The 62021-nt window shown below is 54.4% G+C and overlaps 4 protein-coding genes across 7 annotated transcripts; 2 read left to right on the top strand and 2 right to left on the bottom strand.

Annotated features, from left to right (window-relative positions):
* Positions 1 to 5715: 5715 nt before the first annotated feature.
* On the top strand, positions 5716 to 15944 carry SHD (Src homology 2 domain containing transforming protein D). Its single transcript, XM_012436368.2, has 6 exons — positions 5716 to 6823; positions 8563 to 8668; positions 8747 to 8935; positions 10109 to 10232; positions 12875 to 12994; positions 15667 to 15944. The coding sequence occupies exons 1-6, from the start codon at positions 6527 to 6529 to the stop codon at positions 15851 to 15853; spliced, it is 1023 nt and encodes a 340-aa protein (XP_012291791.2). The 5' UTR covers positions 5716 to 6526; the 3' UTR covers positions 15854 to 15944.
* Positions 15945 to 18213: 2269 nt separating this feature from the next.
* Positions 18214 to 28977, bottom strand: TMIGD2 (transmembrane and immunoglobulin domain containing 2). Its single transcript, XM_064380736.1, has 5 exons — positions 28926 to 28977; positions 24611 to 24970; positions 20390 to 20431; positions 20184 to 20297; positions 18214 to 18811 (listed from the first exon to the last, which is right to left on the bottom strand). The coding sequence occupies exons 1-5, from the start codon at positions 28975 to 28977 to the stop codon at positions 18552 to 18554; spliced, it is 828 nt and encodes a 275-aa protein (XP_064236806.1). The 3' UTR covers positions 18214 to 18551.
* Positions 28978 to 31233: 2256 nt separating this feature from the next.
* On the top strand, positions 31234 to 47579 carry FSD1 (fibronectin type III and SPRY domain containing 1). Its single transcript, XM_064382071.1, has 13 exons — positions 31234 to 31397; positions 32523 to 32618; positions 32775 to 32906; positions 34806 to 34907; positions 36351 to 36373; positions 36553 to 36674; positions 37792 to 38001; positions 41054 to 41152; positions 42225 to 42384; positions 42740 to 42819; positions 46728 to 46979; positions 47090 to 47178; positions 47275 to 47579. Exons 1-13 carry the CDS (start codon positions 31383 to 31385, stop codon positions 47383 to 47385), a joined length of 1491 nt encoding a protein of 496 aa, XP_064238141.1. The 5' UTR covers positions 31234 to 31382; the 3' UTR covers positions 47386 to 47579.
* A 220-nt stretch (positions 47580 to 47799) lies between these two features.
* STAP2 (signal transducing adaptor family member 2) lies at positions 47800 to 61014 on the bottom strand. Of its 4 annotated transcripts, XM_064382068.1 has the most exons (13): positions 60811 to 61014; positions 56138 to 56209; positions 55862 to 55984; positions 55214 to 55270; positions 54064 to 54164; positions 52829 to 52963; positions 51358 to 51427; positions 51163 to 51265; positions 50982 to 51047; positions 49305 to 49475; positions 49119 to 49211; positions 48212 to 48286; positions 47800 to 47954 (listed from the first exon to the last, which is right to left on the bottom strand). In XM_064382068.1, the coding sequence occupies exons 1-13, from the start codon at positions 60910 to 60912 to the stop codon at positions 47890 to 47892; spliced, it is 1233 nt and encodes a 410-aa protein (XP_064238138.1). In that variant the 5' UTR covers positions 60913 to 61014; the 3' UTR covers positions 47800 to 47889. The 4 variants fall into 4 exon arrangements, with proteins under 4 accessions (XP_064238138.1, XP_064238137.1, XP_064238139.1 ...); XM_064382067.1 differs by lacking the exon at positions 47800 to 47954 and having other exon boundaries at positions 47975 to 48286; XM_064382069.1 differs by lacking the exons at positions 47800 to 47954; positions 50982 to 51047 and having other exon boundaries at positions 47975 to 48286.
* Positions 61015 to 62021: the final 1007 nt, after the last annotated feature.

Raw genomic sequence — 62021 nt, 5'->3', positions numbered from 1 at the left:
CCCTCTGAAGCCTGCCCTTCCCCCATCCTGCCGACAGCACCCGTTCCCCACCAGCCCGCGTCTGTCATCCTGTCTTCGGGAGCTGTCAGCCCTCATCCCAGCTCTCCTCCATCAACTCCTCCGGGGCTGCCTGGCTGCCGGAGCACATCAGAGGGACGGGGAGGAGGGGTGGTGGGGACCCCTCCTGCTGGAGCCGGCTGCTTGCCCCAGCCTGGGCTTACAGGAGAAGAGGGTCCACGCCATTTCCCCAGCGTTTGCCAGTTCCAGCTTCACTGTGGGGCTCCCTGAGCCTGCTTCCTTATCTGGGAATGGGGTGACACCCACTACATCCACAAACACCCCCCAGGGCCCCCTGTCGCTGCCCCATTTACAGATAAAGGAGGCTCCCCGACCTCCAGAGTGAGGGAAGGACAGGGCCTGGGTTTGAATCTCAAGGCTCCAAGGATACGCCTTTGGCCACCAGGCTCCCTGCAAGTCCAGAAGCTGAGCTCTGCCTGCGGAGTCCTTGGAGGGTTGCATTGTGCCTCCCCCATCAGATGGGGGCCCTTAAAAGGAAGGCTCATGTCTCCTCCAGCAGACTGGGACCTTATAAGTCAGGGCCATGCCTCCTGTGTTGGACTGGGGGCCTTGAAGTTTATACCATGCCTCCCCCATCAGACTGGGGACCCTTGAAGTCTGGACTATGCCTCCCTCATCAGGATGGGGACCCTTGAAGTCTGGACTATACCTCTCCCATCAGACTGGGGACCCTTGAAGTCTGGACTATACCTCCCCCATCAGACTGGGGACCCTTGAAGTCTGGACTATGCCTCCCTCATCAGACTGGGGACCCTTGAAGTCTGGACTATGCCTCCCCCATCAGACTGGGGACCCTTGAAGTCTGGACTATGTCTCCCTCATCAGACTGGGGACCCTTGAAGTCTGGACTATGCCTCCCCCATCAGACTGGGGACCCTTGAAGTCTGGACTATGCCTCCCTCATCAGACTGGGGACCCTTGAAGAAAGGCCTACGTCTCCTCCATTAGACAGGGGGCCTTTGAAAGTTGAACCTTGCCTCCCCCATCAGACTGGAGACTCTTGAAGATAGGTTCATGTCTCCATCAGACTGGGAACCCTTCAAGGTCGGGGCATATCTCTCCCATCAAATGGAAGCCCCTGAAGTCAGAGCCACAACTCCTCCATCAGACTGGGGGCTTCTGTGGGTGAGGCCATGTCTCTGCCATCAGACTGTGAGCTAAGGAAGGCAGAGCTGGCCAGGCACAGTGGCTCATGCCTGTAATCCCAGCCCTTTGAGAGGCTGAGGGAGGAGGACTGCTTGAGCCCAGGAACAGGAGACCAGCTTGGGCAACATGGAGAAACCCTGTCTCTACAAAAACTACAAAAATTGCCAGGCGCGGTGGCTCACACCTGTAATCCCACCACTTTGGGAGGCCAAGGTGGGTGAATCATGAGGTCAGGAGTTCAAGACCAGCCTAGCCAACATGGTGAAACCCCATCTCTACTAAAAATACAAAAAAATTAGCTGGGTGTGGTGGCAGGCGACTGTAATCCCAGCTGCTTGGGAGGCTGAGCCAGGAGAATCACTTGAACCTGGGAAGTGGAGGTTGCAGTGAGCCAAGATCGTGCCATTGCATTCCAGCCTGGGCAACAAGAGCAAAACTCTGTCTCAAGGAAAAAAAAAAAATGCCAGGTGAGGTGGCTTATGTCTGTAATCCCAGCACTTTGGGAGGCTGAGGCGGGTGGATCACGAGGTAAGGAGTCCAAAGACCAGCCTGACCAAAATGGTGAAAGCTTGTCTCTACTAAAACTACAAAAATTAGCCAGGCACAGTGGCAGGCACGTGTATTTCCAGCTACTCTGGCGGCTGAGGCAGGAGAATTACTTGAACCCGGGCAGCAGAGGTTGCAGTCAGCCAAGATCATGCCACTGCACACCAGCCAGGTGAAGGAGTGAGACTCCATCTCAAAAAAAAAACAAAAAAAAACAACTGTGAATTATGTTTTTTGGGTTTTTTTTAAAAAAGGAGTCTCGCTCTGTCACCCAGGCTGGAGTGCAGTGGCACAATCTCGGCTCATTACAACCTCTGCCTCCTAGGTTCAAGTAATTTTCCTGCCTCAGCCTCCCAAGTAGCTGGGATTAGAGGAACTCACCACCGCACCCGGCTAATTTTTGTATTTTTAGTAGAGACGGGGTTTCACCATGTTGGGCAGGCTTGTCTTGAGCTCCTGACCTCAGGTCATCTTCCCACCTCGGCCTCCCAAAGTGCTGGGATTACAGGCATGAGTCACTGAGCCTGGCCAGTGTGAATTACATCTCAAAAAAAAAGCGACAAGGCCGGGCACGATGGCTCAAGCCTCTAATCCCAGCACTTTGTGGGGCTGATGCAAGCGGATCACAAGGTCAGGAGTTCAAGACCAACCTGGCCAACATGGCGGAACCCCGTCTTTCCTAAAAATATAAATATTAGCCGGGCGTGGTGGCGTGCGCCTGTAATCCCAGCTATTCAGGAGACTGAGGCAGGAGAATCGTTTGAACCCGGGAGGCGGAGGTTGCAGTGAGCCGAGATCGTGCCTGTGCCCTCCACCCTGGGCGACAGAACTAGCTAGACTCGGCCTCAAAAACAAAGAAACAAACAAAACGCGACAAAACAAAACAGAAAGAACCAGAATCGGTGCCTGGCCATAAGCGCTGAACAGGGGTGAGCTGTTATTCTCTCATTAACCAAGTGAGAAAACAAACCCCGTCATCCGCCAGTGTCTGACAGGCTGGGATTCTGGAGCCCAGGAGAATCTCTGGATAGTTCCCTGGGCCCCACCCACCCTGGAGGAGCCCCCTCATCAGCTGCCTCTCAGACCATGAATGCTGGGGAAGGAGGGTCCCTTGGCCCAGCCCACCTCCTTGTTATTACCCACTCCGTGCCCACCTCCTGGTAGCCCTCCCTGCTTTCCCTCCTATCCTGGTCAGAAATCCTAAACTCATAGCCAGGCGTGGTGGCTCAGGCCTGTAATCCCAGCATTCTGGGAGGCCCAAGTGCTGGGATTACACTTCCAGCACTTTGGGAGGTGGGAGGATCGCCTGAAGACAGGAGTTCAAGCACAGCCCGGGAAACAGAGCGAGACCCTGTCTCTATAAAAAATTTAGCCCGGTGTGGTGGTTCGCACCTGTAGTCCTAGCTACTAGGAGGCTGAGATGGGAGGACTGCTTGAGCCCAGGATGTTGAGGCTGCAGTGAGCTGTCATTGCAACACTGCACTCCAGTCTGGACAATATAGCGAGACCCTGTCTGTATAAAAAAAATTAGCCAGGTGTGGTGGTGTGAACCTGTAGTCCTATTTACCGGGAGGCTGAGATGTGAGGATTGCTTGAGCCCAGGATGTTGGTGCTGCAGCGAGCTATGATTGCAACACTGCACTCCAGCTCTGCGCAACAGAGTGAGACCCTGTCTCGAAAAAAGACAGAAAGAAAAAAAACCAAAGCTCACAAGTTTATATGGCTGATTCAAGGTCACAGGGCAAGGCGAGGGGACCTCCAGCCTGGATCTGTTTCTCCTCCGCCTCCTCCTGCCCCTCCCCGCCAGCGTCTCTCCACTCCCCTCCTTGGGGTAGGGGGAAGCCCCAGGAGAAGCCAGCTCCAAAGCATAGGAAAGTCAAATGCCATTTGATTCTGGCCCCGGGGCCTCTAATTGCTATTCCTGACACAGACTGTAATTAGAAGGCCCCTTTCAAATATTTATACCTCAGACATCTAGTTTTATCCGGTAGGGAGATGACTCGGATTTGATGAGATCTGTCAACAGCTCATCCTAGCGCCCTGGAATTGCCTTGCGGCTGACAGAAAGCAGGACGATTACCCGCTGTGCTCCCTGGCTGCTCAGGGGACGCAGCCTTGTCGCCGTGATCACTGATAGGAAAGGGTGGGGTGGAAGCGGGGGTGGCCGTGCACTTCGGGACGGAGGAAGGAGTTCAACAGGCTTGTGTTGGGGGACACAGTCAGTGCAGGGAAGGGAGGAACAGAAGGGTCTAGATGCCTGCAGCCTTCAGGGGCTTTGCTTTGTTGGCTCCAGGCCTCAGTTTCCCCATCTGGAAAATGGAGCTCATAATGGAGAGGAGTTGCAGAGCTGATTCCATGAAGAGACACCAGGCTGGGCGTGGTGGCTCACGCCTGTAATCCCAGCACTTTGGGAGGCCGAGGTGGGTGGATCATCTGAGGTCAGGAGTTAGAGACCAGCTTGGGCAACATGGTGAAACGCTGTCTCTACTAAAAATACAAAAATTAACCGGGTGTGGTGATGGGTGCCTGTAAACCCCAGCTACTCAGGAGGTTGAGGCAGGAGAATTGCTTGAATCTAGAAGGCGGAGTTTGCAGTGAGCAGAGATGGGGCCACTGCACCCCAGCCTGGGCGACAGAGCAGACTTTGTCTCAAAAAAAAAAAAAAGAGAGACTCCAGTGCCACCTAGGCCAGGCCCCATGGCGATGTCCAGGCAGAATGAGCTGTGGAGTGGCTCTGAACACATCCCTCAGTTTCCCCATCCGTAAAATGAGGAAGCTGGGTGATAACTTGCTGTCTCCTGGGATCCTTCCTCGAGCTGTCTGGGTTTTCGTGGTAGAAACCACATCTTTCAAATAAGTAAGCCAAGACTCAGCGGGCGACAGACCCTGCCCCCAGCCCCGGCTCCTGCCAGGAGGCCCAGTCATAGCAGCGTTGGTTCTGACTTCTTTCTTGTCCTCCAACTGTCCCCTCCAAGCTATGACCCGTGCCCAACCAGGGGGCTGGCCACAAGAGGAGAGGATGTGGGGTCCTATCCTTCCTGACCACCCCTCTCTCACTCCAGTCATTACGGGGAACTGGGCAAGCCCCCTCATGGGGAAAGAAAAATGAAAACGGCTCTGCCCTGGAAAATTGGCCAGTGGCCCCCTTTTCCTCTCCCACCCCCTAAATCTCTCACCCTCACTCTCAGACAACAGGGGGCCAGGACAGGCCAGACCCCTCTCACTTCTGCCTCTCTTCCCGCCCCCACCCCCTCCCAGAAGGCCACAAAGGGACAGATGCTGAGGACAGGCTCCAGACACAGATACCATCTCCCTTCCCCAGGCCAGCTGCCCCAAACCCTCCCCCTGCCCGAGATTAGTCCCCTGGGGAGGTGGGGGACAGAGCGGAGCCCTCTTGGGGGAGGGGAAGCCCGATCCCCAACCTCCCTTCCTTTGCCCCCCTCCTTCTCGCTGCGTCAATATCAATTTCAGCCAGTGACCTCTCCACCAATTTCCACACCCCTACTCTCCCGGTCATTTTTACCGCCAGACATCGGTTCCATTTCGACCCTCCTTGGTGGCCATTCCCACTCCTCTGCTGGTCAGTTTCACCCCTTCTGGCGGTCAGGTCAAGTCCAGTCCCCCATTTCCCGGTCAATTTCCCCCTCCCCTCCTCTCCTTCTCCCCCTCCCCTCCCGTCCTTCTCCCCTCCCCAGCTGTGTCCCTCCCAGCCGATCCCCACCTCCCGCGCTCCGCGCTCTCTGCGGCCAGTCTCTGGCGTCCGGGTCAGTGTCCAGCTGCCGCGGCCTCGGCCCCGGAGACTCCCGCCCCCGGCCCCGCTTCGCTCCGCGGGCAGCGGCTCCCTCCCTCCCCAGAACAGCTGAAGGTCTCTGTCACCTCTGAGGGGAGCGCAGGGGGAGGGGAGGGGCGGGGGACGCGGCCGAGGGGAGGCGGGGGAGCCTTGACGCTGCTGCCCGGGACGCGGCCCGGGGCTGGTGGGAACCGGGGCGTCCTCCCGCGCGCCCCCTCCCCAGCGTCCCACCTCCCGGCCGCGCGCCGGCGGCGGCGGGGAAAGTCTCTCCGAAAGCGTGAAGGGGGATTGGAGGAGGTTTTTATTTCCCTTTGTGCGGGTGGCTGGGGCCGGATCGAGGCGGCCCGGCCGGGGGCCGCGGGATTGGGGCTCCCCGCTAAGCCGAGAGGAGCGCGACAAAGGATGCGTCCCGCTGGGGTCACCGTCTCCGCGCCCCAACTTTGCGCGCAGCGCCCGCGCCCCTGGGGAGCCCGCCCGCTGCGCTGAGAACCCAGGCGTCCGGGCTGGGCGAGGGGCCGGGATCGTCCGCAGGCGGCGCTGGCCCGGTCTCCGGACCCCAGGAAGGTATCCCGGAGCTTCCCGGAGGCGGCGAGCGTCCGAGCCGCTCCGGGGAACCGCGCTGCCCGCGAAAACTCCGCGCGCCTCCGCGGATGCCCCTCGCCCTGGCCCCTAGCGCGCGGCGTTCAGGGCCCTGCGCGGCGCCCCCTGCCCCCGCGGTGCTTCCCCAGCCGGGCTAAGGTGGGCTTGCCCTCCTCCCTCCTCTGTCGCCTCCTTTTCCTCCCCCTCCTTCACCTTTTCCTTCCCTCTGTCCGTCCAGAGCCCCGCCAAAGGGCACACCTGACCTTTCTCCTCTTTCCCTGCTCTTCCTCTTCTCCTCCTCCTCCTCCTCCCTGGGGAAAGGGGCCCGGACAAGCGCATGTAGGGGCCCCTCTGACGGTGGCCGGATTGGGGGTGGCAGGCGCCCAAATGGCCAAGTGGCTACGGGACTACCTGAGCTTTGGCGGTCGGAGGCCCCCTCCGCAGCCGCCCACCCCGGACTACACCGAGAGCGACATCCTGAGGGCCTACCGAGAGCAGAAGGACCTGGACTTCGAGGACCCCTATGAGGACGCGGAGGGCCGCTTGGAGCCGGACCCAGCGGGCCCGGGGGACTCCAAGAACGCCGGAGATGCCAAGTATGGCTCTCCCAAGCACCGGCTCATCAAGGTGGAGGCTGCGGATATGGCCAGAGCCAAGGCCCTTCTGGGCAGCCCCGGGGAGGAGGTGCGTGGTTGGGTGGCCCCGGGAATCTGGGTGGAGGGGAGGCTCAGGCTGGGCCCCCTGGATCGTGGAGAGCTTGTTTTATGTCTGATCACAGCGGGGACCCGGGCACCAGACAGGCCCTTCCCAGTCCTCCACCTGCTTGGGGATGTCTGTTTTTTTTTTTTTTTTTTTTTTTTTTTGAGACACAGTCGAGTCTCTCTCTGTGGCCCAGGCTGAATGGAGTACAGTGGTGGGATCTCAGCTCACTGCAACCTCCATCTCCTGGGTTCAAACCAATTCTCCTACCTCAGCCTCCCAAGTAGCTGGGATTACAGGCGCCTGCCAACCCTCCAGCTAAGTTTTGTATTTTCAGTAGAGATGGGATTTCACCATGTTGGCCAGGCTGGTCTGAAACTCCTGACCTCAGGTGACCCTCCCACCTCGGCCTCCCAAAGTGCTGGAATTACAGACGTGAGCCACCGCACCTGGCCGATATCTGTCTCTTTTCAATGCATAATGCTGGCTGTCCCCATGTCTGTCTGACCACCCTGTTTGGTCTCCGGGTCCTCCTCCTCCATGGCCATCCTCTTGGCCCCCCCAGTCCCCTCCCTCAGTACCCCTTCCTCTTCGAACCTGGTGGGACCTTCCTAAAACAGATCTGAGTGAGTTGCTCCCCTCCTGGACACATAAACATCTTCCCTATGACTCTGCCCTTCTAACCACTATATTCCCATTTTGCAGAAGTGGAAACTGAGGCTCACAGAAGAGCAGTTATTTCCCCAAGGTCTCACAGGGTTCTAGCTTACTAAGATTTGAACCCAGGCCTCCAGGTGCAGTAGCTCATGCCTGTAATCCCAGCACTTTGGGAGGTGGAGGTGGGAGGATTGCTTGAGACTAGGAGTTCAAGACCAGCCTGGGCTAACAGAGTGAGACCTTGACTCTCCAAAAAAAAAATCAAAACATTAGCCAGTTGTGGTGGTGCACATCTGTAGTCCCAGCTACTCCGGAGGCTGAGGCAGGAGGATCACTTGAGCCCAGGAGGTCAAGGCTGCAGTGAGTCATGATTGAACCACTCCACTCCTGCCTGGGCAACAGAGCAAGACCTCGTCTCACAAAAAAAAAAAAAAAAAAGTCCAGACATGGTGGCTCACACCTGTAATCCCAGCACTTTGAGAGGCCAAGGCAGGTGGATCACGAGGTCAGGAGTTCGATACCAGCCTGGCCAGTATGGTGAAACCCTGTCTCTACTAAAAATACAAAAATTAGCCAGGCGTAGTGGCACGTACCTATAGTCCCAGCTACTCAGGAGGCTGAGGCAGGAGAATTGCTTGAACCCAGAGGTGGAGGTGGCAGTGAGCCAGGACTGCAATACTGCACTCCAGCCTGGGTGACAGAGCAAGACTCCCATTTCAACAACAACAAAAAAAACATCTCTTGGGCCAGTGTGGTGGCCAATGTGTCTGTGATCCCAACACTTTGGGAGGCCAAGGCAGGTGGATCATTTGAGTTCATGCGTTCAAGACCAGCCTGACAACATGGCAAAACCCCATCTCTACCAAAAATACAAAAATTAGCCGGGTGTGGTGGCGGGCGCACTCCAGCCTCGGCAACGGAGCAAGACTCCATCTCTAAATAAATAAATAAAAAGTCTTGGAGAGGTGGCAGATGGCCCTGTGGGCAGGCAAGCTGGGATTACAGCATCACTCAGTGGGGGTGGCCCTTTTGAGTTCTTGTCCCCTCCTCCTTCCTTCCCTCTGCAGCTGGAAGCTGACACAGAGTACTCAGACCCCTTTGATGCCCAGCCTCACCCTGCACCCCCAGATGATGGGTACATGGAGCCCTATGATGCCCAGCGGGTTATGAGTGGTGAGTAGGCAGGGCTTGGGGGAAGGTGGCAGGGTCCCAGATGGGAGCAGGAGCTGACCAGTGTCCCTGGCCTCCTAGAACTTCCCGGCAGAGGGGTGCAGCTCTATGACACCCCTTATGAGGAACAGGACCGAGAGACAGCGGAGGAGCCCCCTTCTGGGCAGAAGCCTCGGCAGAGCCGGATGCCCCAGGAGGACGAACGGCCAGCAGATGAGTATGACCAGCCCTGGGAGTGGAAGAAAGACCACATCTCCAGGGCGTTTGCAGGTGCTTCTCAGACCCACACCCTGACATCTGAGTGCCCCGTCCCTGCATTTCCTCATCTGGTCATGTCTCCTGTTTCCATGTATTAAGTAGAGTCCAGTCACTTGCCACTTTGGTAGTTTGTTAATTCTCACTAGAGTGTGAATGACTGATAGTCCTAAGTTCTTTCTTCAAAGACAACTTGCATCTTCCTTGGAACCCGCAAACACTTTTTAGAGTGGAATAGAACCTACTTATCTTGCTCAGTGTGGTGCAGGGAGGGGAACGTGGTTTGCTTTTGGAATAGCGTGTGGGGGGTGGCGGGGGTAGAATTTTCTTTTCTTTTGAGACAGAGTCTCACTCTGTCTCCCAGGCTGGTGTGCAGTGTCGTGATCCCGGCTCCCTGCAACCTCCACCTTCCGGGTTCAAGTGGTTCTCCTGCCTCAGCCTCCTGAGTAGCTGGGATCACAGGCTCCCGCCACCAAGCCTGACTAAATTTTGTATTTTTAGGAGAGACAGGGTTTCACCGTGTTGGCCAGGCTGGTCTCGAACTCCTGACCTCAGGTGATCCACCTGCCTTGGCCTCCCAAAGTGCTGGGATCACGCCCGGCCAGCATTTCTTAATAATAAACCACAGGTCAGTTTCTAGCTGAATTGGATGAGCTTGGACAAGCCTCTGAGCCGTAGTTTTCTCTTCTGTAAAAGGGATAATTATAAAATCAGCTTTAAATAATAAACTAATTTGGACCAGGAAGAGCTGTGCAAACACGACTTTGCCCCCAAAGTTTTATGACTGGGAGGGTATTCGGAGCTCAGTGCCTTTGTCCCCCTATCTGTAGATTGGGGGTGATTTTCTAGTTTTAGGACTGGCCTCAGTCTAGGCTGAACCCCAGAAGGGTTTTAAGGACTAGATTTAGGCATTTAGTTCCTCTACCTGGAAACTTCTAACCCACCCCCTCTAGCCACGCCCCTTGTGCTTCTTGCTACCAGATATATGAGTGACTACACCTGTTTCTTCTGAAGGCCAATAGGTTGCAGCTGTGGCCAATCCGGCCCCTACCTTAAGCCCAGCCCCTGGGCTCTGATAGGTTGCCCAATATGGCCCCGCCTTCCTACTGAGATTCCATTGGCTGGCCCCTGCCCCGCACTCCAAGGGAGGCTGGACTTAATTCTTTCCTCTCTAAATATCCCTTGCAGTGCAGTTTGACAGTCCAGAGTGGGAAAGGACTCCAGGCCCAGCCAAGGAGCTCCGGAGACCCCCACCCAGAAGCCCCCAGCCTGCGGAGCGAGTGGACCCAGCCCTGCCCCTGGAGAAACAGCCGTGAGTGGGGGGAACTGAAGGTGGAAGAGCCCCGTTGAACGTGTCTATAGACTCCAGAGTATCAGGTGGAAGTTTTTTCTTTTCTCCAGATTAGAGGAACTGGGGGAACTTGAGTTCATTCATCCACTTATTTCATTTCTTCAACTAATCTTTACTGGGCGCCAGAGCCTGCTGTGTGCCAGACACCCAGTTAGACACAAAACAGAATCAGATGGGGTCCCTTTCTCTCTGGTATAAAGTTCTGGGTTCAAATCCCTGCTCTTCCCTCCTGGCTATGTAGCCTTGGGCAAGTCACTTAACCTCTCTGAGCCTCAGGTTCAAACAGAAAAGGGAATTTCCTTCCTTAACTTGGGTGGGGCTTACAGCCTCAGAGCCAAGAGACAGAAATCATTCTTAGCCAGAAGTTCTTAGGATGGTACTGGGAGGCGTAGGAGTTTGGTGGGCTCACAACTCTGTGCTGTGGGGTGGCACATGAGCTGGGAGACGCTGACTCTGTGTCCTTCCAGCCTGGGAGCTCCCTGAGGGAGTGCCCAAGTCCCCAGAATCCAGGCCATGTTATCACAGTCACCCCTAAAGCTCTTCAGTGGGCAGTACAGAACTAGCTATTTAACTCTGAGGCCTAAGGTGTGCAGATTGCAAGATTGTTCTCTTTTTCTGTTTCCCTCCCTCCCTCCCTTCCCTCCTTCCTTCCTTTTCTTTTTTCTTTTTCTTTTTCTTTCTTTCTTTTTTTTTTTTTGAGACAGTGTTGCTCTGTCACCCAGGCTGGAGTGCAGTGGTGCCATCTTCGTTCACTGCAGCCTCCGTCCCCTCGGTTCAAGTGATTCTCCTGACCCAGCCTCCCAAGTAGCTGGGACTGCAGGCGTGCACCACCACACCTGGCTAATTTTTGTATTTTCAGTAGAGACAGAGTTTCACCATGTTGGCCAGGCTTGTTTCTGACTCCTGACCTCGTGATCCTCCCGCCTTGGCCTCCCAAAGTGCTGACATTACAAGCGTGAGCCACCACGCCCGGCCTCTCTGTCTTCCCACTTGCCTGCCTGCCTGCCTGCCGGCCGCCCAACCAAACAATCTTCCTTCCTTCCTTCCTATCTTCCTCTCTTTTTCTTTCTTTCATTCTTGCTTTAATTCATTCTTTCTTTCTTTTCTTCTCTCTCCTTCCTTCTTTTTTCTTTCTCTCTTTTTTTTCTTTTTTTATTTGACACAATCCAGCTCTTGTAACCTAGGCTGGAGTGCAGTGTCACAATCTCAGCTCACTGCAACCTTTGCCTTCTGGGTTCGAGCAATTCTTCTGCCTCAGCCTCCCAGGTAGCTGGGACTACAGGCTCCTGCCACCACGCTGGAATGATTTTTGTATTTTCAGTAGAGATGGAGTTTTGCCATGTTGGCCAGGCAGGTCTTGAACTCCTGCCTCAGGTAATGCACCTGCCTCGGCCTCTCAAAGTGCTGGGATGACAGGGGTGAGCCACCACACCTGGCCCTTCCTTCCTTCCTTCCTTCCTTTCATTTTCTTTCTTTCTTTCTTTTTTTTTTTGAGACAGGGTCTCCGTTTCCCAGGCTGAAGTGCGGTGGCACAATCATAGCTTACTGTGCCCCTGAACTCCTGCGATCAAGCGTCCTCCTGCCTCAGCCTCTCCATGGGACCACAAGCGCGCCATATGTGTTTATTCTGTTTTCAGATTTCAGATTTTCAGCAAAGGCTCTGGTGCTTCTCTTTCTTTGATATCTTGCTTGCAACTGCAAACCCCTTCATGAGCACATTAAAGAAAAACATTAAGAAAGGGGCTGGGTGTGGTGGCTCACGCCTGTAATCCCAGCACTTTGTGAGGCCGAGGTGGGTGGATCACCTGAGGTCAGGAGTTCGAAACCAGCCGGCCAACATGGAGAAACCCCATCTCTACTAAAAATACAAAAAAATTAGCTGGGCGTGGTGGCGTGCTCCTGTTAATCCGCTACTTGGGAGGCTGAGGCATGAGAATCACTTGAACCTGGGTGATGGAGGTTGCAGTGAGCCCAGATGGTGTCACTGCACTCCAGCCTGAGTGACAGAATGAGACTCCGTCTCAAAAAAAGAGAAAAGAAAAGAAGGGGACAGGTGGGTGAGATATAAGATGTAGCCCTGCTCTTGCGAAAGTGATTGAAGTTGCCAAGGAGGCTGTGAAGATCCATGTCAGGTGCAGCCAATAACCAGGCTCCTCTTGAAAAATCCAAGGGAATTTTCCTTCTTCATTTGCCTGGACGCTACAAGCCCATGCATCAGCTGTGCATGGACCCAACAGACCCCAGAGTGTGTTTGTTTTGCTTTTTTTTTTTTTTTTTTGAGTTGGGAGTCTCAATCTGTCGCCCAGGCTGGAATGCAGTGGCGCGATCTCGGCTCACTGCAATCTCCGCCTCCCTGATTCAAGCAATTGTCCTGCCTCAGCCTCCTGAGTAGCTGGGATTACAGGCGCGCGCCACCCTTCCCAGCTAATTTTTTTTGTATTTTTAGTAGAGACGGGGTTTCACCATGTTGGTGAGACTGGTCTTGAAGTCCTGACCTCAGGTGATGCTCCCGCCTCTGCCTCCCAAAGTGCTGGGATTACAGGCGTGAGCCACCGTGTTTGAAGGGCAACAGCCTTTGATGAGATACCTATTCGCACCGCTAGGTGGTTCCACGGCACCCTGAACAGGGCGGATGCGGAGAACCTCCTGTCCCTCTGCAAGGAAGGCAGCTACCTAGTGCGGCTCAGTGAGACCAGCCCCCAGGACTGCTCCTTGTCTCTCAGGTGAGACCTCAGCCTCACAGGGACAAAGGGTCACTGGACTGCATGCGTCACCCTTTTGGGTTAATTCAGAGGGAGTGGGAGGGTGTGGCTCCAGCAGCCAATGAGAAGGGCTTCCAGGTCAGTGGGCGGGACTTCTAGGAGCAGGGGTGGAGCTTCCAGGGAGGCCGTTAGCTGGTGAGAATGAGCTCCCCATCACTGGAGGTATACATGAAGACAGAGTGGATGCCATAGAGGAGGTCCAGAACTTGGGTAAGATGAGGAACTAGGTGTACGAGACTCCTTTGGATTCTCCTAGTCCAGAAATGGAGGTATATCAATTTGTGTCCATCTGAAGCCAAAATTTCAGGGTGTGCCTGTAAGAATTTTAGGTTGCCAGGCACAGTGGCTCACGCCTATAATCCCAGCACTTTGGGAGGCCGAGGCGGGTGGATCACGAGGTCAAGAGATCGAGACCATCCTGGTCAACCTGGTGAAACCCCGTCTCTACTAAAAATACAAAAAATTAGCTGGGCATGGTGGCGCGTGCCTGTAGTCCCAGCTACTCGGGAGACTGAGGCAGGAGAATTGCCTGAACCCAGGAGGCGGAGGTTGCAGTGAGCCGAGATCGCGCCAATGCACTCCAGCCTGGTATCAAGGGCGAAACTCCGTCTCAAAAAAAAAAAAAAAAAAGGAATTTTAGGTTGAGACCCTGTTTGTATGTACTTCCATCCCTAAAATTCTAAGTCTGTCTAATTATAAACCACTCCCAAGATTCTGCTAGGTGTCTGAGAGCAAGATCTAAGAGCACAAGATAAGGTTGGAGCACAGTGGCTCACACCTGTAATCCCAGCACTTTGGGAAGCCAAGGTGGGCGGATCACTTCAGGTCAGGAGTTCGAGACCAGCCTGGTCAGCATGGTGAAACCCCTCCTCTCCTAAAAATATAAAAATTAGGCATAGTGTATACCTGTAATCCCTGCTACTTTGGAGGCTGTGGCAGGAGAATTGCTTGAACCTGGGCGATGGAGGGTTATAGGCACACCCCACCATGCCTGGCTCATCTTTGTATCTTTAGTAGAGACAGGGTTTTGCCATGTTGGCCAGGCTGGTCTGAAACTCCTGGCCTCAAGAGATCTGCCTGACTCAGCCTCCCAAAGTGCTGGAATTATAGGCAGGTATGGGTCACCACACCTGCCTCTTATTATTACGTTTTTTTTTTTTTTTTTGAGACAGAGTCTTGCTCTGTCACCCACGTGGGGTTCAGTGGCACAATATCAGCTCACTGTAGCCTTCACCTCCCAGGTTCAAGAGATTCTCCTGTCTCAGCCTCCCAAGTACCTGGGACTGCAGGCGCCCACCACCACGCCCAGCTAATTTTTATACTGTAGTGGGGACACGGTTTCACCATGTTGGCCAGGCTGGTCTTGAACTCCTAACCTCAGGTGATCCACATTCCTCAGCCTCCCAAAGTGCTGGGATTACAGGCATGAGCCACGGCACCTGGCCTTATTTTTATTTTTATTTTATGAGATGGGGTCACCTAGGCTGGCATGCAGTGGCACAATTATGGCTCACTGCAGCCTCCATCTCTCAGGCTCAAGCAATCCTCCTGCCTCAGCCTCACAAGTAGCTCGGATTACTGGTGTGTACCAACATACCTGGCTATTTTTGCATTTTATGTAGAGACAGCATTCTGCTATATAGTCCATGCTGGTCTCAATCTCCTAGGCTCAAGCAGTTTATCCACCTCAGCTTCCCAAAGTGCTGGGACTACAGGTATGAGCCACCATCCCCAGCCCTGGCTAATTAAAAAAAAAAAATTTTTTTTTTGACGGAATCTCGATCAGCCGCCCAGGTGGAAGTGCAGTGGCTCAATCTCAACTCACTGCAACCATTGTCTCCCACGTTCAGGCAATTCTCCCATCTCAGCCTCCCGAGTAGCTGGGATTACAAGCACACACTACCATGCCCAGCTAATTTTGTTTTTTGTTTTTTTTTTTTGAGGTGGAATCTTGCTCTGTCACCCCGCTGGAGTGCAGTGGCATGATCTCAGCTCACTGCAACCTCCAATGCCCAGTTTCAAACAATTCTCCTGCCTCAGCCTCCCGAGTAGCTGGGACTACAGGCACATGCCACCATGCCCGGCTAATTTTTTGTATTCTAGTAGAGACAGAGTTTCACCATGTTGGCCAGGATGATCTTGATATCCTGACCTTGTGATCCACCCGTCTCGGCCTCCCAAAGTGCTGGGATTATAGGTGTGAGCCACCGCGCCCGGCCTAATTTTTATATTTTAGTAAAGATGACAGTTCACCATGTTGGCCAGGCTGGCCTTGAACTCCTGACTTCAAGTGATCCTCCTGCCTCAGCCTCCCAACCCACAAAGTGCTGGGATTACAGGTGTGAGCCACCGCACGTGCCTAATTTTTGAATGTTTTCCTGTGGAGACGGGGTCTCACTCTGTTGTCCAGACTGGTCTCGAACTCCTGGCCTGGAGCGATCCTACAGCCTCAGCCTCCCAAATCACTGGGATTACAGGTGTGAGCAACTACACCAGCCACCACACTGCTGTTTACTGGATTTTGGGGACACAGGAGCACCAGGCCCTGGGCACTGTGGGAGGTGGATTTGGGGATAGTGGCTTTCTGGGTGGGTCTGGGGTGCTCAGGAGGCCCTTTCTCCCTCATCTCCCAGGAGCAGCCAGGGGTTCCTGCATTTGAAGTTCTCACGGACCCGAGAGAACCAGGTGGTGCTGGGCCAACACAGCGGGCCCTTCCCCAGCGTGCCTGAGCTGGTCCTCCACTACAGTTCCCGCCCGCTGCCAGTGCAGGGAGCTGAACATCTGGCTCTGCTGTACCCCGTGGTCACGCAGACCCCCTGACAGCGACCCTCGGCCCCCTTTTGAGTCCTCAGGCCCAGAATTGTATCCCAAAGGCCTCCTCTGGCCTAGAAAATAAATAAGTTATTGTTTGTCTTAGCGTCCTTTCTGGGCTGCAGAGGGAAGGGGGCGTTGCTGACTCCCAGCAGGAAAGCCCTAAGGGTCCTGGAGAGGGGGACGATGTGGTAATCGAAACGCTGGAGAAGGCCGGGCACGGCGGCTCACGCCTGTAATCCCAGCACTTTGGGAGGCCGAGGCAGGCGGATCACTTGAGGTCGGGAGTTTGAGACCAGCCTGACCAACATGGAGAAACCTGTTTCTACTAAAAATACAAAATTAGGTGTGCATGGTGGCACAGGCCTGTCATCCCAGCTACTCCGGAGGTTGAGGCAGGAGACTCGGTTGAGCCCAGGAGGTGTAGGTTGCAGTGAGCCGAGATGGTACCATTGCACTCCAGCCTCGGCGACAAAAGCAAAACTCCCTCTCAAAAAAAAAAAAGGAAAAAAAAAAAATTAAGCCAGGCCGGGTGGCTCTGTAATCCCAGCACTTTGGGAGGCCAAGGGGGGCAGATTACCTAGGTCAGGAGTTCAAGACCAGCCTGGTCAACACAGTGAAACCCCGTCTCTACTAAAATAAAAAAAAGTTAGCCAGGTGTGGTGGTGGGCGCCTGTTGTCCCAGCTTCTCGGGAGGCTGAGGCAGGAGAATCGCTTGAACCTGGGAAGCAGAGGTTGCAGTGAGCCGAGATTGCGCCACTGCACTCCAGCCTTGGGGGCAGAGCAAGTAATCATCTCAAAAAAAAAAAAGAAGGAAACCCTCAGGCTGGGTGCGGTGGCTCACACCTGTAATCCCAGCACTTTGGGAGGCCCAAGCGGGTGGATTACCTGAGGTCAGACCAGCCTGACCAACATGGAGAAACCCTGTCTCTAAAAAATAAATAAATAAATAAAAATGAAAAAGAAAGAAACCCTCAAGGACCAAGGACATCCCCAGCTCTTTGTTTTGGGGACAGAGTTGGGGTTGGAGCCTGAATCTCCCATAGGATGGGACCAGAACGCAGAGAGCAAGAGACAGAGCGGGGTGGGGCAGATAAAAACCTCACACGCCGTGGAAACCAGCAGATGCAAAGATGGAGAAACTGAGGGGGGCCAGGCTCTCGGGCCAGCCCCGCTCCCTCCTCCGGGCTGCAGTGGCTTGATCTGCAGAAAGGACATCTGTCCCCATGGAAACAGCAGAAGCAGGGGAGGGGAGCCAGGCCTAGCTGGTGTCGCTTCAAGGTGACAGTTGGGCAGGAGACTCCAGGGGGCTGGTAAACACGGGGAAGACCCTGACCTCCCTCCTCCTCCCCCCACCTCCAGGCCTGCCTGGGGGCGATGCCTGCGTAGGTCTTTCCGGACAGGGGCTGAATGGAAACCAGAGCCCCGCTCACTATGTGCTCCTTGTATTTGTCCCTAGAAGTATAAGGTGGGAGGGGGGTTTTGAGTTGTCACAAAGTCCCTGGGCCACAGTGGACCTCTCCAGCCACCCCCGGGAGCTCTGGGACCCCCAGGTGAACCCTTAAATCTTTTTTTTTTCCTGAGACGGAGTGTCACTCTGTCACTCAGGCTGGAGTGCGATGGTACGATCTTGGCTCACTGCAACCTCCGCCTCCTGGATTCAAGCGATTCTCCTGCCTCTGCCTCCCGAGTAGCTGGGATTACAGGCGTGCACCACCACGCCCGGCTAAATCTTTTTGTATTTTTAGTAGAGACAGAGTTTCACCACGTTGGCCAGGATGGTCTCGATCTCCTGACCTTGTGATCCACCCTCCTCGGCCTCCCAAAGTTCTGGGATTACAGGCATGAGTCACCGTGCCCGGAACCTTAAATCTTTTTTGACGTGTATATGTGTGTGACAGGGTTTCACTCTATCACCTAGGCTGGAGTGTAGTGATGTAATTATAGCTCACTGCAACCTCAAACTCCTGGGCTCAAGCTATCCTCCCACCTGAGCCCCCCAAGTAGCTGAGACCACAGGTATCAGCGGCACCATCACGCCCAGCTAAATTTTGTATTCTTAGTAGAGACGGGGTTTCACCGTGTTGCCCAGGCTGGCCTTGAACTCCTGACCTAGGTAATCTGCCCCCCTTGGCCTCCCAAAGTGCTGGGATTACAGGCGTGAGCCACCGCGCCTGGCCTTATTTTTAAATTTTCTGTAAAGATGGAGTCTTCTTGCTCTGTTGCCCAGGCTGGTCTTGAACTCCTGGCCTCAAGTGATCCTCCCACCTCAGCCTCCCAAAGTGCTGGGATTATAGGCATGCGCCACCGCACCTAATTCCCTCAGATCTCTTTAGCATTCCCAAATCGCCACAAACACCAGCTTTGCTTTTTCTTCACAAGCCTTTATTAAGTTGTCTTGGGGGAAAAGTGGGGGGGAAAGCCATCATCACAGAAATGAGAACGGGGTCTCAGGATGGGGCTGCCAGACTCCCAGTCCTCCCTCTTCTTCTTTTTATTAAAAAAAATTTTTTTTTGAGATGAAGTCTCACTCGGTAGCCCAGGCTGAATTGCAGTGGTGCAGTCTCAGCTCACTGCACCTCCAGGTTCAAGCCAGGCTAGTCTTGAACCCCTGACCTCAAGTGATCCACCAGCCTCGGCTTCCCAAGTGTTGGGATTACAGGCGCGAGCCACCGCGCCCAGCCTCAAGGCCCTCTTTTGTGTGTACCTATGGGTGGGGTCTCGTTGGGGTCCCCTGGGATCTCACTCCTCTCGCACTAGGAGAGGCCCTGACCTTAGAGATGGGGTGGCCGGGCCTGGGGCTGGGGCAAGGTCTGGGCGCCAGGCAGGGCTGGCAGGTGACCGGCTTCGGGAATGAGGTTGAATAAATGCTCTGGCCTCTCTGGTCCTTCCTGTCTCCAGATGAGTCCTCATTCTTCTTTGGGGTCCCCCGGGGCCGGTATAGGACGTTACTGTAGAATGCATTTCCTAGGATGGATGACAGAGACCAAGAGGGGACAGTCGCTTAAGAGAGCCTGGCCTTCTCCAGCTGACCTCTGGGGGCTTTGTCTCTCTCTCTCTCTCTTCTTTAAAAACATTTTTAAACTTTTTTTTTTTTCCTGAGATGGAATCTCCCTCTGTAGCCCAGGCTGGAGTGCAATGGTGTGATCTCAGCTCACTGCAACCTCCACCTCCTGGGTGGAAGTGTTTCTCCTGCCTCAGCCTCCTGAGTAGCTGGGATTACAGGCACCCGCCACCATGCCCCACAATTTTATTTTTTATTTTTTGTATCTTTAGTAGAGACGGGGTTTCACCATGTTGGTCATGGTGTAACTGGGATTACAGGCCCGAGCCACCGCGCCTGGGCTTGTTTTTAAATTTTCTGTAGAGATGGAGTCTTCTGGCTCCATCTTGAACTCCTGACCTCATGATTCACCTGCCTCGGCCTCCTAAAGTGTTGGGATTACAGGCGTGAGCCACCTCACCCAGTTTTTTTTTTTTTTTTTTTTTTTTTGAGATCGGGTCTCTCTCTGTCACCCAGGCTGGAGTGCACTCTCTGTCCCCCGGTTTGGAGTACAGTGGGGAAACCGTAGCTCATTGCAGCCTCCACCTTCTGGGTTCAAGCAATCCTCCCACCTCAGCCTCCCGAGTAGCTGGGACCACAGGCGTGTGCCACCCAGCCTGGCTAATTTTGTTGCTGTTGAGATGGAGTCTTGCTGTGTCACCCAAGCTGGAGTGCAGTGAGGCAGTCTCGGCTCACTGCAACCTCCGCCTCCCCAGTTCCAGTGATTCTCCTGCCTCAGCCTCCCAAGCAGCTGAGACTACAGGCACAGGCCACCACGCCTGGCTAATTTTTGTATTTTTAGTAGAGACTGGGTTTTACCATGTTACCCAGGCTCATCTCAAACTCGTGACCTCAAATAATCCTCCTGCCTCAGACTCCCAAAGAGCCAGGATTACAGGCGTGAGCCACCGTGTACAGCCTAACAGCCTGATTTTTAATTTTTCATAGAGATGGGATCTTGCTAGGTTGCCCAAGCTAAGAGCTTTGTCTCTGGGCTGGGCGCGGTGGCTCACACCTGTAATCCAAGCACTTTGGAGGCCAAGGCGGGCGGATCACCTGAGGTCAGGAGTTCAAGACCAGCCTGATCAACGTGGTGAAAACCCGTCTTTAAAAAAAAAAAAAAAAAAAAAGAGCTTTGTCTCTATTTCTGAAAAATACGGGTATGGGATATGGGAGCTAGACTTCCCCGCCTTCATTCCTCCTCCCTCCTTCCCCCAAACCAAGGCGGGAGCAGGGATGCAGTGGGTCTTTGTCAAGCAGGGGCTGTTCCCGCCTCCTCCGCCCACCCCATCTTACCTGGGCTGTTGCCTGAGTCCCTTTGCTGGCAGCGGCGGCGTCCCCAGAACCAGGCGCCTAGCACCATTGCGGCCACACCCACGCTCCCCACCCCCAGCGGCACGAAGAGGAGTCCTAGGTGGGGGGAGAAGGGATGGTCTAAGTGGAAGGGTGGGGACGGTGATAGGGGAGGAAGAGCTGGGAGAGGAACACTGGGCAGGGCTCACCTCGGAAGCCTGGGGTCAGGTTTCTGTTCTGTGGGGGGTCATCTGCAGAGAGGAAATCTATGTCATGGGAGGGCACCAGGCTCCTGCGCCCTCCAAGGACAGAGCTCGCAAAGGGGGACTGAAGTGTTCCTCCTCCTGCCAGGCTTTGTGGTTTTGGGCGGGTGTTCACTCTGAACCTCAGTTTCCTCTTCTGAAAAATGAGGCTCGGCAGAGCACAGTGACTCACGCCTATAATCCGAACACTTTGGGAGGCCAAGGCAGGAGGATCACTTGAGGTCAGGAGTTTGAGACCAGCCTGGGCAACATGGTGAAACCCTGTCTGTACTAAAAAGATAAAAATTAGCTGGGCGTGGTGGTGTGCACCTGTAGTCCCAGCTACTCGGGAGGCTGAGGCAAGAGAATCGCTGGAATCCAGGAGGAACAGACTGCAGTGAGCTGAGATTGTGCCACTGCACTCCAGCCTGGGTGACAGAGCAAGACACCGTCTCAAAACAGAGAAAGAAAAATGAGGCTCGTGATCCCTGTCTGGGTGGGTCATCGTGGAAAAACTGCCAGCTGGGACTTGTCATCGTGAGCTCCGCCTTCTTTGTTCTGGGCTCCCGTTTGTTTCTGCTTTTGTTTGAGAGTGGACCCTGAGCCATGCCCATTCTACAGATGGGGAAACCGAGGCTCAGAGAAACTGAGTCTCTTGCCGAGGGTCCCCTACCCAGGAGGCAGCCAAGCCCTTCCTTTCTTTCTTTTTTTTTTTTTTTGAGTCGGAGTTTCGCTCTTGTTGCCCAGGCTGGAGTGCAGTGGCTCAATCTGGGCTCACCGCAGCCTCCGCCTCCCTGGTTCAAGCGATTCTCCTGCCTCAGCCTCCCGAGTAGCTGGGATTGCAGGCGCACACCACCACGCCCGGCTATGAACAAAGCCCTTTCTTACCTCGGCTCAGAGGTCACATTTAGGTTAGCTGAGCACTTACTATGTCCAGGCCCTGTGCTAAGCACTGTGTTGTTGTTGTTGTTGTGTGTTTTTCTGGAGACAGGGTCTCTCTGTGTCTCCCAGGCTGGAGTGCAGTGGCACGATCATAACTCACTGCAGTCAGCAAATCCTGGCCTCAAGCGATCCTCCCACCTCAGCCTCTTGAGCAGCTGGGACTATGGGTGTATGCCACCATGCCTGGCTAATTTGAGAATTTTTTTGTAGAGATGGGGTCTTGCTGTGTTGGCCAAGCTGGCCTCAAACTCCTGACCTTAAGCAATCCTCCTGCCTCGGCCTCCCGAAGTGCTGGGATATCAGGTGTGAGCCACTGCACTTGGATTATAGCAAGCACTTTAGCTATCACCCCTCTAAAGTCACCCAACTTGATGAGGAAACACTATTCACTGTATTCTGACACCAGAGGGAACTGGCACAGAGAGGTCAAGTCACTTGCTCAAGGTCACACAGCAAGTAAATGAAACACAGGCTTGAATCCAGGTTTGTATAATCTACAGCCAAAGGCCGTGAATGCCCCAATTCAGATAAGGTCCAGCACCCCAACCCCTTCCTCTTGCAGCCTCTGAGGTTGGCAGGCAATCCCTGGGGACTGCCAAGCTGCTGTTCAGGGTTGGAGTGGGTGGGGAAGCCAGCTGTGTGGGGCTGGCCCAGCGCCCACTCCCGGCTCTCTCTCGAAGCTGCCAACACACAGCCTGGCCCCTCCACCACCCGCCTCCTCTAATTGCTAATTGGCCCCTTTGACATTGGAGGGGTGGGAGGAGGTGGGTAAGGCAGCCATAACACACCCCTCCCTTGAGGCAGAGCACGTGTCCCTGCCAGCAGGCTGGTCCTACCAGCTGGAGAGGAACGGGCATCTCTAGGGGATGGGAGCTGGAAGCTCCCTTCTGCCAGAGGGGGCTGGGCAGATGCCCGGGGCCCACAAGCACCCTGCACAGAGCAGGAGGCAAAGCCTGGATCCCCTTGGGTTTCCTGATTCTGCCCAGGGTGAGTCTATAAGGGGGTGACATGGCAAAGCGGGGTGCATAGTCTGCACCCCTGCCTAGTGGATAGCGCTGGGCATGTCTTGACCCTCTCTGGCCACACCTGTCTCATCTGCAAAATGAGGCAGCTGCCTTTGCTGATATGGAAAGCTATCTGGAGAGTTTCTTCCAACTTTGAGAGTCCATAACTTCTTTTTGAAATGGAGTCTTGCTCTGTGGCCCAGGCTGGAGTGCAGTGCTGTGATCTCCGCTCACTGCAGCCTCCGCCTCCTGGGTTCAAGCGATTCTCCTGCCTCAGCTTCCCGAGTAACTGGGATTACAGGCATGCACCACCACGCCCAGCTAATTTTTGTGTTTTTAGTAGAGAAGGGGGTTTCATCATGTTGTTGAAGCTGGTCTCGAACCCCTGACCTCAGGTGATCCACCCACCTTGGCCTTCCAAAGTGCTGGGATTACAGGCATGAGCTTCCACACCCGGCCGATAGCTTTATTTTATTTAGAGACAGGATCTCGCTCTGTTGTTCAGACTGGAGTGCCATGCTGTGCTCATAGCTCACTGCAGCCTCCAACTCCTGGGCTCAAGTGATCCTCTCATCTTAGCCTCCCAAAGTGCTGGGATTACAAGCATCAGCCACCGTGCCTGGCTGATGACTTTCAATTCTGGATTCTAGAATTCTAGGATTCTGTTTGTTTGTTTGTGTATTGGAGACAGAGTCTCACTCTGCTGCCAGGCTGGAGTGCAGTGGCATGATCTTGGCTGACTGCCACCTCCGCCTCCCAGGTTCAGGTGATTCTCCTGCCTTAGCCTCCCAAGAGGCGTGCAGCACCACACCCGGCTAATTTTTGTATTTGTAGTAGAGATGGAGTTTCACCACGTGGACCAGGATTCTCTGTCTCCTGACCTCGTGATCTGCCTGACTTGGCCTCCCAAAGCGCTGGGATTACAGGTGTGTGCCACCGTGCCCAGCCAGGATTCTGTTTTTACACAGTCTAAATTTTTACAAAATTCTGACTGGGCACAGTGGCGTACGCCTGTAATCGCAGCACTTTGGGAGGCCAAATCAGGCAGATCACCTGAGGTCTGGAGTTCAAGGCCAGCCTGGCCAACATGGTAAAACCCCATCTCAACTAGAAGTACAGAAAAATTAGCCGGGCATGGTGGCCGCAACTGTAATCCCAGCTACTCGAGAGGCTGAGGTAGGAGAATTGCTTGAACGCAGGAGGCGGAGGTTGCAGTGAGCCCAGATCATGCCATTGCACTCCAGCCTGGATGACAGCAGCGAAACTCCGTTTAAAAAAAAAAAAGTTCAATATTAAGAATTTAGTTTTTTTGTTTCTAGGACCTTGAGATTCAAAAGTCTTTAGCTTCTAGGATCTGGCCGGGTGCAGTGGCTCATAACTGTAATCCCAGCACTTTGGGAGGCTGAGGCAGGTGGATCACCTGAGGTCAGAAGTTCAAGACCAGCCTAACCAACATGGCGAAACCCCGTCTCTACTAAAATACAAAAAATTAGCTGGGTGTAGTGGCGGACGCCTGTAATCCAGCTACTCAGGAAGCTGAGGCAGGAGAATTGCTTGAGCCTGGGAGGGAGAGGTTGCAGTGAGCCGAGATTGTGCCACTGCACTCCAGCCTTGGCAACAGAGCGAGACTCCATCTCAAAAACAAAACAAAGTTAGCCAGGCAAGGTGGTGAGCACCTGTAATCCCAGCTACTCAGGAGGCTGAGGCAAGATAATCTCTTGAACCTGGGAGGTAGAGGTTGCTGTGAGCCAAGATAGTGCCACTGCGCTCCAAGGCCTGGATGACAGAGCAAGACTGTCTCAAAAAAAACAAGTTTGATACAAAGAATTTAGAGTTTTTTGACACTAAGAGTTTGAGATTCAAAAGTCTAGATCTTAAGATTCTAGAATCTGGCCAGGCGCGGTGGCTCATGCCTGTAATCCCAGCACTTTGGGAGGCCTTGGTGGGCGGATCACAAGGTCAGGAGATCGAGACCGTCTTGGCTAACACAGTGAAACCTCTTCTGTACTAAAAATATACAAATATTAGCCGGGCATGGTGGTGCGTGCCTGTAATCTGAGCTACTTGGGAGGCTGAGGCAGGGGAATCACTTGAACCCAGGAGGCAGAAGTTGCAGTGAGCATAGATTGTGCCACGGCACTCCAGCCTAGGCAACAGAGTGAGACTCCGTCTCAAAAACAAACAAAAAAAAGATTCTTGGCTACTCCCCACTGCCCCACCCTCTCTCCGCTGCTTCCGGTACCTGGGTCCACCGAGAGCCATGTTCCATTGCCCTCAGCCTTCTCCAGGTCAGGAATCTCTATGATCGCCTTGCACACGTAGGTTCCGCTGTGGCTGAGGCTCACAGGGTCCAGCCGCAGGGTGAGGTGGCTGGGTGCCTGCCAGGAGAGCCGTCCCTGGGGCCCACAGAGCCCCTGGCTGAGGCGGTCATTGGTGATGTACGGCTGGCACGTGACATTCCCATCCTTGGTCCACACGACACGGAGCCGTTCCCAGGCCGGCGCCTGGTCCACGTGGCAGTCCAGGGTCGCCTGACTGCCCTGCCTCACCCGCAGCCACTGGGGCCCCTGCTGCACGCTCAGGCTTGAGGCTCCTTGCAAGGCTGAGGACAGAAGAGATGGAGTTGACCTTTCTCAGTGTGTGCGTGTGAGGCTATGTGATTCACTCCCCGAGGGAGCCCACAGTCTGGGTTTGAAACCCCACTTGTGGGCCAGGCGTGGTGGCTCACGCCTGTAATCCCAGTGTTTGGGAGGCTGAGGTAGGTGGATCACCTGAGGTCAGGAGTTTGAGACCAGCCTGGTCAACATGGTGAAACCCCATCTCTACTAAAAATACAAAAATTAGCCGGCCATGGTGGCACACGCCTGTAGTCGCAGCTACTCAGGAGGCTGACGCAGGAGAATCACTTGAACCCGGGAGGTGGAGGTTGCAGTGAGCCGAGATCACACCACTGCACTGCAGTCTGGGCTGGAGTCTCAAAAAAAAAAAAGTAGCTGCATGTGGTGGACTGAAGTCAGGCAGTCGCTTGAGCCCAGGAGTTTGAGGCTGCAGTGAGCTATGTTCTCACCACTGCACTCCAGCCTGGGTAACAGAGTAACACCCTGTCTCTAAAAATCAAACATAAAAAAACCCGAAGAACCTCACTGTCTCTATGACCTTTGGAAGGTCACATCTTGCAGAGGCTCAACAGCCCCATCTGTAAAATGGGTATAATCGCTCAGAGCTTGTGGAATTCTGAGATAGTCTCCAGTACTCAGCTACACAAAGATTGCCTAGCATACACCAGGCCCTCTGTTGGGTGTGGGGAACAGATGCAGGGGTGACCAAAACAGATGAAAATTCCTGCCCTTCAGAAGCTGACAGTCTGGGCCAAGAGAAGCACAGGAAGTCATTAAAAGAGAACTGTAATTGGAGAAGGAACAGGAGTGGTCAAGACAACAGTGAGGTCAAGGGACATCTCCTCATTGAGAGTAATCAGGGAAGACCTCCCTGCGGTGGTGACTTTTTTTTTTTTTTTTTTTTAGAGTTGGGGTCTGGCTCTGTAGTCTAGACTGGAGTGTAGTGGCACCATCATAGCTCATGGCAGCCTCGAACTCATGGGCTCAAGTAATCCTCCTGCCTCAGCCTCCTAAGTAACTGGGACTATGGGCATACACCACTATGCCTGGCTTTTTTTTTTTTTTTTGGTAGAGATTGGGGTCTTGCTTTGTTGCCCAGGCTGGTGTTGAACTCCTGGCCTCAAGCGATTCTCCCACCTACGCCTCCCAAAGTGCTGGGATTATATACGTGAGCCATGATCGGCGTTTTTGTTTTTTGTTTTGTTTTGTTTTGTTTTTTTTAGACCGTGCCACTGCACTCTAGCATGGGCAACAGAGCGAGACTCCATATATATATATATTTTTAAGTCTCCATTTCACTCTGTTGCCCAGTCTGGAGTACAGGGGCAGCATCATAGCTCACTGCAGCCTCAGCCTCCTGGGCTCATGGGCTGGGTGCAGTGGCTCACACTTGTAATCCCAGCACTTTAGGAGGGTAAGGCGGGTAAATCACTTGAGCTCAGGAGTTCAAGACCAGCCTGGCCATAATGTTGAAACCCTATCTCTACTAAAAAGACAAAAATTATCTGGGTGGCCAGGTGCAGTGGCTCATGCCTGTAATCCCAGCACTTTGGGAGGCCAAGGCAGGCAGATCACCTGAGGTTGGGAGTTCGAGACCAGCCTGACCAACATGAAGAAACCTCGTCACTATTAAATACATAAAATTAGCTGGGCATTGTGGCACATGCCTGTAATCTCAGCTATTTGGGAGGCTTAGGGAGGATAATCGTTTGGAACCGGGAGGCGGAGGTTTCAGTGAGCCAAGATCACGCCATTGCACTCCAACCTGGGCAAGAGGAATGCAACTCTGTCTCAAAAAAATATCTATCTATCTATCTATATCTATATCTATATATATCCTGGCATGGTGGCAGGCACCTGTAGTCCCAGCTACTCAGAAGGCTGAGGCAGGAGAATCGCTTGAACCCGGAAGGTGGACGTTGCAGTGGGCTGAGATCGCGCCACTGCACTCCAGCCTGGGTGACAGAGCACGATTCTGTCTCAAACAAAACCAAACAAAACACTTCTGGTCTCATATGATCCTCCCACCTCAGCCTCCCAAATTGCTGGGATTATAAGCATGTGCCACCGTGCCCAGCCTGAGCCGAGATCTTAATCGAAAGGGGTACCCACTGTTGAAGGAAGGTATTGGGGGGTAAGTGTTTTCCAGGCAGAGGGCACAGCCCATGCAAAGGTCCTGGGGCAGGACTGTGTCTGGCGTGTTTGAGGAACGGCCAGGAGGCCCGTGCAGCTGGAGCAGAGTGAGAAGGGGGAGAGAGGAAGGAGAGAAGGAAGACAGATTGGTCACCACCCTGTAGCCTTGGGGTGGTGTGGGGAGGTGGGGGAAGTTAAGCGGTTTATCTTTGAATCTAAGTGTGATGGGAAATCAGGAAGCAGGAAAGACATAGTCCAATTTAAGTTTTTGGGGTTTTTTTGAGACAAAGGTTTACTCCATCACCCAGGTGGGAGTGCAGTGGCGTAATCTCGGCTTACTGCAACCTCCGCCTCCCAGGTTCAAACGATTCTTGTGGCTCAGCCTCCTGAGTAGCTGGGATTACAGGAACCCGCCACCATGCCCAGCTAATTTTTGTATTTTCAGTAGAGACAGGGTTTCACCATAATGGCCAGGTTGGTCTGGAACTCCTGACCTCAAGCTATCCACCTGCCTCAGCCTCCAAGTTACGCTGTAATAAAAAGATCTTGGTCGGACATGGTGGCTCACTCCTATAATCTCAGCACTTTGGGAGGCCAAGGCGGGCAGATCATGAGGACAGAAGATCGAAACTATCCTGGCTAAAACGGTAAAACCCCATCTCTACTAAAAAAAAAAAAAAAAATACAAAAAATTAGCCAGACGTGGTGTCACATGCCTGTAGTCCCAGCTATTCGGGAGGCTGAGGCAGGAGAACTGCTTGACTCCAGGAGGCGGAGGTTGCAGTGAGCCGAGATCACACCACTGCACTCCAGCCTGGGCAACAGAGTGAGACTCCATCTCAAAAAAACAAAAATAAAGGAACAACGACAAAAATGTACAGCAGCCGGAACTGGAGGAGCGGGAGGAGGAATGGAGGTTTTCGCCTGAGGAAATGTATGAAGGGCAGTAGCCTTTGTCCTTTTTTTTTCAGAGGGAGTCTCACTGTGTCACCCAGGCTGGAGTGCAGTGGGTGATCTCGGCTCACTGCAACCTCTGCCTCCAAGTTCAAGCAGTTCTCCTGCCTCAGCCTCCTGCGTAGCTGGGATTACAGGTGCCCACCACCACTCCTGGCTAATTTTTGTATTTTTCGTGGAGACGGGGTTTCACCATGTTGGTCAGGATGGTCTTGAACTCCTGACCTTGTGATCTGCCTGCCTTGGCCTCCTAAAGTGCTGGGATTACAGGCATGAGCCACCGCGCCCAGCCAGACTTTGTCCTTAATTGTAAACACAGAGAGAGGTGCCGCTGGAGTGGAAAGTTGCTTTTGACGGGGGGGAGTCTGACGTGTCTGTTAGACCCCCGCAGAAGGTGAGGTTATGTCAAGTTCCTGGCATCTGCGATGCAATTGCAGACGAGGATGGAGACATGAGATCCGGGAAGGGTATCGGGCAGCTGGAACAGCAGCTGCAAAGGCGTGAAGGTTGGATCCAGGCTTCCCATTGTGGAAACAGAGGAAGAAAGTCCCCCAGGCTTGAGCGAAGGGAGGGAGCTAAAGCCTTGCAGAGGGTGGAGAGCAGAGAGGCCAGGCCAGGCTGGTATGCAGGGCAAGGTTCAGCCTGTCTCCTGGGGCCTCCTCAGAGGATGCTTCCTTAATCCTCCAGCCCCGGTAATGTTCTGAGTCTCATTACCGAGACTCCCTCAGAGGGAGATGGCCTTATCTGGCAGAGTGGAGAGACTGATGTTTAGGGGGGCTCTGAGCTGGGGGGAAGTCAGCTGGGGATGACAGCAAGAGGGGGTGTGGAGGGGAGGGAGGCCCAAGTACTCACCGCAGAGCTGCACCAGGAGGACAAGCATCGTGCCCGTGCCCGGGGACCCCATTCCTGTCCCATCAGGCCCCCTCTCCCCCTCCCAGTTCACAGACTTCCTGCCACAATCTCCGCCTCCTGCTGCAGAGGCAGATGTGACACCCAGGGCCAGGCAGACAGCAGACGTCCGGTGTTCCAGGCTGCTGAGGGCTCCACTTCCTGCAACGGTGTGCCTCAGTTTCCCCAATGCGCTTTCTATCTGAAAGACAGTGTATGGGCCGGACGACATGGCTCACGTCTGTAATCCCAGCACTTTGGGAAGCTGAGGCAGGTGGCTCATCCGAGGTCAAGACCAGCTTGGCCAACATGATGAAACCCTGTCTCTACTAAAAATACAAAAATTAGGTGGGCGTGGTGGTGGGTGCCTGTAGTCCCAGCTACTCAGGATTCTGAGGAAGGAGAATGGATTGAACCTGGGAGGCGGAGGTTGCAGAGAGTTGAAATTGTGCCACTGCACTCCAACTGTGTGTGTGTGCGTGTGTGTGAGAGAGAGAGAAAAGAAGAAAGAAAGAAAGAAAGAAGGAAGAAAGAAAGAAAGGCAGGCAGTGTACTTAGGTGAGTGGCGGGAATGCACCCCTGTGATCTTTCAGGAAGGCTCTACATAAAGACATCTGGGTACAGAAAGACACAATGAGAGAGCAGGTGACTTTGTGGGGGAGGGTCAGTCAGCATAAGCCTGAGCGGTGAGTTAAATGACAGGGTCCTTACCTCAATTGTTTTGTTCCCAAAATGTCTCTTTTTTTTGTTGGGCACTACAGCTCATACCTGTAATCCCAGGACTTTGGGAGGCTGAGGCGAGAGGATCACTTGAGATCAGGAGTTTGAGACCAGCCTGGGTAACATAGTGAGACCCCATCTCTATTTTAAAAAAAAAAAAATACAGGCTGAGCACAGTGGCTAATGCCTATAATCCCAGCACTTTGGGAGGCTGAGGAGGGTGGATCACCTGAGGTCAGGAGTTCGAGACCAGCCTGGGCAACATGGCGAAACCCCATCCCCACTAAAAATACAAAAATTAGCTGGGCCTAGTGGCGAGCACCTGTAATCCCAGCTAGTCAGGGGGGTTGAGACAGGAAAATTGCTTGAACTGGGGAGGCAGAGATTACAGTGAGCCAAGATCCTGCCACTGTACTCCAGCCTGGGCTACAGAGTGAGACCCTGTCTCAAACAAACAAACAAACAAACAAACAAAAAACAGCCCAGGGTGGTGATGCATGCCTGGGTCCCAGCTACTCGGGAGGCTGAGGCAGGAGGATCACTTAAGCCCAGGAGTTGGAGGCTGTAGTAAGCCATGATTGTGCCACTGCACTCCAGCCTGGGCAACAGAGTGAGACTCCATCTCAAAAATAATAATAATAATAATAATAATAAAGTCTTCCATTGCGGTTCAGAGAAATATATATCTGTTGATAATTTTGGGTCCTCTATTACATGGCCTGGGAGAAGCTTGGGGGTCCCGTGGAGGAGGTTCATGGGTTCTGGAGTTCCTCACAGCCCTGCACCCCCCACCCCTGATTCTGTAGTGCCTTCGAGGGAGGAGGTGGCGAACCCACAGACCTCAACGTCTCAGACCCAAGTGCAGAGTGACCTCCTTTCTCACTGGGACCGAGAAGGCCTACATCATCCACAGCGTTCCTCTTGACCACAGGGAGGGCCCTGCGGTGGCTGTGCCTCACCTCCCCAGCAGACACACACACCCTCCCAGCCTCCCTTGCCCACTCCTTCCCCTCCCCAGAACATTCTGAAGCTCCACCCATCCCCCCTCCCTCTGCTGAGGGACCCTGGATAGATTAGGCCCTAGGCTCTTCCAGAGCTGGTCACAGACATTCTTAGCTTCTGTGCCTGGGCTGGCATGAAGACTTCTGGAGGAGCTGTTGGAGCCTGGGGCTTTGTGGGGTGTATAGGAGTTCAGTTGCAACACAGGGACAAATGGAAAGAAGGCATTAGAGGCTAAACACCCTCTTGGGCAAAAGCCTTAGATTTTCGGCAAATGCAAGGCGCGAGAAGGTGGGCTAGACAATTTGAGTAGCAACGAATAATATGTGTGGGTGAACAAGTGGGGAAACTGAGACACAGGATCTCTAGAGATGATTCTGAGGTCCGACGGCAGGGCCGGAGGTCGAGCCCCCTGTGTTCTGACCCAGGGCTCTCTCCAGGTTACACATTACCGCCAACAGCGCCCGGTGAGCCCCAGGCGCCGGACGTGCGGGCTCTGGACGAGCCCAGCTCAGAACTACATTTCCCAGGCGGCCGCCGCGGCCGCGCCTGCGCAGTGCGCGCGGTGATGGAGCGCTAACCGGGGGCGCGGCGGCGGCGAGGGCTCGGCGGGCCATTGGCTACCGGCCGCGGCAAAGGCAGCTTGGGGACCCAGAGTGCGCGGGGCCCGCGGGCCGGGCCGGGGTGACCTGGGCTGCAGCAATGGAAGAACAGAGGGTAGGACGGGGCGGGGCGGGGCCGGGCGTCGGGGGCGCGGGAGGGGACCAGGTGTTACCGCAGCGCGCCCCCCCCCGCCTCCGCCCCAGCTGCTCTGCGGCCGAGGCCCCACCCCGTGGCGACCCCGCCCGGATTTAGCCCCCGTGCTCCAGTTTGGGATGCAGCGCCCTCCATGTTGGCTTGGGGCCAGATTCGTGCCCTCTACACCCCCCACCCCACCCAATATCCAAGTCCCAGCCGCGACCCCCATCCCCCACGCCCTCCCTCCCGGCCGCGGACCAGGCGTCCCAGCCCCCGCCCCACCGCCGGAGGACGCCCCGCCAGCTCCGCAGTGCGGACCCCACCGACCCTGCCCCTGTGAAAAGGAGCCCGTCGGAAGCCTGGGTCCAAGCATGGGGCCCGGAGCAGGTTCCCCCCTCCCAGAATCCTCTGCCCTTCCCCCAGGACTCCCTGCCCCCTCCCTGCTTACCTGGGGCCCCGCATCTCCGACTCCCAGGTTCCCCTTTTTTGCCCAGGTAATTTCTTTTTCCTTGCTTATCCTTTTCCCCCAGGTAGGCCCCATCCTCAGGGGTTCCCCTTCCCTGGCTCACCCCTGTTGCGAGGCTAGCCTCTGTCCCAGGCTATCCCACTTCCCTAGGGTTTTTCCTTCCACCGAGAACCCTTTCCCCAGGTTAGCCCATTTTCCAAAAGGCATCCTTTTCCTCTGAGGTTTTCTGTCCCCAGGGTAGCCCCTCGCGCCCCACCTTCAGGATGCAGGTAACGGGTTGTAGCCTTTGTGCTCAGGCAGGCCTGGTTTGGGGCCAGGTTGTGTCCCTTCCTGAGAGGTTCTCTCTGAGCCTCAGTTTTCTCTCCTGTAATATGGGGTTGCCTAGGGCTCCCAGCTGCTATAGGTGAATTGTATCAGTCCAGAGCTTCACCTGCTGGCTGGTGCACAAGCTTGATAGCGTGGCAGCCCCACATCTCCTCTCTGAATCCCTGTAGGGGAGCGCTGACCCTACAGGGAAGAGCCTGGTCAGGCTGAGGGGCTCACCTGCCTGCCGTGTGTGTGCCCACATGTGTACGTGTGTGTGCACATGTGGGTGTACGTGTGTGCACATGTATGTGTCCACACTTCTGGTGGTGCAGGAGGCCCTGAGGAAGATCATCACAACGCTGGCCGTGAAGAATGAAGAAATTCAGAGCTTTATCTACTCCCTGAAACAGATGCTGTTGAATGTGGAGGTGAAGGCGGTTGGGGAGTCCTGGGGCGGCGGGTGGAGGGAGGGAGGCAGAAGGATGCAGCCGTAGGAACTGGCCCATTGCTGTTGATGCCTGTGGGAGGCCTCAGTTTCCCCCTCTGAACACGGGCTTTGGCCAATCCTGGCTGTTCCGAGCCAGGCGAACTCGGCGAAGGTGCAGGAGGACCTCGAAGCAGAGTTCCAGTCCCTCTTCTCCCTCCTGGAGGAGCTGAAAGAAGGCATGCTTATGAAGATAAAACAGGACCGTGCCAGCCGCACCTACGAGCTGCAGGTGAGGGTTGGGGGCATCCTCCTCCCCTCCCCGCCTTTCCCACTCAACAGAGCGTAGCTGGCCTGGGCATCTTCCTCCCAAACTGGGTGTTCTTGAGTTTCTGATCTCTCCCCTGGCCCCTCCCTGTCCATGGACTCGTCAACCTGCCATCCACCTGTGCTCTCTCTTTTTATTTTTGAGACAGAGGTCTCACTCTCTCGTCCAGGCTGAAGTGCAGTGGCACGATCTCGGTTCACTGCAACCTCTGCCTCGGGTTCAAGCAATTCTCCTGCCTCAGCCTCCTGAGTAGCTGCAATTACAGGAACCTGCCACCATGCTAAGCTAATTTTCATATTTTCAGTAGAGATGGGGTTTCACTGTGTTGTCCAGGCTGGTCTTGAACGCCTGACCTCAGGTGATCCTCTTGTCTCAGCCTCCCAACATGCTGGGATTACAGGCGTGAGCCACCTCACCTGGCCCACCTGTGCTCTCTCTGAATCTCCTTTCCATCATGGTGCCCCCAGGTCTGGCTCAGATCTTCACCCTCCTGTCTTCACTCAGTGCCTCCAGTTTCTCACTCCTTCCCACTGGTCCCCCAGATCTGAGGGTATCACCTCCACTCGAACACCTTCCATGGTTCCCGTGGGCTCTGACTCAGACTCCAAGCTGGGGTCACTCAGGCTGCATCCAGACCTCCTGGGCAACTCCTGACATGGCAGATTCCTGTCCCGGAAGGAACAGGAGCCCAGAAGCTTGGGTGTGGCCTGGGAATGTGAGTTTTTGGTTTGTTTGTGTTTTGAGACAGAGTCTTGTTCTATCACCCAGACTGGAATGCAGTGGTGCAATCATGGCTCACTGCAGCCTCCGCCTTTCAGGCTCAAGCGATTCTCCCACCTCAGCCTCCCAAGTAGCTGGGACTACAGGAGCGGGCCACCACACCCAGCTAATTTTTGTATTTTTTGGTGGAGACTGGTTTTCACTATGTTGTCTAGACTAGTCTTGAACTGCTGGGCTCAAGCAATCCTCCTGTCTTGGCCTCTCAAAGTGCTGGAGTTACAGGCACGAGCCCCTGTTCCTGGCTCATGTGAGTTTTTTGTTTGTTTTTCTGAGACGGAGTCTCGCTCTGTTGCCCAGGCTGGGGTGCAGTGGTGCAATCTCAGCTTACTGCAACCTTCTCCTACCAGGTTCAAGTGATTCCCTTACCTCAGCCTCCAGAGTATCTGGGACTATAAGCACCCGCCACCATGCCCAGCTAATTTGTGTGTGTGTGTGTTTGTTTTTTTGAGATGGAGTTTCACTCTTGTCGCCCAGGCTGGAGTGCAGTGGCACAATCTCAGCTCACTGCAACCTCTGCCTCCCGGATTCAAGTGATTCTCTTGTTTTAGCCTCCTGAGGAGCTGGAATTACAGGCACCCGCCACCACCATGCCTGGCAGATTTTGTAATTTTAGTAGAGACAGGGTTTCACCATATTGGCCAGGCTGGTCTCAAACTCCTGACCTTGTGATCCACCCACCTTGGCCTCCCAAAGTGCTGGGATTACAGGTGTGAGCCACCGTGCCTGGCCTTAAGTTTTTCCACTTTTAGTAGAGACGGGGTTTCACCATGGTGGCCAGGGTAGTCTTGAACTCCTGACCTCAGGTGATCCTCCCACCTTGGCCTCCCAAAGTGCTAGGATTACAGGCGTGAACCACCACACCCAACCTCTTGTGAATGTTTAAGGAAGGGATTTCCAGGGTTTACTTCTGTACTCACAAGAGCTTGGCCCAATTTGATGGGGCCCTTGAGGCTCCAACGTCCATCTCCCACCTGGAGTTCGAGAAGTGCATGGTACCCTGGACCCTGAAGGGGGTGAGGAGCCCTTGGGGGGCCTGAGGCAGTGGAGTGACTCGTCTCCTCTTTGTGTGCCTGGTGTCCACAGAACCAGCTGGCTGCCTGCACACGGGCCCTGGAGAGCTCCGAGGAGCTTCTAGAGACGGCCAACCAGACTCTGCAGGCCATGGACAGTGAGGACTTTCCTCAGGTGAGCGCCTCTGATGCTGCCGGGTAAAGAATAGTGTGTCTGACCAGGCGCGGTGGCTCACGCCTGTAATCCCAGCACTTTGCGAGGCTGAGGCGGGTAGATCATGAGGTCAGGAGTTCAAGACCAGCTTGGCCAAGATGGTTAAACCCCATCTCCACTGAAAATACAAAAATTAAGCTGGGCATGGTGGCTCAGGCCTCTAATCCCAGCACTTTGGGAGGCCAAGATGGGCAGATCACCTCAGGTCGGGAGTTCCAGACCAGCCTGACCAACATAGTGAAACCCTGTCTCTACTAAAAATACAAAAATTAGCTGGGCATAGTGGTAGGCACCTGTAATCTCAGCTACTTGGGAGGCTGAGGCAGGAGAATCACTTGAACTCAGGAGGTGGAGATTGTGGTGAGCTGAGATTGCACCTTTGCACTCCAACCTGGGTGATAGAGTGAGACTCATCTCAAAAAAAAAAAAAAAGCCTGGGGCTGGTCTCGAACCCCTGACCTCATGATCTGCCTGCCTAGGCCTCCCAGAGTGCTGAGATTACAGGCATGAGCCACCTTGCCCGGCCTGAAATGCCAATTTAACTGGGTATCCTGTAGTTTTATTTCCTGAATTTTCAAGCTGTCTGGACTGCGTGTGGGCAGGAGGTTGGGGTGGGGACAGGAACCTGTCTTGGCCATCCTCTATCTTCAGGGCACGGTCAAGAAGGGGGAAAAATCACAGTGTTTGCCTCCAGCGCTGGGGCAAATGCCTTCCTGCCTAGGCCTCAGTCTTCCCGTCTGTGGCTTTATGATTTGGTAGAAACAAATCTTTGGGCCGGACAAGGTGGTTCACCCCTGTAATCCCAGCACTTTGGGAGACTGAGGCAGGTGCATCACCTGAGGTCAGGAGTTTGAGACCAGCATGGCCAACATGGTGAATCCCTGTCACTCTAAAAATACAAAAAATTGGCTGGGTGTGGTGGCAGATACCTGCGATCCCAGCTACTCAGGAGGCTGAGGCAGGATAACTGCTTCAACCTGGTAGGTCGAGGTTGCAGTGAGTCAAGATCATGCCATTGCACTCCAGCCTGGGTGATAAGAGCAAGACTCTGTCTCAAAAAAAAAAAAAGGCCAGGCATGGTGGCTCACGTCTGTAATTCTAGCACTTTGGGAGGCCAAGGTGGGTGGATCACCTGAGGTCAGGAGTTCGAGACCAGCTTGGCCCAAATGTTGAAACCCCATCTCTCTAAAAATACAAAAAATTGTCTGGGTGTGGTGGCGGGCGCCTGTAATCCGAGCTACTCAGGAGGCTGAGGCAGGAGAATTGCTTCAACCTAGGAGGCGGAGGTTTCAGTGAGCCGAGATCTCGCCAGTATACTCCAGCCTGGGCAACAGAGCAAGAACCTGTCTCAAAAAAAAAAACCAAAAAACAAATCTTTGAATGTTGTTCTGTCCCTCTCTCTAGGCTGCCAAGCAAATCAAAGATGGGTAAGAAGCTGGGGTCTGGCCCCCGCCCCACTGCCCTGCCCCTGGTGTGAAGACAGGGGCTGCCTGGTGAGGGTGTCTCAGTCCAGAGCCCTGGACAGGTGCCCACGGAGGGGCCTCCCCATACCACAGATGACCCGGCCTGGTCCCCCCGAAAACGTTTGCCACCTCCTTCCCCACAGAGTGACCATGGCCCCTGCCTTCCGGCTGTCATTGAAAGCGAAGGTCAGTGATAACATGAGTCACCTCATGGTGGACTTCGCGCAGGAGCGGCAGATGCTACAGGCACTCAAGTTCCTGCCTGGTGAGAGGGGCATGCACTGGAGGGCCAGGACTTCGGGGGAATGGCCCGGGAGGCTAGGAGGCCCTGAAACAGGACCTGGAGTAAGGTGGACGGCCAGGTGTCTGGATTCTGCCTGAGGGAGGCAGGGGCCTGAGAATGTCACGCCCTGTGTGGGTAGAGTCCTCATCAAATCCTGCCCCTGGGTGGAGCTATGAGAAGCCCCCCCACACTGCCAGGTGGGAAAACACACCTGTCCCTAGGGGTGGAGCCCTGAGAATACCATGTCCTATGGGGGAGTGGAGTCCTCATGAAGCCCCACCCCTGGGTGGAGCCATGAGGAGACCCCACCCATTGGGTAGTGGCATCCTGGGAAAACCCTGTCTCCAGGGGTGGAGCCCTGAGAGTACTGTGTCCTGGGGGAGTGGAGTCCTCATGAGACCTTGCTTCTGGATAGAGCCATGAGAAGGGCCCGCCCACTACATGGTAGCTTCTGGGAAAACTCTGTCCTCAGGGGTGGAACCCTGAGAAGCCCACTCCCCTGGGGAGAAATGGGCTGAAAACCCACACTGTCTATGATGCAGCCCCAAAGAAAGCCACATCCCTCATTCGTAGAGAATTTGGAATAATTCTGTCTCTAAATGATGGAATCCTGAGAAAGTTCAGCCCTCCCCCTACCCCTTGGTGAAAACTTCAAGCGTCTCCATGGCCGGGCACGGTGGCTCACACCTGTAATACCAACACTTTTGGAGGCTGAGGAGGGCAGATCACCTGAGGTCAGGAGTTTGAGACCACCCTGGCCAATATGGTGAATCCCCATCTCTGCTAAAAATACAAAATTAGCCAGGCTTGGTGGTGCACGCCTGTAATCCCAGCTACTCGGGAGACTGAGGCAGGAGAATCGCTTGAGCCCAGGAGGCAGAGGTTGCAGTGAGCCAAGATCACGACACTACACTCCAGTGACAAGAGCAAGACTCCATCTCAAAAGAAAAAAAAGAGTCTCCAATGCCAAGCGTGGAACCTCACTGTGGCCATGCCCCCAAAATTGTCCATCATGTGGTCGGGCGGGGCTGCAGCAAGCCCCCTGCCCCTGGCATCAGGCGCAGAACCCTGACCCCCCTCTCCCTTCCGTCCTGGGCAGTGCCCAGTGCGCCGGTGATCGACCTGGCTGAGTCCCTGGTGGCGGATAACTGTGTGACCCTGGTGTGGCGCATGCCGGACGAGGACAGCAAGATCGACCACTACGTGCTGGAATACCGGCGGACCAACTTCGAGGGCCCGCCCCGCCTCAAGGAGGACCAGCCCTGGATGGTCATCGAGGGCATCCGGCAGACAGAGTACACCCTGACAGGTAAGGGTGGCGTGCGCCAGCTCCACCCAGCTGTGAGCAGCACCCCCTCCAGGCTCCCGTCTCGCCATCAGTCGTCGGGGGTCTCGGGGACGATCCCTGTATCAGACAGTGGCTGGGCTCGATGGCTTATGCCTGTAATTCCAACATTTTGGGAGGCCGAGGCAGGCGGATGATCACCTGAGGTCAGTAGTTCAAGACCAGCCTGGCCAACATGGTGAAAACCCGTCTCTACTAAAAATACAAAAATTAGCTGGGCATGGTGGCACACGCCTGTAGTCCTGAGGCTGAGGCAGGAGAATTTCTTGAACCCAGGAGGCAGAGGTTGCGGTGAGCCAAGATCGAGTCATTGCACTCCAGCCTGGGTAATAGAAGGAAACTCTGTCTCAAAAAAAAAATCCTCAGGGGCGGGGAGAGGCTGGCTGATAGGTTAACTATCACTATTCACTAGCTGCTTGGGGCTGTAATCAGCCGGCTAGTTATCTGTAATTAGCATACATGGTTAATAACGAGCATGCTAATTGCAGGGGAAAAAGTCGCCAGCCGCTGGGGAGCCTGCAGACAGCTACTGTCTGTTATTCTTTGCTTCAGAATCAAAATAAACACACCTCGTTTTATTTGTTTTAAATAGGCTCCCTCAAACCTCTCCAAGTGCTCCTGCCTTTGGTTTTTGTTTTCTTGTAACTTTGTATTTTGAAATAATTATAGATTCACAGGAAGTTGCCAAAACAGTGAAAAGGAACTGCGGTGAGGACCCACGTAGTCAGCATGAAAACCGGGCAACGGACTTGGGTGCAGTGGACTCACATTTTACCCACCACCCCCCCCTTTTTTTTTTTTTTTTTTGAGACAGAGTCTCATTCTGTTGCCCAGGCTGGAGTGCAGTGCCATGACCTCGGCTCACTGCAACCTCAGCCTCCTGGGTTCAAGCGATTCCCCTGCCTCAGCCTCCTGAGTAGCTGGGACTACAGGCACGCGCTGCGTGCCTAGATAATTTTTTGTATTTTAGTAGAGACAGGGTTTCACCATATTGGCCAGGATGGTCTCAATCTCCTGACCTTGTGATCTGCCCGCCTTGGCCTCCCAGAGTGCTGGGATTACAGGCATGAGCCACCACACCAAGCCCGTTTTTTTTGTTTGTTTGTTTGTTTTTTGAGACAGAGTCTTGCTCTGTCGCCCAGGCTGGAGTGCAGTGGCATGATCTTGGCTCACTGCAATCTCCACCTCCCGGGGTTTTGCCATGTTGGTTAGGCTGCTCTCAAACTCCTGACCTCAAATGATCCACCTGCCTTGGCCTCCCAAAGTGCTGGGATTACAGGTGTGAGCCATCGCCCAGCCAGCAATTTTTTTTTTTTTGAGACGGAGTCTCACTTTGTTGCCCAGGCTGGAGTGCAGTGATGTGATTTCGGCTCACTGCAACCTCTACCTCCCAGGTTCAAGCAATTCTCCTGTCTCAGCTTCCCGAGTAGCTGGGACTACAGGCGCATGCCACTACGCCTGGCTAATTTTTGTATTTTTAGTAGAGATGGAGTTTCACCATGTTGACCGGGCTGGTCTCGAACTCCCAACCTCAGGTGATCCGCCTGCCTCAGCCACCCAAAGTGCTGGGATTGTAAGAATGAGCCCCCGAACCCGGCCACATTTTACCAGTTTTACACGTGCTCATTTGGGTGTGCGTGTATAATTCCACACAGTTTTCTCCCATGTGCAAATTCATGTCACCAGCAACACCACAGTCAAAGCATAGATCTCTTCTGTCACTACGAGGCTTCCAGATGCCATGCTTTACAACCATGGCTCCCTGCCTTTGACAGACTTCCTAGTGAGTGAATTCCTCAGGGCAGAAAGTTGGATTCATGGAAAGGTGTGCAGGAGTGAGGATGCTGAAGTAGCCACCTATGTGGTCGTTTGCAGTCCACTTACTGTTTTGTGGATTGCTTGGAAAGACAGGAGGGTTGGGGCTGTTTTCTTCTTTCCTCGCTTCTTTTTTTGAGACAGAATCTTCTGTCACCCAGGCTGGAGTGCAGTGGCGCAATCTTGGCTCGCTGCCACTTCCGCTTCCCAGATTTTAGCGATTCTCCTGCCTCAGCCTCCTGAGTAGTCGGGACTACAGGCACGTGCCACCTCACCTGGCTACTTTTTATATTTTTAGTGAAGACGGGGTTTCACCATCTTGGCCAGGCTGGTCTCAAACTCCTGACCTTATGTGATCCTCCTGCCTCAGCCTCCTAAAGTGCTGGGATTACAGGCGTGAGCCAGTGTACCCGGCCCTTTTTTTTTTTTTTTTTTTTTTTTTTTTGAAAGACAGGTTCTTGCTATGTAGCACAGGCTGGAGTGCAGTCATGCAGTCACAGCTCACTGCAGCTTCAACCTCCTGGGCTCACATGCTCCTTCTCCCTCAGCCTCCTGAGTAGCTGGGACCACAGGTGTGCACCGACACACCCAGCTCATTTTTTTTAAGATGGAGTCTCACTGTCGCCAGGCTGGAATGCAGTGGCTCAATCTCGGCTCACTGCAACCTCCGGCTTCTGGGTTGAAGCGTTTCTCCTGCCACAGCCTCCTGAGTAGGTAGGAGTACAGGTGCCCGCCTAATTTTTGTATTTTTAGTAGAGATGGGGTTTCACGACGTTGGCCAGGCTGGTCTCTAACCCCTGACCTCAAGTGATCACCCGCCTCAGCCTCCCAAAGTGCTGGGATTCTCGGTGTGAGCCACCACACCTAGCCTAATTTTTTAATTTTTTATTATCTATTTGAGACAGAGTCCCAGACAAATGTGTCACGCAGGCTGGTGCGCAGTGGTGCATTACAAATCTCTGAACCAATCAGTGACTGGGTTTTAAAGCATCCTGATTAGCCAGTCTGAAGTTGGAGGCAGAGTCAAACAATTCATAGCCCCTCTGGGAGAGGAGGGCAAGGATGGTTTGTCAGGGATAAGATATTTGTAAGGTGCTTCTTAGAAAGGCATCAGGAATCACTGTGGGACATGGCAACTTCAACCCGTTACTCAGAGTCTCGGAGAATACACAAGTGTTGAAATGCCTCTCTTGCCTCCTAGGTCTCAAGTTTGACATGAAATACATGAACTTCCGTGTGAAGGCCTGTAACAAGGCAGTTGCAGGAGAGTTCTCCGAGCCGGTGACTCTGGAGACACCAGGTGACTGGCTTCTACCCTTGCCCTACCCCTGAGTCCATGGCCCCTTCCTCCCAGGACCCCCAGAGCCCATGAGAATCCTCGAAGCAGGTCGGGCGCGGTGGCTCACGCCTGTAATCCCAGCACTTTGGGAGGCTGAGGCGGGTGGATCACGAGGTCAAGAGATCGAGACCATCCTGGTCAACATGGTGAAACCCCGTCTCTACTAAAAATACAAAAATTAGCTGGGCATGGTGGCGCGTGCCTGTAGTCCCAGCTACTCGGGAGGCTGAGGCAGGAGAATTGCCTGAACCCAGGAGGCGGAGGTTGCGGTGAGCCGAGATCGCGCCATTGCACTCCAGCCTGAGTAACAGGAGCGAAACTCCATCTCAAAAAAAAAAAGAGAATCCTCAAAGCAGAGCTTTGTGGCCTTGTTGCCTTGGCTGCCAGGAAGCTCAAAGCTCCATCCACAGTGGCTTCCTTAGCCTGAGTGTCTGCTATAATCCTGTTTTTGTGTTTTGCTTCTGAGGTTTACCCTGTATACCTTGATGGTTTTTATATATAGCCACACATCCTCTCTCTTTACCAAAAAATAGCTAAGTCCTCTGTAGAGCTAGGGATGAGATTTTAGTAGTGAAAACCCATTCCACAGCATGCCACAGCGACACCTTCGTGTGCCCTGGTAGGAAGTCCCTCTGAAGTCTAGCCTAACTCTCTCGTGCTGTATCTCCACCCCTTTCTTGGGACTAGTCCTCCATGGAAACCCAGGGTAGTGCAATTGGCTTGAAAATGCCTCCAGACCCGGGAGACCTTTGGGCAACAACCCTCGGCCTTCGCGCCTCGGGCTCCATGTTCTGTCCCTTCCACCTTTTGCCATCTTGTCTCTCTGTTGTCTTTCGGCTTGTCTGTCTCTGTATCTGTCTCTCTCTGAGCCTTTGTCGGTCTGTCTGTCTCCGTCTTGGACTCTGTCTCCTTGGCCCTTTGGTTCTCTTTCCCTGTCTTGGTCTGTCTTGGTCACTGTCTGTCTCTCTCTGTCTCTCTCTGTGTCTCTCTGGGTTTCCCCATCTCTGTGACTCCCACGTCTGCCCGGCCCCAGCGTTCATGTTCCGCCTGGATGCGTCCACATCCCACCAGAACCTGCGGGTGGATGATCTCTCCGTGGAGTGGGACGCTATGGGCGGGAAGGTGCAGGATATCAAGGCTCGCGAGAAAGATGGCAAGGGGCGGACTGCGTCTCCTGTCAACTCCCCGGCCAGGTAGCCTGCCCCCTCCCCTCCCTAAGTCTCTGGTGGAAGAGATCAAGCTGGACATGGACACAGAGCCCAGTGTGGTCAGAGCTGGGGTGGAGGGGGGACCTGGGGCTGGGGGAACCCAGAGAGGGAATGAGGGGAGAGGAGGTTTTGAGTGGGGTTTTGATGGTTGAATAGGAGTTTCCCAGATGACAGAGGGCACAGGCATGTTCTGGCATGAACATGAGGCATTCAGTGTATAAAAAGAGCCAAATACTGCCAGAGATTGACCCAACACCCATAGTGGCTGGGGTGGATTAGGGAAGCCTTACCCTGGGAGATGAGTGTTGAACTGAGCCTGCTCACTCCCTGCCCTCCACAGAGGTACTCCATCTCCTAAGAGGATGCCGTCAGGTCGTGGGGGACGGGACCGCTTCACCGCCGAATCCTACACAGTGCTGGGTAAGGAGGGGGAGAAGAGGGGGGATGGGGAGTTTGGGACGGGGCCTAATGGTAGATTCAGGGAGACCCTTTGCCTTTGTCTGTGGAAACAGGCGGCCATCAGCAAAGTTGCTCCCGGAATAACATGTTGTTCTGGCACTGCCAAATGGAAATATTTGGGGATGAGGGATTGCTGGGGAGAGCCAGAATTTATGGAGTGAAGGAAAGAGACTCTGGACCAGATAGTGCCTGGGCAGGAGCTTGAGGGCAATTTTCTGGAGCCCATGGAGTATCTGGGACTTGGGGAGTAGCTGGGATTTGGGGAGTAGCTGGGATTTGGGGAGTAGCTGGAAAGAATGGTTGCCTATAGAGCAGCCATTTATGGGGGAGCTGAAGCCAGGCAGGAGTTTTGGGGGATTGTCTGAGGGTATGCGGAGGAGCCAGAGAGAGTAGTCTGAGGAGTTGACAGCAGCACAGGAATGATCGCATCCTATGAAGCAGCAGCTGAAGTTAGTGGAGGAACTGGAGTTTAGGGGAATTGCTACTGTTCAGAATAGAGCTGGAAAGAGAGGCTAACGTATAAGGAAGTCATTGTGGTCAGAGTATCTAGGGAGAAGGAAGTTAGGGAGTAGCTGTGGTCCTGAGGATAAGCGAGGGCCTGAGGGGAAGTTATGGTCCTCTCATGATCTAGATTTTCTTGGGAACACCTGGGATTGGTGAGAGTTTGTTTCAGGGAGGAAGCAGAAGATATAGGGAGTTGTCTTTGGAGTTGCAGAAATTACCGGGAGAGAGAGAGCTCATCCTTGGGAAAGGGCCTAGATAATTTGTGGTTTGGGGAGTAACTGAGATCAGGGAGGAGCAGACCTGGAGAAGACATTATATGGGGGTTCATCTTGTATCTGGAAAGGGGCTGAGATATGATAGATCAGCTATGATCTGGGAGGGGCAACAGTGTGAGGAGAAGCTGAAGCGCATGGAATAGCTGCACTGGGAGAAGGAGTAGCTGAGATGGCAGGAATCTGGATCTGGGGCCTGGGTAGGATCTCAGCTCTGGAGAGAATCTGGACTGTGTGCAGAGCTGAAGCCAAGGGGTATCCAAATTCAGAGGGTTCCTGGAGAGTGTAATGGAGGCTTGAGGAACACCTGGACTCCAGGATGCACTGAGGCCTGGAGAGTATCTGGGTTGGGGAATGCCTTGGGGCAACTTCTGCCTTCTGTGTGGAGTTGAGGTCTGGATAGAATCTGGATTCAGAGAACAAGAGGAGAGAGTCTTGAGTCCTGGGAGTATCTGGACTCTGCCACAGCCAGGAGCCAGAGGGAGCTTCTAGACTCTGCCAGAGCCGGGAACTAGGGGAGCGTCTGCACTCCAGGAGGACTTGAGGCCTGCAGGAACACGAGTCTTCCAAGAGCAAGGGTTTGAGGAGGATCTAGTTTCTGGGAAGAACTGAGAGGTATTTGGACATGGGGAGGAACTGAAGGAAGTTTGTATGGCCTGGAAGAGTCTGGAAGGAGTAGCTTGGGCTTGTAGAGAATCTCAAAGGAGTAACTGAGGCTTGGGGAGTTTCTGGGCTTACTAAATCTCTAGAGGAAGTTGATAAAGCCTAAGGAATACCCAGAGCCCAAGAAGTATCTGGCGGGGGGGAATACCTGGGACCCAAAGAATATCTGGAGGGAATAGCTGGAGCTTGAGGAGCATCTGGAGGGGAATAGCTGGGACCTTGAAGAGTATCTGGGGGGAAATAGCTGGGACCAAGGAGTAACTGTGAGGAATAGCTGGAGCCTCAGGAGTATCTGGGAGAACATCTGGGTCCTCAAGGAGTATGTGGAGGGAATAGCAGAGACTGAGGAGTATCTGAAGGGAATAGCTGGGGCCCAAGGAGTATCTGGAGGGAATAGCTGAGACCTCCAGGGATATCTGGGGGGAATAGCTGGGGTATCTGGGAGGAATAGCTGGGTCCCTGAGGAGTATCTGGAGGGAATAGCTAGGACCTGAGAAGTATTTGGATGGAATAACTGGGGCCCAAGGAGTATCTGGAGGGAATAGCTGGGGCCCTGAGGAGTATGTCAGAGGAATAGCTCAGATCCCAAGGAGTATCTGGGGGGAATAGCTGGGTCCCCAAGGAGCATCTGGGGGGAATAGCTGGGTCCTCAAGGAGTATCTGGGGGAATAGCTGGGTCCCCAAGGAGTATCTAGGGGGAATAGCTGGGTCCCCAAGGAGTATCTAGGGGAATAGCTGGGTCCTCAAGGAGTATCTGGGAAGAATAGCTGGGTCCCCAAGGAGTATCTGGGGGGAATAGCTGGGTCCTCAAGGAGTATCTGGGGGGAATAGCTGGGTCCTCAAGGAGCATCTAGGGGAATAGCTGGGTCCCCAAGGAGTATCTAGGGCGAATAGCTGGGTCCCCAAGGAGTATCTGGGTGGAATAGCTGGGTCCCAGACCAAGGAGTATCTGGTGGGGGGATAGCTGGGATCCCAAGGAGTATCTGGGAAGAATAGCTGGAGCCCAAGGAATATCTGGAGGGAATACCAGGAACTGAGGAGTATCTGAAGGGAATAGCTGGAGCCTGAGGAGTATCTAGAGGAATAGCTGGGCTTGAGGAGTGTTAGAGGAATAGCTGGGACTCGGGATATCTGAGAGTAATAGCTGGGATTCCAAGGAGTATCTGGGAGGAATAACTGGGGCCTGAGGGTATCAGGAGGGAATAGTAGGGACAATGGAGTATCTGGAGGGAATAGCTGGGGCCCAAGGATTATCTGGAGGGAATAGCTGGGGCCCAGAGATTATCTGGAGGGAATAGCTGGGGCCCAGAGATTATCTGGAGGGAATAGCTGGGTCCCCAAGGAGTATCTGGGAGGGAATAGCTGGGTCCCCAAGGAGTATCTGGGAGGGAATAGCTGGGTCCCCAAGGAGTATCTGGGGGGAATAGCTGGGTCCCCAAGGAGTATCTGGGGGGAATAGCTGGGTCCCCAAGGAGTATCTGGGGGGAATAGCTGGGTCCCCAAGGAGTATCTGGGGGGAATAACTGGGGCCTGAGGATATCAGGAGGGAATAGTAGGGACAGTGGAGTATCTGGGGGGAATAGCTGGGTCCCCAAGGAGTATCTGGGGGGAATAGCTGGGGTCCAAGGAGTATCTCGGGGGAATAGCTGGGTCTCCATGGAGTATCTGGGGGGAATAGCTGGGGCCCAAGGAGTATCTGGGAGGAATAACTAGGGCCTGAGGGTATCAGGAGGGAGTAGTAGGCACAGTGGAGTGTCTGGAGGGAATAGCTGGGTCCCCAAGGAGTATCTGGGAGGGAATAGCTGGGTTCCCAAGGAATATCTGGGGGGGATAGCTGGGTCCCCAAGGAGTATCTGGGAGGGAATAGCTGGGTTCCCAAGGAATATCAGTGGGGGATAGCTGGGTCCCCAAGGAGTATCTCAGGGGGAATAGCTGGGTTCCCAAGGAATATCTGGGGGGGATAGCTGGGTCCCCAAGGAGTATCTGGGGGGGGGATAGCTGGGTCTCCAAGGAGTATCTGAAGGGAATAGCAGGAACTGAGGAGTATCTGAAGGGAATAGCTAGAGCCTGAGGAGTATCTGGAGGGAATAGCTGGGCTCGAGAGTATTTGAGGGGAATAGCTAGGACTCTCAGGGATATCTGGGGGAAATAGCTGGGATCCCAAGGAGTGTCTGGGGGGAATAACTGGCACCTGAGGGAATCACAGGGACAGTGGAGTATCTGGAGGGAATAGCTGGGGCCCAAGGAGTGCTGGGGGTAACAGCTGGAGCCCAAGGAGTGTCTGGGGGGCATAGCTGGGAACTTCAGGAGTATCTGAAGGGAGCAGCTGTGGTGTAGGGAGTACCTCAGGGGCTAGCCCTTTGTGGAAGGGTATCTGTGGCTTGAGTTCTACCCAGTTCCCCTGCCCACCCCTCCTGCCCTGTGCCCCAGGGGACACGCTGATCGACGGTGGGGAGCATTACTGGGAGGTACGCTATGAGCCCGACAGCAAAGCGTTTGGCGTGGGCGTGGCCTACCGCAGCCTGGGCCGCTTCGAGCAGCTGGGCAAGACGGCCGCCTCCTGGTGCCTGCACGTGAACAACTGGCTGCAGGTCAGCTTCACGGCCAAGCATGCCAACAAGGTCAAGGTGCTGGATGCCCCCGTGCCCGACTGCCTGGGTGTGCACTGTGACTTCCACCAAGGTGACCCCAAGCCCCAGCTGCCGTCTCTGGCTGCCCCTGCCTGAGTCCCCTCCCTCTGTCCCCATCCCACTTCTAACTGGCCCCATTGTCCCTCTGCCTCCCCACCCCAGGCCTCCTGTCCTTCTACAACGCTCGCACCAAACAAGTGCTTCACACCTTCAAGGCCAAGTTCACACAGCCGCTCCTGCCTGCTTTCACGGTGAGCTGCCCTCCGCGGTCCAGGGGTAGGAGAGGGTGGTGCTGGGTGCCGGGGTTCGAAGCTGAGCCCCTCCCGCCTCCCCCCGCTGTCCCTCAGGTATGGTGTGGCAGCTTCCAGGTGACGACAGGCCTGCAGGTCCCCAGCTCCGTGCGCTGCCTGCAGAAGCGAGGCAGTGCTACGAGCAGCTCCAACACCAGCCTCACCTAGGCCCCCAGGCACCACCCGGCCGGGGTGTTTTTGGGGGGTCCGCTGCCAGGCCCCGGCTGCTGGAGCCAGGCCCCCTCCTCTGTCACTTGCTGCTTGGAGCCTTAACTCCTGATGGGGGGGTCACCAAGAGGGAGTGGGCACCCTGGCGGGCCCTCCTCCCCTCCTCCCCTCTTAATAAAGGTCAAACACTGGCCAGGCCAGGCCGCGGTGCTGGTTCTTTGGGCCTGGGTGGTCCTCTCTGGTGTGTGGCACTGGGACCTCAGCCTTCCCAGCTGTAAAATGGGTTTTTCTCCCAGGATATGGTGGTAGGTTTCACTGCACTAAGGGTCATTGGGAGTGAATGGGGCCATCCATAGGCAGACATCCAACGGACCCCTCGTCCCGTACTCCCCCAAGCCAAGCCAGACACATAGGTCCTGGGGTCAGAGTTTTAATCCTGGGAGAAACAATCTGGTCACTGAGCTGTGCCCTGGGACTGACCCACTGGTCCCCAGCATGTCCAAATCAGTGCTCCAGCGCTCGCCTCTTCTGCAGCTTCTTTTGTAGCTCTGCAGTCACGTCCGCCAGCCCTGGGGGTTCAGGAGTGGGGGCTGCAGCTGGCTTAGGAATCTCCAGTCCGTGCCCTGCCCCCGACAGCCACCCAGGACCAGCTATGGATTTGCAGGGCACAGTGCAACATGACAGTGTGCTCGAAAGCATTAGGAATTTCAAGACAGAGACAGCAGAGCCTTAAAAGGCAGGGCGTTCTGGAGTGTGGGGCCCCGCCTGACTGCATGGGTCACGCGCCTGGGAAGCCTGCCCCGCACAGACCCTGCAGACCCCTTACCCGGTGTGGGGAAGAGAGGCTGGGCTAAGCTGGCTGGCAGCTTCCTGGGCAAGCCACCATTAACGACTTTGGGCTCTGGAAGAGAAGACAGATGAGGCCAGGTGTGGTGGCTCACGCCTGTAATCCCAGCACTTTGGGAGGCTGAAGTGGGTGATCACTTGAGGTCAGGAGTTCGAGACCAGTCTGGGCAACATGGTGAAACCCCTTCTCTACTAAAAATATAAAAATTATATGGGCGTGATGGCGGGTGCCTGTAATCCCAGCTACTCAGGAGGCTGAGGCAGGAGAATCCCTTAAACCTGGGAGGCGGAGGTTGCAGTGAGCCAGTATTGCGCCACTGCACTCCAGCCTGGGTGACAGAGTGAGACTCCATCTCAAAACAAAACAATGGCTGGGCGCAGTGGCTCACGCCCGTAATCCCAGCACTTTGGGAGGCCGAGGTGGGCAGATCACGAGGTTAAGAGTTTGAGACCATCCTGGCAACATGGTAAAACCCCATCTCTATTAAAAATACAAAAATTAGCTGGGTGTGGTGGCACACACCTGTAGTCCCAGCTACTCAGGAGGCTGAGGCAGGAGAATTGCTTGAACCCAGGAGGCGGAGACTGCAGTGAGTCGAGATCTCACCACTGCACTCAAGCCTGGGCAACAGAGCGAGACTCCGTCTTCAACAACAGCAACAGAGACAGGTAAGAGTTGGCCGGGCGCGGTGGCTCACGCCTGTAATCCAAGCACTTTGGAGGCCGAGGCGGGCGGATCACCTGAGGTCGGAAGTTCAAGACCAGCCTGACCAACGTGGTGAAACCCTGTCTTTAAAAATTAAAAAATTAAAAATTAAAATTAAAAAAAGATAAGGGCTGAGGCTGGCTGGCCATCTGGTGAGGGAGGGATTGGGGGGGACCCCTACCTGGCTTGGGTCCAGTGGGTGGCTTTGGAGGCTTTGCAGGAGCCTTTGGCAACTTCTTCGGCTTCAGGATGAGCAGCCGACTGGAGGAAGCCACTGCGTGGACAAAAGTGTAATGTGTCACATCAGCTGTTAAGCTGTTCCCGCAGCCCCCCACCCCGGCTCTCAGCAGCTCTGCTCCCCACCCACCGTCTTGGTTCTCGTAGTCAACAGCTGGGGCATCCCCAATGGGGGTCACGTAGTTCTCTTCCTGGTCTGGTAGTGGGGGCAGTGGGGGTAATGGGGGCAGCTTGTCCTGGCTGGACACAGGCACGGATGCAGGAGGTGGCGGCTTGGGGCCACTTGTGCAGGGTGCAGGACCTGATGGGGAAAGTTAGTCAGCTGTCAAGACCCATGTCATACAGGGACATGGTGGGGGGGGTGGTCTGTGTGCATGACTGGAGACGGGCATGTGTCCCTGTGCGTGGTGGCTGACACCGGCAATCTCAGCATTTTGCTGGGCTGGGGTGGATGGATCACCTGAGGTCAGGGGTTGAAGACCAGCCTGGCCAATATGGTGAAACTCCATCTCTAATAAAAATATAAAAATTAGCCTGGCATGGTGGAGGGTGCCTGTAATCCCAGCTACTCAGCGGGCTGAGGCAGGAAAATCGCTTGAACCTGGGAGGCAAGGGTTGCAGTAAGCCAAGATTGGGCCACTGCACTGCAGCCTAGGTGACAGAGCGAGACTCTGTCTCAAAAAAAGAAAAAAAAAAAAATCTGGGCCGGGTGCGGTGGCTCATGCCTGTAATCCTAGCACTTTCGGAGACTCAGGCAGGTGGATCAGAAGGTCAGGAGCTCTAGACCAGCCTGACCAACATGGTGAAACCCCATCTCTACGAGACTCTGTCTCAAAAAAAAAAAGTATGTTTCCGTGTGGCATACACATGTACACTAATTGAATCTGCATAAGTCAAATCGAAGTGCACAGTTTATGCACACATGCCTGCTGTGTGTATACGTGCGTGACTGCACGCCCACTAAGGTATCTGCTTCAGTGCTTGTCTAGATGAGTGTTATGCCCATGTATCTATACGTGTCTGATTTTGTGCTTGTGCATGGAAGTGTCTGCATTATGTGCACATACAATTGTAGCATGAGACAGGTATATCTGTGCTATATAGTGTGTGTATATGACTGGAATTGGGGTACACGTGTATTTATCCATGTGTGGATCTATCATGCCTGCCACAAGTGTATGCCAGCTTCTAGCTAGGCAGGTGGCCACAGTTCGTGGATCATGCATGTGTGTGTGGATATGGCACTTGGGGGTCCCTGTATACGCCCAGTGCAGGGAAGACCAGACCACCCATCCTACTTTCCTTCCTAGTGTGTTTTCTGCCTCCTCCTCCCACTCCATAAACAGGACCGATTTCCACTTATTTACCAACACCCATCCAGATTCCTGGTCTCTAGGGGGCTACTGTTTGTCCAGGTGCACCCCCTGTCCCTTCAATCCCCATTTCTACCTAAGAAGATCCTTTGGGACCGTCTGCAAAGACCTCCCCTAGGAAGCTTTCCCTTCTCTGCCCCCATCTTCTCCCAAACTCTAGGTGCCTCTCTCCAGCCCAGGTTTTACCTCCACCGCAAATTCGACCCTACAGGATGAGGGTGTCTGTGTTTAGCTCGATCCACCATCCTACTCCACAAGCTGGGATCCTCCCCACCCCGCCCCCACACCCCGAAGGCAGGATCTGAGTCATTTCTGCCCCTGCAATTTTGTGAGCAACATCAGATACAAGCAATGCAGCCACCAAACTGAGGGGGTGTGGCTGGATGTGGGGTCCTCGATCCCTCCCACCTCGGCCCGCGGGGAGGGGACGTCACCTGGGCCCGGGGCGGAGGGCGCCACCCACACACTCTCGCCATTCTCCTTATCGGCTTCCACGTAGCCTGGAACAGAGAGGGCGGCCTGGAAGAAGCGGGGCGGCCAGGGCGGCCTCGTCCGTCCGGGCGGGGGCGGGAGAGGTGAGGACTGGGCCCCGGAACTCCCCGAAGCCGCACCCACCTAGCACCTTCTCGTAGTCCTCGTCAAACAGGAAGGGCACCAGCGCCTTTTTGGTGTGCGACACGAAATAGTTGACCACGGCGTCCAGGGAAGTACAAGAGAACTGGGGGCGAATAGTACAAGAGCGGTCAGGCTGCTGGAGAAGGGGCGCAGACCCCACAAAAGCACTTCTGGGGACTCCGGCCCGACGCTCACCGGCTCTTCCACGTCGATCACGTACTTGGTTCCCTCCCGCTTCACCTTATAATGCCGGACCACGTGCGTCCTGCGCAAGCAGAGAGTGAGTGAGGCGCTCAGCCCAGGCTCCCATATCGTCCCCCACCCCCGGGAAGGCCCGCCCCGACCCCAGGCTCCGCCCCCAATAGAAACGGGTCCAGACTGGCTCTGCCCCCAGAGAAGGCCCCGCCCCTGACTGGCTCCACCCCATCGAGGACCTAAGCCCCTCTATCCTCCCGGAGTACTGACTGCCCGTTCCCAGCTCTGCTCCCACAGAAGACCCCACCCCTGGTCTTGGCACCGCCTCCAGGGAGACCAGGCCAGACTGACACCACTTCAGAAAAGTCCAGCCCCTAATTTTGGCACCGCGCCCAGGGAGAACCAGGCCCTAAAGACTCCGCCCCGGGTAAGGCCCCGCCCCCTGCAATGGCTCCATCCCCAGGCCCCGACTCCACTTTACACATTGCCTTGCCTAACCTTGGACTGGGATTGAAAATTTGACTCCGTCCCCAGCGTGGCTCAGCCTCCACAGCCCTACTCAACTTTCAAAGGGTCACGGCCATGACTTTACCCATAGATCCTGACTCTATTCAAAGGGCCCATTCCCACCCCTGGATCTGACTTCATCCCCTCCAGAGGCCCAAACCCGGCCCCTGTCTACCTTAAGTTCTGGAGGAGCCGACCTTACCGAGGGATTTGAGTCTACCTACAGGTTGTCCCAGCTCCTAACCCTCCTAACCTGGCTGCTCCTGCAGAGGGGTCTGCAGCCCTGCCTGGGCTCTCCCTTCGCCCCTAGGCATTGACCCCGTACCTGGGACAGGGCCAACCTCAGGATCCCACAACCCCGGAGCTCTGATCCCGCCCCCAGCCCGCCTTGTCCAGCTCTGACTCTGCCCCAAGTCTCCAGTGCTCAGCTCTGGTCCGTCCTCAACCCGCCCAGCTGAGCTCTGACTACGCCTCCAGCCTCCACGCTCAGCTCTGACTCCGCCCCCAGTCTCCTCCGCTCAGCTGACTCCGCCCCCAACCCGCTCAGCTCAGCTCTGGCTCCACCCCTAGTCCCCTCCGCTCAGCTGACTCCATCCCCAGCTCGCCCATCATAGCTGCACAGCTGACTCCGACCCCAACCCGCCCAGTTGAGCTCTGACTCCGCCCCCAGTCTCCCCCGCTCAGCTCTGACTCCGCCCCCCAGTCCCCTCTGCTCAGCTGACTCCATCCCCAGCTCGCCCAGCACAGCTGCACAGCTGACTCCGCCCCCAGCCCGCCCAGCTCAGCTCTGACTCCGCCCCCAGCCTGCCCCGCTCAGCTCTGACTCCGCCCCCAATCTCCTCTCTAAGTTCAGGCTCCGCTGCAGGCCTATCCACTAGTGCAGGTCGAGCTCCGCCCCTGCTTCTGACCACACCCCCGCGCCCACCCTCCTCCCACCCAGGGTTCCCGAGATGCGCATGCGTACCCATTGTGCATCTGTCGCGTGGTGACCGACACGCCGTCCGCGCCGTCCCCGCTGGGCCGCAGCAGCAGGTTTCCGCACTCGGGATAGCGCTCTAGGAGCAGTTGCGCCTCCAGCCGGCTCACCTTCAGGAAGCACCTGTGGCGGGCCGCGTCAGCCACTCGTGACCCCGGAGACCAGGTCCGCTCTTCCGCACGTAAACCCCGCCTCCTCGGAGACCCAGCCCCATCTCCATCCCCTTCTCCTAGGCCCAGGAGACCCTGCCCTGCGCTCCAGACCCAGTCCTGCCTTTCTGTGTTTTTCTGTTTTGTTTTGTTTCTTTTTTTGAGACAGAGTTTCGCTCCTGTTGCCCAGGCTGGAGTGCAATAGGACGATCTCGACTCACTGCAACCTCCGTCTCCCGGGTTCGAGCGAGTCTCCTGCCTCAGTCTCCCGAGTAGTTGGGATTACAAGCATGCACCACCACACCCGGCTAATTTTTTAATTTTAAGTTGAGATGGGGTTTCACCATGTTGATCAGGCTGGTCTCGAACTCCCGATCTCAGGTGATCCGCCCGCCTCGGCCTCCCAAAGTGCTGGAATTACAGGCGTGAGCCACTGGGACTGGCCGAGTTTTTTTTTTTTTTTTTTTTTTTTAAAGAGACGGGGGCTCGCTATGTTGCCCCTGTTTGCTTTTGAATTGGGCCCAAGCAGTCTTCCCTTCTCGACCTCCCAAGGCGCTGAGATGACAGGAGCTAGCCACCGTGGACAGCCAGGCTCCTAATTCTGTCCCCGGAGATACAGCCCCATCCCCAAGGCACAGACCCAGGCCAGGGAGACCAAGCCGTACCTTGTAGGCACTTGGAGCCTTCCCTGGAGGCCCTGTCTGCCTCCCAAATCACGAAGAACCGCCCACAAAGACGATGCTCCGCCCCTCATCCAGGTCCCGCCTCTGGGGTCCTGGCTACGCCCTCCGGCAAATAACCCCTCCCCAGAGCCGCAGCCCCACCTTCTAGACACCAAGACTGACCTCCCCTCATCCTGCCCCCACTCCTCAGGCCTAGCCCCTCCTCTGAAGACACATTCAGTCCTCTAGGTCCCTAAACCCCCTCCTGGAGACCCTCCCCCACCTCCCAGCATGGGCCTTACCCTAATGCAGTCCTCATGCAAAATCCAAGACCCAGTTCACCGCCCACCCTCAGCCGCACACCCACCTCCTGCCCCATCCTGCAGACCCTCGGGACTGGCAGGGCACTCACGAGGGTGTCTCCAGTGCACGGCGTGCCTCCTCTTTAGCCAAGACTTCAGCCATCATGTATAGGTGTCCAGGAAGCAGGGTCAGGTTGGACGGGACACGGAGCTGAGGGGCGGGTGATCAAGGGACAGTGACCACACCCAGCTGGCCGTGAATGGACGGCTGTGCCCAAGTCACACAGTGACAAACTGAGGCCAGAGCTCAGAGCCATAAACTGACACCTTCGGAGGCAAAGAGGTCTTCCAGAGGGTGCAGAGGGGTTGCGTGAGAGTAGATGCTGGAATCTAGGGTTTCAAACAAAAGTCTCCAGGGGCCAGGCAGGTCTCAAACTCAATGGCTGCCAGGGCAAGCCAAGAAACAGGGAAATCAGACGCCTGTAATCCCAGCACTTTTGGAGGCTGAGGTGGGTGGATGGCTTGGGTGCAGGAGTTGGGAGACGAGCCTGGGCAGCATAGTGAGCCCTGCTCTACAAAAAAAAATTTTTTTTTTTTAAACAGAGTTTTGCTTTCCTTGCCCAGGCTGAAGTGCAATGGCGCGATCTCGGCTCACCGCAACCCCCGCCTACCGGGTTCAAGTGATTCTCTTTCCTCAGTCTCCCGAGTAGCTGGAATTACAGGCATGTGCCACCACGCCCAACTAATTTTGTATTTTTAGTACAGATGGGGTTTCTCCATGTTGGTCAGGCTGGTCTTGAACTTCTGACCTCAGGTGATCCACCCACCTCGGCCTCCCAAAGTGCTGGGATTACAGGTGTGAGCCACCGCACCCGGCCCTTGCTCTACAAAAAATTTTAAAAATTAGTCAGATGTGGTGACCTGTGCCTGTAGTCCCATCTACTTGGGAGGCTGAAGCAGGAGGACTGCTTGAGCCTCGTTGCTGGAGGCTGCAGTGAGCTATGATCATACCACTGCACTCCAGCCTGGTCAACAGAGCAAGACCCTGTCTCAAAAAAAATAATAATAAAATAAGAAATACGACTGGTCACTGTGGCTCACACCTGTAATCCCAGCATCTTGGGATCCCAGGCAGGCGGATCACTTGAGGTCAGGAGTTTGAGACCAGTCTGGTCAAAATGGCGAAACTGGGATTGTTTGGAGAGTGAAGGATGGTAAAAAGAGAACGGGAGAGAGGGCGCAGAAAGCCGCTGCTCTTACCTCCACCACTGTCAAGATGAAGCCCTTCCACATCTCTCGACACTCCAAGGTTTCTACCTGTGGAACAAAAGAAAGAAAAGAATCATGTCACTGAGCCTCAGTCTCCTCATCTATGAAATGGAACTGGGGCACTTAAAAGGGCTATTTTCTTTCTTTTTTTTTTGAGACGGAGTTTCGCTCTTGTTACCCAGGCTGGAGTGCAATGGCGCGATCTCGGCTCACCGCAACCTCTGCCTCCTGGGTTCAGGCAATTCTCCTGCCTCAGCCTCCTGAGTAGCTGGGATTACAGGCACGCGCCACCATGCCCAGCTAATTTTTTGTATTTTTTGTAATCCCAGCTACTCGAGAGGCTGAGGCAGGAGAATCGCTTGAACCCAGGAGGCAGAGGTTGCAGGGAGCCGAGATTGTACCACTGCACTCCAGCCTCGGCAACAGAGTGAGACTCCCTCTCCAAAAACAAGAATAATAATTGAAATAAAATAAACCCTCCCGTAGCACCCAGCTCCTTTGGGGTCAAGACCTAAGTCTTACCCGGGACCCACAGGGCCCTGTGCTACCTGCCCCTGCGTGGTTGGCACAATGGAGGGGGAGCATTTAAGCATCTTCTGCCAGCACCTCCTCTCCCCACCCCTCCACCAAGGAACCTACCTTGAACTTGATCTCCTGATTCCGGAGAACCAGGCAGAAGTGGGTGCCAGGGTCACGTGAGCTTCCCCAGGGAATCTCGTCTGTGAGTTTCTCAAATGCTCCCAGGTTTAGCTTCTCCACGTGCTGAGGGCACAGAAGCAAGGGTCTGGCTCCAGTTCTTTGGCCTCCAGGCCCCCGGATGATGTAGCAGCCGCCTTGGCCTCACCATCAACATTGCCTGCTTGGTCTCTGGGGTCAAGGGAAGGCCAGCTCTGGAGCCTCCATTCCCATCCTTACCTGGAAGTCCCGGTTGCTGTTGTAGAAATAAATGGTGAGACCCTGGAGGCCTGCCCAGAACTTCTTGTAATCCTGGGGACCAGAAGTGCAGAAAGAGGAGGTGAGGGGCAAAGCTGAGGGCCTCTCACGTACTCATCCTGCCTCAGGACCTTTGCACTGGCTGTGCTTCAGGGCCTCTCATGTACTCATCCTGCCTCAGGACCTTTGCACTGGCTGTGCTCTCTAACCCACTCTGCCCCTAGATCTTCGTCACCTCCTGCCTTGCATTTCTGATCAAATGTTGGCTTCTCAGGAAGACCCTCCCTGAGACGGCCCAGCTTCTGGGTATCTGTTTTCCTCTGAGAAAGGACCAAATGGAACCTTGATGTGATTTGGGACCCCGAGCAGCTCCCCCAGTCTATGGAGATGGGGGTTCCAGGGGTAAGTTGAACTAACTGGTTTAATGATGTCCCATCCATCTTCCATCATCCAGCTACCCATAGCCATCTATGTTATCATCCACCCACCATCCATCTAACCACCCACCCATCCACACACCCATCATCCAGTTATCCATCCATCTACCCACCCATTCATCCACCTACCATTCACACATCCATTCATCCATTCATCTATCCATCTACCCACCATCCACCCACTCATCCATCCATCCATCACACCCATCCATCCGTTATCCATCCATTCATCATCCATCCATCCACTCATTCATCCATCCATCCATTACCCACCATCCGTCATCCGTCCATCATCCATCCATTCATCTATCCATCCCTCCATCATCTGTCTATCCATTATCCACCCATGTATCCATCTACCCACCATCCACCCAGTCATCCATCCATCCATCACCCCAATCCATCCATCATTCATCTCTCCATCCCTCCATCATCTATCCATCCATTATTCACCCATGCATCCATCTACCTACCATTCACCCATCCATTCATCTAACCATCTACCTGCCATCTATCCACTCATCCATCCATCCATCACCCTCCATCCATCCAGTCATCCATACATTCACTCATCCATTTGTCCACCCCCATCCATCATTCATCCATCATCCATTCATCCACTCATTCATCCATCCATACATCACCCACCATCCATCCAGTCATTCATACATTCACTCATCCATTTGTCCACCCACCCATCCATCCACTCATCTGTCCATCCCTCCATCATCTGTCCATCCATTATCCACCCATGCATCCATCCACCTACCATTCACCCATCCATTCATCTAACCATCTACCCGCCATCCACCCACTCATCCATCCATCCATCACCCCCCATCCATCCATCATTTATCCATCATCCATCCATTCATCACCCACCATCCATCCAGTCATCCATCTATCCACTCATCCATTTGTCCACCCACCCATTCATCCACTCATCCATCCATCCTTCCATCATCTGTCCATCCATCTATCTGCCCACTCATCCACCATCTACCCATCCATTCATCCACCCAGCCACTCATCTATCCATCCCTCATCCATCCTTACACTCATCCATCCATCCATCCATCATCCATCTACCCATCCATGTGCCCAATCATCCATCCATCCATCCATCCATCCACCCACTTGTGTATGCACTCATCCATCCACCCACACATCCTCTCAGCCACCATCCAGCCCACATCTATCCATTCACCAAGCCTCTGCCCATCCCCCATTCATCCCCCCATCTACCCATCCGTCTTTCCATCGGTAGACACACACGCAGATACACACATGCATGTACCTAACATTTACTGAAGGCCTCCTTCGTGCCAGCCCTGCTGCAGGCACTGGGACTAGAGCAGTACAGGATTAAACACCGGATTACCAGTTACCATATTGCTTCGTCATGTGCCCACGATGTGCTGTTGGGCAAGTTGTTTGAGCTATCTTTGTCTCAGTTTCCCCAGCTGTAAAATGGCGATGATAATGGTACCAACTTTGGAGGATCTCGTGAGCATTAGGTGAGTTTCTACATGGGAAGCACCCAGGCCTGCGCTGAGTCAAGTCGTCAGCATGTGAGCTGGGACTACAGCCCTATCTCCCCTATTTCATAAGACAGAAAGCTGAGGCTCAAAGATTAAGTCACTTGCATAAGGCCTGGGAGTAAAGAAAGTGTGGAGCTGGGATTAGAACCTGGGTCTTCTGGATTCGGACTCATGATCTTCTCTTTTTTTTTTTTTTTTGGCGGGGGAGATAGTCTTGCTCTGTCGCCCAGACTGGAGTGCAGTGGCACCATCTCAGCTCTCTGCAACCTCCTCCTCCTGGGTTCAAGTGATTCTTTTGCCTCTGCCTCCTGAGTAGCTGAGATTACAGGTGCTCACCACCACACCCAGCCAATATTTATATTTATATTTATTTAATTTTTGTATTTTTAGTAGAGACGGGATTTCACCATGTGGGCCAGGATGGTCTCGGTCTCTTGACCTCGTGATCCGCTCACCTCGGCCTCCCAAAGTGCTGGGATTATAGGCTTGAGCTACCGCGCCTGGCCCTATTTTTATTTTTATTTTATTTTATTTTTCTTTTTTTTTTTTGAGACGTAGTTTCGCTCTTGATACCCAGGCTGGAGTGCAATGGCGCGATCTCGGCTCACCGCAACCTCCGCCTCCTGGGTTCAGGCAATTCTCCTGCCTCAGCCTCCTGAGTAGCTGGGATTACAGACACGCGCCACCGTGCCCAGCTAATTTTTTGTATTAGTAGAGACGGGGTTTCACCATGTTGACCAGGATGGTCTCGATCTCTTGACCTCGTGATCCACCCGCCTCGGCCTCCCAAAGTGCTGGGATTACAGGCTTGAGCCACCGCGCCCGGCCTTTATTTTTATTTTCTATATTTATTTGTTTATTTTTGTCTTGAGACAGAGTCTCACTCTGTCGCCCAGGCTGGAGTGCGGTGGCGCAATCTTGGCTCACTGCAACCTACACCTCCCAAGTTCAAGTGATTCTCCTGCCTCAGCCTCCCAAGTAGCTAGGACTACAGGCGCCCGCCACCACGCTGGGCTAATTACTGTATTTTTAGTAGGAACAGGATTTCACCCTTTTGGCCAGCTGGTCCTGAACCCCTGACCTCAAGTGATCCACCCACCTCGGCCTCCCAAGGGCTGGGATTATAGGCATGAGCCACCACGCCTGGCCTAATTTTTGTATTTTTAGTAGAGACAGGGTTTCACCATGTTGGCCAAGCAGGTCTAGAATTCCTGACCTGAAGTGATTTGCCGGCCTCGGCCTCCCAAAGTGTTGAATTACAGGCGTGAGCCACCGCTCCCAGCCCCGTGATCTTTCCTAACCACAACGATCTAGCGCCTCCAGAGGACTTGTTGGTTGGGGAGGATTTGGACGCATGGAGGTAGAAGGAAAGTTCACTCCACTATAGGTAAGGGAAGCTCAGGGCAGAGGCAGGGCATGGGCAGGGAGGAGCTGGGGGTGTTTGTGTTGGTCTGTATCAGAAAATGAGGCAGGTGCAGTAGCTCACTTCTCTAATACCAGCACTTTGGGAGGCTGAGGCAGGAGGATCGCTTGAGGCCAGTAGTTCAAGACCAGCCTGGGCAACATAGCCAGACCGTCATCTCTACAAAAAAAAAATTAGGCCAGGTGTGGTGGCTCACTCCTATAATCCCAACACTTTGGGAGGCTAAGGTGGGCGGATTGCCTGAGGTCAGGAGTTCGAGACCGGCCTGGCCAACATGGTGAAATGCCGTCTCTACTAAAAATACAAAAATTATCAGGGCATGATGACTGGTGTCTGTAATCTCAGCTACTCGGGAGACTGAGGCACAAGAATCTCTTGAACTTGGGATGTTGAGGTTGCAGTCAGCAGAGAGCGTGCCATTGCACTCCAGCCTGGGCAACAGAGCGAGACTGTGTCGCAAAAATAAAATAAAATAAATTAATTAAAAATTAGCAAGGAAAGGTGGCCACACTTGTAGTGCCAGCTACTCAGGAGGCTGGGGTGGGAGGATCACTTGAGCCCAGGGGTTTGAGGCTACAGTAAGACATGATCGTGCCATTGCACTCCAGCCTGGCTGACAGAGCAACTCTGTCTCTAAAGGAAAGAAGGAAAGAAAATGAATTTGGGGCATGGGGAGGGAAAGATGGGGCCTTAGGAGGAATGGAGGGGCTGGGACTTCATTCTGAGGAAGACATAAACACACACACACACACACACACATGCGCATTTTCCATGGCCACTATCTGTCCTGTGGAATGTGGCCCCCACCAGTTCTTACTGTCCTCACTTGTCACCTGTCCTGGCGTTGACCCCAGCCGCTGAGGTTCACGGAGTTTGTTCTGGGCTGGGAGGGGGAGGAAGCTGGGGAGTCAGAGGGCTCCCCGTTTCCTGGAGGAAGTCCCTGGTCTTGTTTGTGTTCAAGAGAGTGATCCAGAGACAAAAGCAAAGCTTGAGACAGAGAGAGAGAGAAAGACTGAGACAGACCGGGCCAGGGAGAGAGGAAGAGAAAAAGAAACCAAATCCGAAGACCCACGGAGACAGATAGAGACACGCGCAGATCGACAGATGGCCAGAATCCTCCCCAGCCCACAGCACGTGCCCTGCCCCATCCGGCACCCACCCCGCCCCCCTTGGCAAGTGGGGAGACTGGGGCTCAGAGAGGTATTGCAACTGCCCGCAGTGGCCCAGCAGGGCCAGTCCCCTACCCTACCTTACCCGGTCACAGGGCGCCTTCTTCTCTAGAAAGCTCTCATAGTAGTGTGAAGGCAGGACACCCTTGGGTCTGGGGACCCGGGGTGGCCTCAGGGCAGAGGCCATGTCGGGACCAGGGTCTTCCTCCTGGCCTCTCCTTGCAGTGGGTGTCCCAGCTGGGCCGGGAAGCTGAGAAACAGGTTCCAGGGGAGTTTCCCCTCCTCTGTCTGCCCGTCAACTCCCTCCCCTGCCAGGGCTGGGCGGAGGCTGAACCAGGCAGGTCCAGTGATCCTAGGGAAATCCCGGCCTCTCCGGCATGGAACTGAGAACAGAGAGAAAGTATGAGGCTGCCCGAATGGGAGAATAATATTGGCTGTATCTGCAAAGACAGGGACATGGTCTTTCTCTTCGTTTATTTATTTATTATTTTATTTTTATGTTTGTTTGTTTGTTTTGAGATGGAGTCTCACTCTGTCACCCAGGCTGGAGCGCAGTGGTGTGATCTCGGCTCACTGCAACCTCTGCCTCCCAGGTTCAAGCAATTCTCCTGCCTCAGCCTCCCGAGTAGCTGGGACTACAGGCACGCGCCACCATGCCCTGCTAATTTTTGTATTTTTAGTAGAGACAGGGTTTCATCATATTGGGTGAGGAAGGTCTCGATCTCCTGACGTTGTGATCCACCCACCTCGTCTTCCCAAAGTGCTGGGATTACAGGGGTGAGCCACCGCGCCCGGCCCTTATTTTACTTTTTTCAGGATGAGTTTTCACTATGTTGCCCAGGCTGGAGTACAGTGGGGCGATCGTGAGTCTCTGTAGCCTCGACCTCCCAGGCTCAAGCGATCTTCCAGCCTCAGCCTCCAGAGTAGGTGGCATGACCGCTGCATGCCACCATGCCCGGCTAATTTATCACTTAGTAGACACAGGTTCTTGCTATGTTGCCCAGGCTGGTCTTGAACTCTTGGGCTCAAGTGATCCTCCAGTCTGGACCTCCCAAAATGCTGGGGTTACGGGTGTGTGCCACTGTGCCTGGCGTCCATCTTCGATCTTCAAACCTCTTTGCCATGTATCCTAATATATTCACAGATTTTGAGGATTGGGGTGTGGATATCTTTAGGGGACCATTATTTTGCCTACTACAGCCTGTTAAATACGGCGGACAATCGATTAATTTTGGAATACTGAACCAGTCCTGTGTCCCTGGAGTAAACCCACTTGTTACGGTGTGTAATTCCTTT

This window comes from Aotus nancymaae, unplaced genomic scaffold (genome assembly GCF_030222135.1).
Source record: "Aotus nancymaae isolate 86718 unplaced genomic scaffold, 86718_ANA_hifiasm-v0.15.2.pri h1tg000028l, whole genome shotgun sequence".
NCBI classification, from domain to species: domain Eukaryota; kingdom Metazoa; phylum Chordata; class Mammalia; order Primates; family Aotidae; genus Aotus; species Aotus nancymaae.
The sequence above is the reverse complement of the archived record's forward strand: the minus strand, read 5'-3'. Positions and strand labels throughout refer to the sequence as shown.

What these genes read in the sequence shown, in the direction of transcription:
- TMIGD2 (XM_064380736.1), bottom strand. Translation starts at nt 28,977, where the DNA reads ATGGGGTCCCCGGGCACGGGCACGATGCTTGTCCTCCTGGTGCAGCTC. An exon ending in CCTCCTGGTGCAGCTCTGCG is followed by an intron (nt 24,971 to 28,925) that starts GTGAGTACTTGG and finishes TTCTGTCCTCAG; the next exon opens with CCTTGCAAGGAGCCTCAAGC. An exon ending in GGACTCAGGCAACAGCCCAG is followed by an intron (nt 18,812 to 20,183) that starts GTAAGATGGGGT and finishes CATCCATCCTAG; the next exon opens with GAAATGCATTCTACAGTAAC.
- FSD1 (XM_064382071.1), top strand. An exon ending in GCCAAGCAAATCAAAGATGG is followed by an intron (nt 36,374 to 36,552) that starts GTAAGAAGCTGG and finishes CCTTCCCCACAG; the next exon opens with AGTGACCATGGCCCCTGCCT. An exon ending in CGCTCCTGCCTGCTTTCACG is followed by an intron (nt 47,179 to 47,274) that starts GTGAGCTGCCCT and finishes GCTGTCCCTCAG; the next exon opens with GTATGGTGTGGCAGCTTCCA.
- SHD (XM_012436368.2), top strand. Translation starts at nt 6,527, where the DNA reads ATGGCCAAGTGGCTACGGGACTACCTGAGCTTTGGCGGTCGGAGGCCC. An exon ending in TGCCCAGCGGGTTATGAGTG is followed by an intron (nt 8,669 to 8,746) that starts GTGAGTAGGCAG and finishes CTGGCCTCCTAG; the next exon opens with AACTTCCCGGCAGAGGGGTG. An exon ending in CTGCCCCTGGAGAAACAGCC is followed by an intron (nt 10,233 to 12,874) that starts GTGAGTGGGGGG and finishes TCGCACCGCTAG; the next exon opens with GTGGTTCCACGGCACCCTGA.
- STAP2 (XM_064382067.1), bottom strand. Translation starts at nt 60,912, where the DNA reads ATGGCCTCTGCCCTGAGGCCACCCCGGGTCCCCAGACCCAAGGGTGTC. An exon ending in CGTGCACTGGAGACACCCTC is followed by an intron (nt 52,964 to 54,063) that starts GTGAGTGCCCTG and finishes GGCCCGCCACAG; the next exon opens with GTGCTTCCTGAAGGTGAGCC. An exon ending in GGACTACGAGAAGGTGCTAG is followed by an intron (nt 51,048 to 51,162) that starts GTGGGTGCGGCT and finishes TCTCTGTTCCAG; the next exon opens with GCTACGTGGAAGCCGATAAG.